Source organism: Geotrypetes seraphini, chromosome 12 (assembly GCF_902459505.1).
Source record: "Geotrypetes seraphini chromosome 12, aGeoSer1.1, whole genome shotgun sequence".
Taxonomy (NCBI): Eukaryota; Metazoa; Chordata; class Amphibia; order Gymnophiona; family Dermophiidae; genus Geotrypetes; species Geotrypetes seraphini.
Window position 1 is genome coordinate 116,627,214 of NC_047095.1, and position 72,089 is coordinate 116,699,302.

At 42.6% G+C, this 72,089-nt stretch overlaps 1 protein-coding gene and 1 pseudogene across 1 annotated transcript; both read left to right on the forward strand.

Annotated features, from left to right (window-relative positions):
* Nucleotides 1–30,691: 30,691 nt before the first annotated feature.
* Nucleotides 30,692–50,211, forward strand: LOC117346616 (gastrula zinc finger protein XlCGF26.1-like). The gene is made up of 7 exons (XM_033916484.1): nt 30,692–30,929; nt 32,644–32,770; nt 34,888–35,001; nt 35,979–36,074; nt 39,754–39,882; nt 45,778–45,885; nt 48,782–50,211. The coding sequence occupies exons 1-7, from the start codon at nt 30,906–30,908 to the stop codon at nt 49,933–49,935; spliced, it is 1,752 nt and encodes a 583-aa protein (XP_033772375.1). The 5' UTR covers nt 30,692–30,905; the 3' UTR covers nt 49,936–50,211.
* Nucleotides 50,212–59,975: 9,764 nt separating this feature from the next.
* Nucleotides 59,976–72,089, forward strand: part of LOC117346325 — a 20,292-nt pseudogene continuing 8,178 nt past the window's right edge.

A 72,089-nucleotide genomic window follows, 5' to 3' on the forward strand; every position in this document is an offset into this window, starting at 1 on the left:
TTCCTGCAGGCCCGCACAACATCCCCAGCCACGCCATCACTGAGCAAGGAACATCAAGAAGCTGCCGTGGCCGACTCTGATGGACTTATTCAGTAATGCAGGAAAAGAAGCAGAAAAGTCTACAGAATGTTACCTCGTGACCGCTTCTCGGAACTCCCAGACTCTGCATCAGAAGAGGATGTGCTGGAAGAAGTAGGAGCTGACGCTGCAAGCAAGGTGAAAATACCCTTGAAGTTTAACACCTCTTCAGGTATACAGCTATGAACACTCGGCAACGTGCGGGATTTGGCGGCCTACACGTCCCTCGAGTTCTGCATCCAAAACCTTGAACCAAAATCCACGCAGAACCAAGAGACTGTGTAAACTGCTGGCCTCTTTGTTCTCTACCTCGGCCACCATGATGTAAGATCACTGTCGGCATTCTGTGTTGGCCCTGTTCATGTCTTCTGAGTTCACCTTGATGCTTCCTTCTATTTGAGCTCTGTTCATTGTTAATTCAGTGTTATCCTTTAGAGCTAGAGGCAGTGGTGTACCAAGGATAAGGGGGAGCTGGTCCACCCCAGGTGTAGGGTGCTCAGGGCTGTGGAGTAGTCGCTGGTCTGCGGTTCGCCTGTGCGTGGCCATTGGCTCTGCCGGACTCTGCCCCCCTGTGATGTCGACTTCCTGTTCCAGGGTGGGGGACTGGCAGAGCCAATGGCCATGCGCAGGGGGCATGCTCCCTCCAGAGGAGGGGGTGCTCCACCCCGGGTTCCCACCACCCAGGTATGCCACTGGCTAGAGAATCAGATTAGGACTATGCCCTGTTTTGCAAAAATATTAAAACATGTCCTCTTATTTATTTATTATTATTTTTTTTTAGAGGACTGTCCGGGTGCGGAATGGGGCAGGGTCAGGCATCTGGGATTTTGCCAAGAAAAATATGGTAACCCTAGGTCTAGCGGACCATGTTTTTGCATTGTGCATACTTGTGAAATTATAAAATTGCTAACTGTAACCCACTTTATCAGACTGGATTTAAAACAACCACTGGAAATAGAAAGGGCTCATAGGATCCCAACAAAAAATGTAGAAAATCAAGGCAGGCCAAGACCACTAATATTCAAAATGCTTAGGTACCAACAAGCATTGGAAATATTAAATGCTGCCAAGAAAGACAAAAATCTAAACTACAAAGGATCCAGAATATGGTTTTTACCGGACTTTGCTAAAAACACAGCAATTAAAAGAAAGAAACTATTAGACATGAGACCTCAACTAAAAGAAAAAGGTTTTAAATACGGATTATATTATCCGGCAAAAATGAGAGTATCATCTGGTGATAAATCTTTGTATTTTGAAGATCCAGAAAAACTAAAAGCCTTTCTTTCAAAAACAGAACCTATGTCATTTTAACATAAAACATCAAGATTGGTTTTGATGACATTATGAAAAATTATAAAAATATGAGACATTGAAATACTGAAGAAAGGAAAACATGAACTAAAGAAAAGACAATAGAAATATAAAGAAAGAAAATATAAGATATAGGAAAAATATCAATACCGTATTAAATATATGTTTAAATTATAAATTTATGATGTAAATTATAATACTAGGAAAATATAAATTAAAAATTAATGAATGAATAAAGATACATTAATGAAATGTTAAGAATAAAAATGACTAAAGATAGTAAGATAATATAGATAGATAGAAGGAGATATTGATTGAATATTGGTTGCCTAGAGGGGAGGGGAATGTTCGGTTGCTGTTCCAATGTGTGTCCTTAAGCAGTCATTATATTGGGTGGGAAAGGGAGGGAAAAAGATGGGATCTATTAGAATGATTAAGGAGAAAGTTAATAAAGAATTGGATACTTTAGGGGTAAATATGTGTGTCATAGAGAATATTTTTTGGATTTTAAATATGAAAGAAGAAGGGAAAAAGATTATAATGATAAGTATTAAAATATATAATGTCTTTTAAGATATACTCTATTAATGTCAATGGCCTGAATCATGTAATCAAAAGGAAAAAGGTATTAGCATTTTTAAAAAAGCAAAATGCGGATATTTACTGTCTGCAGGAGACCCATCTTAATATAAAGGAATCACAGAAACTAATGGGTGGGTGGGTAAAAGAATGTTTTTTTGCTCCAGCAGAGGGTAAAAAAGCAGGGGTAGCAATTCTTATAAATAAAAAATGTATGGCCAAGATTAAGGTAATAAATTCAGACCCACATGGAAGATGGATACATGTCAATATAGGTATGGGAAATGATGCCCTGACGTTGTTTAATATATATGCCCCTAATTCAAATCAATCAGAATTTTTAAAAAAGTTACAGAATATGTTATTACCACTGGCTGCTTCTAATTTAGTAGTAGCTGGAGATTTTAATGCTGTAATGGATCCATTATTGGATAAAAAACCAGGTAAAAGTATAAAATCTTTAGGTTTAGATAATTTGGCTCAATCATGTGATTTGAAGGATATATGGCGTATTCTTCATTTTAATGATCAGGAATTTTCATTTTGTTCACAGGTTCATAAATCATTTTCAAGAATAGATTATATTTTTGTTTCAACAAATAAAGTGCAACAGGTGATTAAAGCTTCCATAGATCCTATTATCATTTCGGATCATGCGGGAGTATGGATAGAATTACAATTAGATCAATTGGAGAATGGTAGACCTCGTTGGAGATTTGATAATGCATTGCTTGTTGATGACAAATTTTTGGAAAATTTTAAAACACAAATTAACGATTTCTTTCAAATAAATTTAGTGGAGGATACATCTATTGAGAATGTATGGGATGCATTTAAAGCAACTATGAGGGGTAATATTATATCATATTCAGCTTTTGTTAGGAAACAGATTAAAATACAATATATAGAATTAGAAAAAGAAATAAAAATATTAGAAGCTAAATTGATAAGTAAATGGGAACATGAAATATTACAAGCTCTTTTGAAAGCAAAAGGTAAATATAATGAATTAACTTCAAAAATGATAAGAAGAGATTTGTTTTCCAAGCAAACAGTGTATTATGGAAATTCTAATAAGGCGGGAAAATTATTGGCAAATTATCTTAAAGCAAAAAAAAAGAAGAACTAATATAAATGGAATAAAAGATGATAATGGTATAATAACAAATCAAACAAATATAATATTAAAACAATTTCTAAAATTTTATAAGGACCTGTATTCTTCCGAGCCTTATTTGGAGAGACAAAAAGATGGAAAAAATTTTTTAGACTCTATTAATGGACCTAAGATCCCTGATCATATAAAACGAAGTTTAGATGAACCTATATCTTTAAAAGAATTAGAAACAGCATTGAGATCTCTTAGAGTTGGATCCGCTCCAGGTGGTGATGGTTATACAGTAGAATTTTATAAAACATTTCAAAATATCCTTTCCCCATATTTACTAAATTTATATCAGACACAACTTATAAAAGGTAATATAAAAGGTACTATGGCTGAATCAATAATAGTTGTTTTGCCTAAGCCAAACAAAGATCCTACTTTGGTTTCAAACTACAGACCTATATCTTTGATAAATGTTGATAATAAACTTTTGGCGAAAATTTTGGCTTTGAGATTAGCCAAAGCTCTCCCACATATTATAGATATGCATCAAACGGGTTTCGTTGCTAAAAGACATTCCTCTAATAACTCTAGATTACTGTTTCATATGTTAAATTTATCAAAAAAAATGGATGAACCGACTTTTACAGTTTCATTGGATGCAGAAAAAGCGTTTGATAGGGTAGAATGGAATTTTATATATCAGGCTTTAGAATGGTTTGGTATAGGTTCTGGATTTATACAAATGGTAAAAACTTTGTATAGCTTCCCGATTGCAAGACTAAATATTAATAATAAGATATCTGATGGTTTTCAATTGCAGAGGGGAGTTAGACAGGGTTGTCCTTTATCTCCTTTGTTATTTGATGTTGTATTAGAACCCTTATTGTTAGCAATACAGCAAACGAGGGAGATACAAGGTATTCCATATTCAGATATGGAATATAAAATTTCGGCTTATGCTGACGATATTTTACTTTATTTGAGAAATCCAGAGTCTACCTTATCTTCTTTATTAGAATTAATTGATAAGTTTGGCAAATTTTCAGGTTATAAAATTAATTGGAATAAATCTGAAATTATACCTTTAAATATTCATTGTGTAAAAGGATTATTTGACACTTTTCCATTCATATGGAAAGAAGAAGGATTTAAATATCTTGGCATTCAAGTTAAAAATACAATTGAAGATACTGTAAAAGAGAATGAAAAATATGTATTAAAAAAAGTTACGGAGTTATGTGAGCAATGGAACCCATTACATATTTCCTGGTGGGGAAGAGTTCAAACTATTAAAATGATGATGTTACCTGTAGTTTGCTACCAAATGAGTATGATACCTATTTACTTTCAGGGGTCCTTTTATAAAAAGCTTAATAGCATTTTAACAAAATTTCTTTGGCTTGGTAAAACACCTAGAATAGCTTTTGTAACTTTACAAAAATCAATTAAGGAGGGAGGGGTAAATTTTCCAAATTTCTATAGGTACCATCAAGCCTATATTCTACGTCAGGGTATGTATTGGATCCTCCCAGAACTTATGGATAATGCACCAGATTGGTTATATTTAGAATGGCGCCTTATGTTTCCCCTAAATTTAGTTCATCTGCCAAGTATTAACATACCTAGAAGATACAGAGAAAATAAAATATTAATGGATACTTGGAAAACGTTGAGGTTTATTGATAAATTAACACCTATCCCAATAAACAAATCAACTAATCAATCTATATGGATAAACTCCAAGATCAAAATTGGCGGAACTCAAATCCTTTGGAAGAACTGGATTATTGCAGGCATTAGATCTCTAGATGATGTTATTTCAGAAGGTAAACTGCTGGATTTTTCACAATTGCAACATAGATTTGGTCTTAATAAAACACAAAGTTTTAAATGGTTGCAATTGAAGCAGGCCATTCAGGTTGGGTTCCCTGAATGGAAAACATTGAATAATCAATATAGTTTAAAGTTCTTATGTTTTCAAGCAGACTTCCTAGGACATCAAGCCGCATTGTGGTATAAATTAATATCTGAATATTTGAATAAAAAACCAAAAAATGGTCTAAGAGATATTTGGAGCATTGAGATTAAGCATCAAATTAATGCATCTCAATGGCCACTAATTTGGTCTTGGAGAATGGGATGTACAGTGTCAGCATCTATGAGACAAACTTGGTTCTTTTTATTACATAGAGCTTTTTGGACCCCTACACGTTTGCAAAAATTAGACAGTTCTAAGTCCAATAAATGCTGGCACTGTAATCTGGAACCAGGGACATTAGATCATTTATTATATCATTGTCCCCACATTAAAATTTTTTGGAATTCAATTTGGCCACAAATTAATAAATTTATGGAAAATCATATTGCAATATCATATGATACAGTATTATTTGGAATGATGATGAGAAAAAAAAGTCAAATTTCACCAGAAAATAACAATCTTTTATTAATTATGACAGGGGTTGCCATTCAGCATATAACCAATAATTGGAAGAATTATAATAACCTAAATTATACATTCTGGTGGAATACAATATGTCATATATTTAAAATGGAAAGAACAATAGCAATACAAAGAGGGACATATACTAAATTTATAAAAATATGGGGGCCATTGACAAAATACTGCAATGAATAAATAGTAGGATTTTTCTTCTTCTTTTCTTCTTTTAAATATCTTTTTTGTGACACACATAGAGGGGGGGTAATATAAGTAATTTATACATAATATGTTATAATATATTATACAATATGTAGTGTATGAATGAAAAGTAATAGAAGGGTGGGAGGAGGGAGAGGGGATAAAAAATATATTTAGAATAAGATGTATTAGATACAAAAGTGATATTGTGTATTCATCAATTGTATTTTAATATTTTGTACACTTTCTGTAAAATTTGAAAATAAAAAATAATACAAAAAAAAAAAAAAAAGCATTGTGAACAAAAAAAAAAACAAAAAAAAACAACAAAACAGATAACATAACAGCCTGTTCAACCAATCAAACTACATCAAGCAAAAAGTAAACAAAAAAAAGGAACGCTATGGGGTAAGGGTTCACAGAATCCCTGACCACACGCCACTGGAAGATAACCAGTGGGACATTGTGACACCAGGGTACAAATTATATCGCAGTGATAGGGTGGATTGTATTAGTGGAGGCGTATCTTTATATGTTAAGGAGAGGGCCTTGAATCACACAGACTAAACATTCTGCTTTGCATCTCATTATTTTTTTTTAATTCACGTCGCCTACAAAAATGTGCATTGAGAGCAAATAACACGCACTTCTGTCACCTGAAGGTTGATTTTATAAAGCATTTTGCGGAAAAACAGCTGATTTATATAAGTGAGTGCGTTCTTAAAAACAACTGATGCAAAAGTGGGTGCCAGCACGCAATGGTGCGGGTTTTGCAGGTAGGTGGATCCAGGGGTGGAGTTTGGGCAGAACATGGGCAGCATTTGTAAATATTAACATAGATTATACAATATGATGATCTGTTCTGCTCGCACAGTCCAGGCGCTGAAATTACAGCTGCTCTAGGGCAGATAGAAATGTCTGTGCCTGCAAGGGAGCTTTTTTTGCCACTCGCTCTAGCATTTTCCAGCCTTCTTTATAGCCCGTTACTGCACATTATAAGGCAAAAACATTTGTTACCTTCTTAATGAATGTTAGGAATAGTCCCTCTAAACAGATTTTGTATGTACTAAAGTTTTTAGAATGAGTTAACAAACGAAATGCATGTTACTACCGTGTTTCCCCCAAAATAAGGCCTACCCTGAAAATAAGCCCTAGTTGAAGCGCTGGATTCGCCGATAGCAGGATTATAGCACCTATGTTTCATGCGCCTCATGGACGCTCGCGCGTGTTTTTTTTCTTCCTTTACCGTGGCTGTGGTGGAAAAGATACTTGAGACTTCTGTCTTAGGCAAGCGAGGCTCCGCGCAGCTTTCTAACGTCACAAAGCCTGCCTTTGTGTTTGGCTTGGAAAGCGATAGACCCTCGTGAATTCTAATCCAAAGAAAGAAAAGCTTTGCAGCAGCTACCCTAGATTCCAGCTTCCAGTCCATGCCCTTCTGGGCAACACGTTCTTATACCGTGTTTCCCCGAAAATAAGACCTAGTGCGTTTTTTGGGCCCAAAATTAATATAAGACAGTGTCTTATTTTCGGGGAAACGCGGTATTATTCATATTCGGATCAGGAGAGGCCTAAGATACCTGGATATCTTTAACTAGCTGTAGGCAGATGCACTGGGGTGGGTGGGGCAGTCAGTCCCAGACCCCATCTTGGTGAGGGCACAGGAACCCCTCCTGTTCTCCGCGCCTAGGAAATGATGTCGGAGGAAGAGCCGACGCCAGTGCGATATCAGCTTTGGGGTTATTGCTCGAGCCAGGAACGTTACAGAGGTACGGGGAAGGGAAGCAGCGCGCGCGCCTCAGGAGGTGGCGGGGAAGGAGCGTGTGGAACTGGAGAGGGCGGGGAAGGGGCACCGCCGTCCTGGGCGCCTCTCACCCTCACTATGCCACTGCTCATTTGGAGATCTTTTAACACATCCAGATAAAGATATCAAGATAAAATGCTTGGGGTATTTTTGTACATGTTTTTAGACAGAATCATTACAATCCCCAAACTTCTTTTAGCCTTCATCTCGTACAGTCTTCTTGTTCCCTCTTTCTTTGTCTCCCCTTTTGTCTTTTCCAGAACCTCCCCCTCCCCTCTCTGTATAATTATATCCGTTGACGGTTGTAATCTAGAACCAGGGACATTAGATCATTTATTGTATCATTGTCCCTATATTAAAACTTTTTGGAATTCAATTTGGCCACAAATTAATAAATTGATGGAAAATCATATTGCAATATCATATGATACAATATTATTTGGAATGATGATGAGAAAAAAAAGTCAAATTTCACCAGAAAATAACAAGCTTTTATTAATTATGACAGGGGTTGCCATTCAACATATAACTAACAACTGGAAGAATTATAACAACCTAAATTATACATTTTGGTGGAATACAATATGTCATATATTTAAAATGGAAAGAACGATAGCAATATAAAGGGGGACATATACTAAATTTATAAAAATATGGGGGCCATTGACAAAATACTGTAATGAATAAATAGTAGGATTTTTCTTCTTCTTTTCTTCTTTTCAGGTTTTTTTTTTTTTTTTATGACACACATAGAGGGGGGGTAAGGAAAATAATTTCTACATAATATGTTATAATATATTATACAATATGTAATGTATGAATGAAAAATAATAGAAGGGTGGGGGGAGGGAGAGGGGACAAAATTTATTTAGAACATAATTTATTAGATATAAAAATGTTATTGAATATTCATTAATTGTATTCTAACATGTTGTATACTTTTTGTAAAATTTGAAAATTTAAAATATTATATTAAAGTAATAAAAGGGTGGGGGGAGGGTAAGGGGGAAAATCAAATTTAGATATATAATGTATTAGATATAAAAGTGATACTATATATTTATCAATTGTATTTTAATATTTTGTACACTTTATGTAAGATTTGAAAATAAAAAATAATGGGAAAAAAAAAAAAAAGAGGACTCAGGCACTGTCAAACTAGGACATGTTCTGTCTTTCATTTTTCTTGATTGACTTATTATTTTGCTGATCTATAACTCCCTTTTTTAAGAAATTTTCTTTTTAACCTTTTGGAACCTTATTATCTTTCTTCCTTTCCCCCCATAGTCCTAATTACTGCATTTTAGGCACTCTAGCTCAAATTGTGATCCCAGTCTGGGACAGATTTGAAAAATGCAATGTGCCTGCTACTTCACCCAAATTGCTCAACTACTTATTGTTAAGGGTTTTTTTTTCTTCTCCCTGTTGTTCTCACATTTATGCAACCGCATGGAACCGAGAGGCATTTTGCGGTATTTCTTCTTTATTCTGCTAATTTGATTCCTTCTCCTTACTGAACTGTTCCTTCTTACCTGTTCTTATTGTAAGTCAGTATTATGTTTTGTTCGGTCTGTCGTTGCTACTTCTCTCCCTATTTTATCAAATTTTTAATAAAACTTGAAAACTTGTATGTAAATAAAGGCTTATGCTATAATTATTGCAACATTTTATCGTATTCTCTCCCCTTGTTTGCGGGCCCTTACTTGTCTACTACAATGCGGCTGTAACGAGGGGCTCCTTTCCATGCTATGCCAATGAGGCCTTAGTTACCTTGTTACTGAAACCGGCTAAGGCAGCTGATGACCCGGGGTCTTATCGCCCAATTTCTTTACTTAATGTTGATTTAAAATTGTTCTCTCGTCTTTTGGCCAATCGTCTTGCGCCTCTTCTTCCATCTGTTATCCATGAAGACCAAGTTGGATTTGTTCGGGGTCGGCACTCAGTTCGCAATGTGCGCAAGGTCCTCTTTGCGCTGGCTCATTGCCAGGAATTGAACATTGACTCGCTGTTTGTTAGCCTGGACGCCTCTAAAGCATTCGATAGTGTCAATTGGTCCTGACTATTCCCTTTGGCGTAGTCACATGATTACATTGCTTTCCTGGGAACGGAGAGGAGTCCACGACATTTCTTCCTTGCCCAGACGAGCCTTTCAACGAATTTGGGAGCCTTTTTGGACCACATTGTCTCCGGTGGCCCGTAGCCGCCTTTTGAACTCCTAGCCCCTTGGTATTTGTCATCTTATTTAGTGTATACTTTTTTTTTTTTTTAGCATCGGTGAGAGTGGGTGGGGGGAGGAATGGGTTGTGGGTTGGGTTGGTGGGGTGGGTTTGTCGGTTTATGGTGTGAAATTTTGAGCTACCTTGTTGATCTTTGCCCTTGTTTTGGATTGTTGTATTTTTCCTTGGTGCTGAATAAAATATATTTGACGATAATTATTGCAACACAGCTTTCAGAAAAGCTAAATTAAAAAAAAAATTTGCAGGCAGAGTGTAAATCAATCAGCATGACATCAGGCACCTTCACAATGACATCATCAGTGGGGTAGGTGGGTCCCTGGCTGAGCGGAAGAGGCTGCTCTTAGTTGCTGAGCAGATGAGCAGGTGTTGCTGCATATTTAAAAAGAGACGGATAGTGCCTCCTGAGGGTAACAGAGACATTATTTTGGCTAATCCTCAAGCTCCCGCCGCAAAGGTGGAGGAGGATCACAGCTAGTGCTGCCCGATTCAGGGAAAAAAGCCTATTGAATCGATTTTTCAATTCGATTTTCCTGCCCAATTGGGTGGTTTTTTTTAAGCTTTACAGTTATGGCACACTAATTGCCAAAATTAATGAGCTGTAACTGTAAAATCATGGTAGTCTGATTGCTATAAATTGTGCATGTCATCTCAGGATTCCTATAATCCTTTTAAAAACCAAATCAGATAGGGGCGTGGCTTGGTGGTGCATACGGATGGACGGGTAGAACAGAGGCTCCACATCTACAGATATTTGTATTTAAAATAACTATAGAAACAATTTATTTTTTGTTATAAAAACAAGGGATATATTAGATCCAATGGCATCGGGGAAGCAGAATAAATCTGAAGTCGCGATTTCTAAAACCGGCACCGGCACTGGCAGCGTAAAAAGGTCCAAGCCGGAACCGGCAACGCCATCAAAATGTCCATTACCAAAGGACAGCGCAAATGATATTGATGTAATGAAAGAGCTTCAGATAATAAAAGAGATTGTTTTAAACAACGCAAAGAAACTAAATGATATACAAGAAGAGGTAGCTACTCTAAATAAACAAACTGAAATACTGGAAATAAAAACAACTAAATTGGAAGTTCGACTGGATAGTTTTGAAACGGAAAAAAGACAATTCAAATTAGACAGAGATAAAATCAACATGCTTACAAAAGAGGTGGAAGATTGTCAGAATCGTGTGAGAAGGAATAATTTACAACTTTTAGGATTACCGGAAGGAGTGGAGAAAGGAAATCCAATCTTGTTCTTAGAAAATTTTCTGACGAAAATACTGCCTCTTAAATCCAGGTTCCCTATTGAAATTGAGCGTGCGCACCGTATACCTATGAGAAGGCCGGACAACTTAAAGGGTCCTCGTCCTCTAATTTTTAAGTTGTTGCGCCACCAAGTCTTGGAAATTTTACGCCTGGCTAAGGAAAATTCAAACCTAAGGTGTCAAGATGCAAGAGTGCATATTGTTCCTTATTTCGCCAAAGCAACAGCGGACAAGAGGAAAAAATTCTTGGATATTAGACCAAAGCTGAAAGAAATTGGAGCGAAATATGGTCTCTTATATCCTGCAATTATGAAAGTCACTATTGATAATAAAACTCTCAGTTTTGATGAACCTGACAAACTGGAAAACTATTTGAGTCAAAGAGAGCAGCCGATGACTATTTAATTATTGGTTTAGTTCTTCCAGGAATGGATATTTTGGAACTTTCTTTTATTTTTATTTTTTTGTGGATTTATCGGTTTCATGAAATTTACTACAGTATCGGTTTGACAGTTTGACATTTTGAACTGCAACGTTGAAGGAACTTGGCCATTTTTTATAGAATGTTCTGTATGGCGCCTTATTATTTAAAAAGCACAGAGTGTTTACTTTCCCCTAGTCTCTGTCTTAATAGAATGAGCGAACTATTTACCTGGGGAAAGCTTTAAAAGTTTGATATGACCGGGAATTTCAAATTGTCAGCACTTGTTTATGCAAAATACGTTGATTTTTCAGGAAGAATAAAGAAGATCACAAGGGCTTTCTACCAATGTATATTTCAGCACGGATCTTGGAACTCTGGTTTGTCCTATTTAAGATCGTCTTTCACATCACAAGTTACACAGTATAAGGATTCTGCTTGCTGCATTTCTAATGATATTAAATCCTACAGATTTAATAAGAAACAGGGAGCATGGACTTGAGACTGGCGTCTCCAGACTAATACGTGAAATGTATAGCTCGCCCTCCCACAATGGTCTTTTTTGTCTAATCTCTGCTTGTTTGAGCATGAACGATTTGTGGTTGCAGTGGTGAATGCAGTCTGAATTCTGTTTGGATATATGCTAAACATGGAAAAGAATTTTGATATTCGTGCTACCATTGATGCCGTTGAATCTGGTTTGGATTGTTAGTGCAATTGACAGAGAAGAGAGAGTGTGAATTACAGTCTTGTTTCTCTTTAATTAATATTTAAGATATATTCTTCCCCAGTTAAAGGCGTTGGCCTGGAAAGGGTTATCCATCTAAAGTTCCAAATGTTTGAGATGTTTTTTTCATGAAGGATTTTGATAGTTATTAAAATGCCAAGATACAAAATGTAATCTTATATGAGCACTGCCATACAGGATAACATGAATAATTTTGTATAGTTCAAAGAATATCTGTAGATATTAGGATTGATTAGATTGGATCAAGTTTCAAGTTTATTAACTTTTTAATATACCGACCATCAACAAATATCTGGCCGGTTAACAGTAAAATTTTATAAAGAGAGAAAAAGAAAAAAAAAAAAAAATGTTTAAAAATGATAAGAGTGAACATCAAAGACATTAACTGGACAGACTTGAAAGTGAGGGGAAAAGGGAAAGGAGGGGAAAAGTTACATATTTTGAGAAGAGAAGGAGAAAATGGTTTAATTTAAAGGAAATGGAATTAAGAGATGTTGGGACACTTTATTTGTTTAGATGCAAAATTTCCTTTATATCTGAGCGTATTGCCTTTATTAACATTATTCCTTCAACGGGTTAATTAAAGATATAGGAAATTTTGCAATTTGATAATTACTATCCTCAGAAAGTAAGTTAATGTTTGCATGAATAGGAATGTTGGTTGTTGTCTGGGATATCTTGAGGGTATGATTTAAACTGTTATTTTAATGATTTCCTAAGGATTTTTGAGGTGAATGATAAAAATTTCATAATATTTAGGGGGTTATTTTCTTAATTGAATTAGTATATAACACTAAAGAAGAGTTGATTAATATAATATGCTTCTGAAATATGTTGTATTAATCATATTTCTCGTTTGATGGTCTGGTGACTATCTTCTAAATTTGTCAAATTTTTATTTAATTATATTCATTTACAATTGTGTTTTACTTGGGGTTTGGAATTCTCATGTTTTGCCTGATCTTATATGTGCAGTTCCAAGCTTTTAATGTCATTTTACAGAGTGGGTGGGGGAGGGCTGGGTGGGATTACAATATATGATGTTGGTACTATGAGGCGTATTATACAAACAGAGATATTTGGGAAAGTAGTGTTTATTCATCTAATATTCCATAACTTTTTATTTCAAGATTGGATGAGATATATTATAATATTTTCAGATAATGGAGGTTAAAATCTTTTCACTTAATGTCAATGGCCTCAATAATCCAGTGAAAAGGAAAAAAATGCTAACTTTTTTGAAAAAACAACAGGCAGATATATATTATATTCAGGAGACGCATCTGTCAGCTCTAGAATCTAAGAAACTCGAAGGTGGTTGGGTTAAACATTGTTTTTTTGCCCTTGCAATAGATAAGAAGGCAGGTGTAGCCATTTTAACAAGTAGTAGTTGCTCAGCTTCTTTTCAAATGATAGATTATGATCCCTTAGGAAGGTGAATTAAGGTAGAAATGAGAATGGGGAATAATACCTTGACTTTATTTAATGTCTATGCCCCTAATTCGAACCAAAATGAATATTTTAATAATTTACAACGATTATTACTCCCACTGGCTGCTTCTAATTTAGTAGTAGCTGGAGACTTTAATGCTGTTATGGATCCGTTTATGGATAAAAAGCCAAGCAAAAATATAAAATCATTAGGATTAGATAATTTGGTACAATCTTGTGACTTAAAAGATATATGGCGAATACTTCATTTCAATGATCAGGAATTTTTTTTTTGCTCGCAAGTTCATAAGTCTTTTTCAAGAATTGATTATATTTTGGTTTCAAACTTGGTGCAACAAGTTACACAAGCTTCCATTGATCCAATTATATTATCTGATCATGGAGGGATGTGGATTAAATTTGAGTTTGGAGACAAAGATTGCAGTAGATCAATATGGAGATTTGATAATACTTTGGTTTCAGATTCAGCTTTTCTTGAAGAATTTAAATTAAAGATTTCAGAGTTCTTCCAAATAAATACTTCTGAAGATATTAGTACAGAACTATTGTGGGACGCTTTTAAAGCCACTATGAGAGGTAATATCATTTCATATTCTGCATATTAAAAAAACAATTGGCTAAACAGTTTTTTTATTTGGAAAAAGAAATTAAATTGATGGAATCCAAATTAGTAGATAATTGGCAACAAGATACATTGCAGGCTCTGCTAAAGGCAAAAAGTAAATATAATAAAATTTCTTCAAGATTAGCAAGGAAAGATTTGTTTACATAGCAAACTTTGTATTATGGTAGTTCGAATAAGTCAAGGAGATTACCGGTACTTGCAAATTATCTTAAAGTAAAGAAGAGAAAACCAAAAATAATAGCTATTAAAGATGATAATGGAATTACACATTCTCAGAATAGAAATATTTTAAATCAGTTTCTTAAGTTTTATAAAGATTTGTATTCTTCTGAGTCTTATGCTGATAAAGTGCAAAATGGTTTTGAATTTTAAAATTTTATTGAGGGTCCAAAACTTCCTGATCATATGAAAAAAAAGTTTAGAAGAGCCTATATCATTAAAAGAATTAGAAACAGCATTGAAGTCTCTTAGAATTGGATACGCTCCAGGTGGGGATGGTTTTACAGTGGAATTTTATAAAGTATTTCAAAATGTTTTATTACCCCAATTATTAAATTTATATCATTTTCAACTAAATAAGGGTTGTATTACAGGTACTATGGCAGAATCATTGACTATTGTTTTGCCTAAGCCAAATAAAGATCCCATTTTGGTATCAAATTACAGGCCTATATCTTTAATTAATGTAATGGAAAATTATTAGCTAAAATATTGGCAGTAAGATTGGCTAAAGCTCTCCCTTTCATAATTGATGTACATCAAACTGGGTTCCTTGTGAACCAAACTATAACGATGGCAGTGCATGTGGAATCGGCATAAGAAAGGGGATTACCTTGATAAAGCCTTATATGGCGAAACATAGCCTATGTCGGTGAAGAACCCCTGCTATGCTCTGATAATGAGATGAGTATTGTCTCTTAATTTATTTTGAAAACTAAATAAAAATAAATTAATTAATAAGATTTGATTAAAAAATCTGACCGATGAAGACTTTAGTGCAAGTTATACTGTGAATGAAACCTTTCTCACAGTTTGTACTGCTGAGGTCATAAACGAATATACTAACTCTGATTGAGGCTTAGTTTTTGATGCTTCTTAGATTTTTTGGCCTTATAAAGATATATACTATTGCCCAATATATTTGTGTTCCTTGTGAACAGACATTCTTCTAGTAATACAAGATAGGCTTTTCACACACTAAATTTAACTAAAAAACATGAATGAACCGGCTTTTGCTGTATCTTTAGAGCGGAAAAGGCATTTGATAGAGTAGAAAGGACATTCATGTACCAGGCAATGGATTGGTTTGGTATAGGTTCAGGTTTTATTCAAATGATTCAAACTTTGTATAGCTCCCCTATGGCAAGATTATATATTAATAGAAACAAACTAGCATACCACTACAACCAAAAAGTGCATCACACTACACCGGCCTCAGAACTGGAGCCTACACATAATACTTTTATCACAAACTTGAGTGATCAGCGTAGCAGCTTTGCTCCTTGCTCCAATCATTGACCGCCTGGACCTAATCCTATACTCGTATAAACTTTAATAACTTAATTCTTTAATATTACTTATAGAAAAAAAAATTTTTATATCTTTTTTATATCATTTTAAAATACGCCTCCATATCTTTGCAATTTTATCCACATTGTATTAATATGCGTATATGCACTTCTCCAGGATTTGAAAAAATTGACAAGTTACTTATCTTAAACAGCGCTTGTCTCTGGATGTACTTTTCAAGCAGTGCTCATGTATTGCAAATGCCGACGCGGCCAGCGTTTCGCAGACTCACTGCTTGTCCGCTGCTTCAGGGCCAGCACTGTGGCATCCAATTCTATAAATTAAAAAACTACATTAGCTTCTTCTATAGTTAAAAGCAATATAATCACACACAGTGTTACTTACATCACTCAATTCCACCGTCAAATTTTTCAAACCAAACTAAAATGGCGACAGTGACTAGTATTTATACAGATACATCACATGACATAACAACGTCAAAGCATCGTAACTTAGCTCCTCCCACCTAATCATTCAAAGAAGTTCTAAAGGGAACAATCCGTTTCTGTCAATAAAAGTGTTGCCACTCCATGTTTTTATTTAAACCCCTAGGGCTCAACGTATCCAACCTATGAATCCAGCGCTGCTCACGTTGGGCCAAGAAGCGCCTAAAGTCACCCCCTCGCACCCCCCGGTGACATAACTTCAATAATCACCACCTTCAAAGATGTAAATTGGTGGTTGAAATCCACACAATGCTTTGCTAAGGGGGCCCCTAAATTCAGGTTTTTAATGTTGCTTTTATGTTCAGTAAGGCGAGTGTTCAATTTCCTAGAGGTCTGTCCTACATAGAGTTTATCACAGGGGCATTGTATTATATAAATTACCCCGGACGTTTTGCAATCAGAATCATGGTTCAAAATATACTGCTTCCCATCACGAGGATTACAAAACATCACAGTACAAAGCATAACTGTACACATTTGGCATGACCCGCATTTCTGATGTCCCAGGTACACTACATCCTCTGTAGGGTTAACAGTAGGCAAAATTGAGGGGCATAAAATCCAGAGAAAACCAAAAAAAAAAACTCTGTGGAGTGACGATGTTCCTAAATGGACTTAATCTTAAAGTGTCAAAGTTCCAAAGGTACACTGGAATCATCCACATAAAATAATTTCATCTACATAAAAGCCTTAAAGGACCTAGTCCGCTAGGGATACAGGACCCAACATGGTCCGCGTTTCGACAAAAAGTCTTCTTCAGGGTTCCCTGGGGGTCCTATAAAGGTGAATACGTGTCTCACTTCCGGCTCACCACACAATTGTTTTCCACGTATTCACCTTTATAGGACCCCCAGGGACCCCTGAAGAAGACTTTGTTGAAACACCCAGTTTTATTATTGGCGCTTGGGCGTTTTTGAGAAATGTTCGTCCAAGTGCCGACTTAGGCTGGTTTATGGACATTTTTCTCTTTCGATTATGAGCCCCTTAGCTTTTAAAAGAGCCTGTAAAGTAATTTGTTCCTATTTTTTCAATCAATTTTGATTCCAAGACCTTAATTTGTCCTCTCATGGTTGCCTTAAAAGCATCCCATAAGGCAGGGGTGTCCAATGTCGGTCCTCGAGGGCCGCAATCCAGTCGGGTTTTCAGGATTTCCCCAATGAATATGTATGAGATCTATGTGCACGCACTGCTTTCAATGCATATTCATTGGGGAAATCCTGAAAACCCGACTGGATTGCGGCCCTCGAGGACCGACATTGGACACCCCTGTCATAAGGTTTCCGTAGAGATTTCTTCTGCGGTATTAATTTGGAAATATTAATTCATTTTTACTTGAAATTCTTCAAGAAAGTTTGGATCCGCAAGCAATGTATTATCAAATCTCCATACAGGTCTACTATTATCCTGTTCAGCAATTTTTAATTCAGTGATCAGACAAAATGATTGGATCTGTTACATGCTGAACTAATTTATTCGAAACAAAAATATAATCTATTCTTGAAAAGGATTTGTGAACATGGGAATAAAAAGAAAATTCCCACTCATTAAAATGAAGTATCCGCCATATATCTTTCAAATCACAAGATTGTACAAAATTATCTAATCCTAATGATTTCATAATCTTACTAGGTTTTTTATCCATCAATGGATCCATAACAGCGTTAAAATCCTCTGCCACTACTAAATTAGAAGCAGCCAGTGGTAGTATCAACTGCTGTAGGTACACTGAAATCATCCACATAAAATAATTTGATTTGAATTAGGGACATATACATTAAAAAGCGCCAGCGTAATATTTCCCAGGCTCCTGTCCACATGTAACCATCTTCCTAAGGAATCTGCAGCAATCAGTTTAAATATAGCTGTACATTTCTTATTCACCAGAATAGCTACCCTAGCCTTTTTCCCCACAGCAGGGGCAAAAAAAACAATGCTTTACCCAACCCCCTTCCAATTTCTTTTTTTATTTAATTGGATGATTGAGGCCATTAACATTTAATGAAAAAAATTTTTTAATCCATTATAATATTGTAATAAAAAGGAACCACAAGAGATACCACATACCAGCCAATAACTCAGTAAATGTATATTTCCCCTGCACAACCATACCCTAATTTTTTTTAAAAAACCCTCCCCTCTCCCTCCCCCTCTCCCCAGATAAAATTACTGCCTTGAAGCATGCATAGGATTAGTAATCACAATACCCCCTCCCCCAGGCCTCTTTACCTCTTCCTTCCCCAATCAAATTTTTCAAAGAAATAAACCCATAATTTAATTTAACAGTGTGAATAATTCCCTCACTACCAACATAATTGAGAATAAAACAATCCCCTATCCATTTTAAGAAACTTTTCCAAAAACTTTTATCTACATTCTCACCACATTAAGTAAAATATTAAATATTTCTTTACTAACCTCCAAATATCCTTAATAAAATCAATAGAAAACTCCCTTTACCCATTAAATTCATCTTATCACCATTTCTATATACCCCCTTTCCTTTTTACCATCCATGAATATTTCCCATAGAATACATCCATAAAATTTCATAAATTTGACTATCATTAATTAATAATTCTCTTAAGTAACATGTCCTAGGAACAGCCTATCTAAAAATTCATCTCAGCCCTAAATTAGCATCCAATAAGTAATAAATACCATCAATAGTTACTTACTACCATTAAAATCATTTTTATAGCAGAACATCAAATTTTATCATACAGATTATCCTCACTAATACTTTATTTAAAAAATCTGAAATTAATCACCCCTGAATAACAATTTATATACTTTCTTCTTTATCCCCTTCCCTTTTTTAACTTTTTTTTTTTAACTGTTATCCAAAACTTCTAATATAATTTCATCCTCATATATGTTTATGGAATTAAAAACCCCACATCAATACATTTGATAATAACTCCATACTCTCTGACTTCCCAAATCATTATCCACTGAGAAAAAAACAATAAAAACCTGTCTATGAACAGCATAACAGACAAACCATACCCAAAAACAACTAATATATCTATAAAGATGAATTCCCTCCCATTGAGCCCAACAAAAATCTTTGTAAAATCTTCTGGAATCATAACAGAAAATTCTTGTCAAGAACCCTTTTTTTTCCAGCAACTGCATCTGTATTGTCTAAAGATTTGATGATATGTTCTCCTTTTCCATCTTCATCAGCATAAATATAAGTTTTCTTAAGAGAAATTCTCCAAGAATAACATAATGGCAATAATTGTTCCTCGTCTTGTAAATTTTCAATTTCATCAAATTTCAAACCACAGGATCTAAAACTTCCTGTTGTGTAATGACCAGTTCAGAATTAAGATCCTTGCATTTTTCCATCCTAAAGTATTGAAGTAAATACTTGAATAAATATTTGTAAATGACCAATAATATTCATATTCCACAAGTGTTTAATTCATTAAATATTTTCTTCTTTCCTATCAGACAAACAAAATCCTTCTTTTCCTCCAATTAATAGAGCCAGATTCCGTATTATTATTATGTCAAGGTTTCTGAAACTCTTATCAATTTTAAGTAGACATTGGCTCAGTCTTTGACAAGAAATCCTTTAGTTTCTCAGGATCCTCAAAATGTAATGTCTTATTTCCACTTGTAACTCTCATCGTTGCTGTATAGTATAAGCCACATGTGAATTATTTTTCTCTCATTTGTGGCCTTAACATAAGGAACTGCTTTCATGTGTTCACCATCGACTTTGCGAAATCCAGCACCAACAACAGCTTAGAACCCTTGTAGTTCAAATTTCTATTGGCTTTAGCCAATTTTAGCATCTCTAGAGCCTGCTGGAAGCGTAGTAACCTAAAAATTAATTGGCTTGGGCTCACTTGGTTTGCTGACCTCCTTGTTGGAATCCTGTGAGCACATTCTATTTCCAATGGGTTTTTGAATTTAACTGTAGTAATTTAGGCAACAGATTTTCTAAAACCTAGATAGTATCTCCCCCCTTCCAAGCCTTCCGCCAAACCAATAATTTTCACGTTCTTTCTCCTTCCCCTGTTCTCATAATCCTCAAGTTGTTTCTTCATTTCTAGAATAGTTTGTCTGTCCTTTTTACACTGCTGCATATTAAGTTCCACCTGCTCCACTCTAGTCTCCAACTGTGAAATTCTCTGGTTTGCAATCTCCATTTGTTTGGTTAAATTCACTACTTCTTCTTTTACCTCCATAATTCTGCTTGCATTTTCCTGAAGCATTTGTTTATGCTTAGTAATTCCGCCATTACATCCGTCTTGTCAGACATTTCCATGGCATCTGTAGGGAGAGGCACTTTTCGATGACGTCAGCTGGTCGTCTTTTACACATTTTGCCATCCCTCCTACTGTGAATGCTATTTCCAACTTCATTTGACGCGTGGTAGCCATATTACTTTACTTCTTCCACTAATTACAGGGAAGAAAAAGCTCCGTATAACTTAACAAATTTCATGCCTGTTGCCTGGGTTAGAGGAGCTCTGCGGTTACACCTTCATCTTGTGCGCTGCCAAGCCACACCCCTTTTTATGCTAGTTTTAAAATGACTAAAGATTTAAAAAAAGAAAGAAAGAAGCCACACTGGAGAAAAAAACTCTTCATTCCTTCTTGTTAACTGTCTTATGTCTTTGTAGTAAGTTTGTATATGTCTCTGTCCTAATTTTTGTATTCCCCCTTTTTTTACTATTGTATTTTCGCCTAGAATTCAGGATAGGCGAGTAATCAAACCTTAAATAAACTATAAAGGTGAGGGAAGCTTATGTTTTGAAGGAGACACCTTTGAGCCTCTTCTCAGGGTATCCGTCTTGCCCCCTAGCACTACCAATGTTAGGGGGCATTTGTAAATGTAGGTAAGAGAGAATATCACCCGCTGAGGGCAGCAGAGACATCACTATGGCTAATCTTCAAGTTCTCATCATAGGGGTGGAGGAGGGTCATGGCAGTCCTCAGGGAGTGAGGGGGGCCATCAGAGCCACAGTGAACAGGACTGGACGGCAGCAGGTATGGGCCTGGAGGAGATTGGACTGGTGGACATTCACGAGGGTGTGGAAAGAGCCAGCAGGTAAGAAAGAGATTCTAGTTCTTGAAGTTTTATAAAATAAACCATGAGATTCTTAGAATGTACTCATGATCTTCTCACAGAAGAAAGTCTGTAACACCTCGTCCCCCACTTATGCCCACTCCTCCTTTAGGCCATCATGGAGGAAGAGTAAAAGATGAAGGGCCCGGAGATGAGGGAAGCTAACGTTTTGAAGGAGACACCTTTGAGCCTGTTCTCAGGGTCTTTTTCTATGACCTGCCCCCTAGCACTATGGCACAGCACTGCAGCAGTGAGATGAAAACTCTCAAGCTTCTTGCAGAGAACAATGGCGCTACCTGCTACTGCCTCTGGCACAGGAGGAGCCCAGAAAGATTTCAGCAGGAAAGGAGACTTGAATGATGAGGATGATGAGAATGAGTTCTTTGATGCCCTTTGAAATCCATCACCATGCCTGAGAGTTCTGGATACAAATACACAGGCAGCAATCTTAGTGGTGCCAGCACAGACATCATTCTGGATGTGCAGTATCGACTACTTCCAGAAGACACGAAAAAGCAAATGAGAACACGGTTCCCCTACAAACCCAATTATAATCTGAATCTCTGGAATAATATGAAAAACTACATTGGCAAAGAGCTGTCCTTGATTCCCATGCCAGTGAACTTCTTCTTATTCAGGTGCCATCGACTCGTGCCCAAAGAATGTTACAGAGATACAGGGGAAGAAATTGGTTTTGTGCTAGTCTGTGATTTATAAATCTGTCTGTCATGAGTTTTGTTTGTCTAATTTTGGGAACCTCTACAGTTCCCTCTGTATATTGTCTAGTATGTCTCTCAAATACATCCCTTGCCAGCAGCGACACCCCTGATTTTGTTAAAAATTGGAAAGATGTTGCCCTGTGAAATCTTCCTCATCTTTGAGGGTGGCTTTGAGTGGGACTGTGTCATACTGCACTCTATTGGTCTAGGTTAGGATTATCTAACCTAGAGTCTGTGGTCCAGAGCTCGTCCCACCAAGTGCCTCTATATGGCCCTTGGAAGCTCAGCAATTTTTGTCCAAACAGCAGCATTCCTGTTTCCCTCTCCACAATTTGGCTTTCTGCAAGCTTAAGTCATGTGGTACTTCTATGAAGGCTGAAATTCACTCATATTATGAGCCTTCCCCTTGTTCTTATCGTTCGCCTTTACCGCACTCTCTATTACATACAGATCAACATACTCCAGAAATGCCTCCTGGATCGACTCCTTAATTTGAGAGAGCTTCTCTGCAGGAGGATAGGTCTTACCCTCAGTTTCTATCCAAATTGGCTCGTACTTTACAGCTTGCAGCTATGTCTAAACCAGATCCTAGAGAGAGAACACTCAAAGTTTTGAAATATCTTAATATTCTAAAAGAGATTGTGTCCTTACCAATCCATGAGGTGTTAATTGGATATTCAGAAGTCCATATGGGTTACTCCATTTTCGTTCAGAGTCACGAAAAGGAGCTTAGAACAAAAATACAAAGTACAAGATATTATGGGATACGGGAAGCCGGAGTTGCCTCATCACTCCTTAGTGGTAAGCCATGAGAAAGGCAAAAAGAAATAATGAATTCTCAAATACGCCACCAGTGCATGATATGAGGACAATGGATGCTACGGGAAAGCGTATATTTCAAAATTCAGTGCTATCGGTACGGATCGCCACTCGCCAGTTTTTCTATACACAGTACTTATATTCAGCAATGGAGGATTTGCGAAAACAGGTTGATACTCTACCATCAGCATCTAGAAACCCGTCTGACAGGATTTTATCTGACTTTAAGGAATGCTCCAAGAATTTGATTTGGGCAGCCAAAGACTCTTACGATACTACCATGAGAGGGGCTGCTCTTAGTTGCTGAGCAGATTTATGCAAAGCTAGATTGGCAGGTGTTGCTGCATATTTAGAAAGAGATGGATAGTGCCTCCTGAGGGCAACAGAGACAACACTGTGGCTCATCCTCAAGCTCCCGCCGCAGGGGTGGAGGAGGGTCACGGCAGTTCCTCAGGGAGTGAGCACCACTATCAGAGACACAGTGAACAGGACTGGATGGCAGTGGACGTGGGCCTAGAGGAGCTGGACTGGTGGACATTCACGAAGGTGTGGAAAGAGCCAGCAGGTAAGAAAGAGATTCTAGTTCTTGAAGTTTATAAAATAAACCATATGAGACATTTAGAATGTACTGATGGTCTTCTCACAGAAAAAGGCCTGTAACACCTCATCTCAACTCCTCCTTTAGACCAACATGGAGGAAGAGTAAAATAAAAAGACATGAAAGAATCCACACTGGAGAAAAACCTCCTCCTTCACTTTTGTTAACTGTCTATTTCCCTATTCCTATTGTTCCTCCCATCAATGTTATCTTTCCTAGACTATATTGTAGTTCTTCCTCCTTTCCTCTTGTTAACTGTCTTTGTAGTCAGTTTGTATATGTCTCTGTCCTAATTTTTATATTCCACTTTTTTTACTATTGTATTTTCGCCTAGAATTCAGGATAGGCAAGTAATCAAATCTTAAATAAACTATGAAACTATGAAGGTGAGGGAAGCTAGCGTTTTGAAGGAGACACCTTTGAGCCTGTTCTCAGGGTCTCTTTCTATGGCCTACCCCCTAGCACTATGGCACAGCACTGAAGCACTTGCTCAGTGAGATGAAAACTCTAAAGCTTCCTGCCGAGAATAATGGTGTTACCTGCTACTGCCTCTGGCACAGGAGGAGCCCAGAAAGATTTCAGCGGGAAAGGAGACTTGAGTGATGAGGATGATTAGAATGAGTTATTTGATGCCCTTTGAAATCCATCACCATGCCAGAGAGTTCTGGATACAAATATACAGGCCGCAATCTTAGTAGTGCCAGCACAGATGTCATTCTGGATGTGCAGTATCGACTGCTTCCAGAAGACACGAAAAAGCAAAAGAGAACGAGACAATGGGAACTCACAGCACAGCTCTGCACGGGGCAGGAGTGTAGGAAGATCGCTCCTGCCCTACATCACCGCATCACCACCAGGTAAGTCCGGGGGTGGGCCAGAGCCGGCCCAAAAATTATTCGCGAATTTTCCCTATTCGTGGGCCGGCTCTGCCCCTAACTGCCGCAAACAGGGAGGGAGAAGTGTATTCTGCTTGTCCGTGTGCGGGGCTATGAGCATGAAAGATTGGAAGAGCTGCACAGGAAAAAGTAAGCTTTGTTCCCAAAAGGAAAGATAATTTCTTACCTGGTCAGAAATTGGTACAAGACCCAAGAGTGCTCAAAGAAAGAAGTGCACCATATTCAACCGTTCAAAGTGTTGGAAGAAGTTTTTGACTTGGGCTTTTCATATAAGTGCTATGATTGAGAGAAGCAGAGACAAGCAGTGTGGGGTCTAACTCCATTTTTGGTCTCCAGTTTATCCCTCTGAGCACTTTTTTGAAGACTACTAATGTAATATATATAATAGTTATTGCTGGGTTTTCATTTATATTTTTCAGAAATGGGTGCAGACCATGCCCTTCCTATTTTCCCTCTGAATTCTGCACCTAGAAAGATAAATAAGACGGGAGAGAGGCTGGGATGATTCCTGAGGGTCTCAAATGAATTCCAGTCCTGGCAGGAAGAAAGTTTCTGCTTTGAACATATAATTGGAAAGATTGTAAAAGATTAAATTATTGTTTTTGGTGGAACTCGGTGTGTCACATGTATAAAATGGAAAGAGCGCTAGCAGTTCAAAAAGGGTATTTTAATCAATTTAAGGATGTGTGGAGGCCATTAATAAGTTATTATAATGAATAATCAGCATTTTTTCCTACTTAATATATATATATTGTTTGAGGGTGGGGGATGTGTTTGTGGCTTTCAATAATAAATTATAGAACAAATGGTATATGATATTATATTATGTAATATATTTTTGTTTGATTATAATTTTTGGGGGGGTGGGTTGGGATAAAATCTTTTTCTTGAGAAATTGTAGAGTTTCAAGTGATGTTGTATATTGAATGATGATTTTTCTGTACACTTGTTGAAAAATCTAAAACGAATAAAGATTTATTAAAAAATTAAAAAAAAAATTAAAAAAATCTTTATTTCTGCTTTGTTTTCAATCCCATTTTCCCCAAAGATCTCAGAACGGGTTACAGGTTTAACATACATAACATGCAGTTAACGGGTTGTAATTTGCACTGGGTTTGCCATCATTTCATTACAAGTTTACGATATGAGTTTTATCCTAACCTGACACATACGGTTACAATTTACCATATTTATCCTTCCAGTACAAGTTTTATCCTAACTTGACACACATACGGCCTCTTTCCCGAAGCCCTTTAAATCTCTATGGGCTTCGGGGCCGCTAGCGCGGCTTTGTAAAAGAGGCCAATAGACTGTTTACAGGTTAAATTTTTCCATAGTTAACTATTAACCAGAGAGAGACAAACTGTTTCTCTGTACTCCCAACTGCTTCTTCCCCCCTTCTCCCAACAACTGCTTTCTGAGCCCTCTGTACACTGTTTATCAAGCCAAAAAAAATAAAAAAAAACCTCTTTCAAAAGAGCCAATGGTAGCTCTCTATTCTAAGAGCCAATAGTAGCTCTGCTCTAAGAACCAATAGTAGCTCTCTGCTCTAGGCAGTGGGAGGAGTCCACACAGTATGTATGACAACATCCCTATTGCTATGACTTCTGAGGCAATAGAGAAACCTCAGCGATTCTTTACCTTTTTTTTAGTCTGGCCCCTTCAGTGGCGAAGTAAGGGGGGTGGGAGGTTCGGTCCGGCCCAGGCGCTGTCTTGGATATGTTGGCACCTCTCCTCTTTGACCTGCTGCCACGTGCGCACCTTCCTTTTCCTCCCTCGTACCTACTTAGGACCAGATACACAAAGCCTGTCACACTATAGTGAAAAAACAAATCGCTTCCTCCATGGTATTTTTTTTTTTTTACCTGCAATGCTAAGCCAAAAAAAAAATAAAAAATTGTATGTATGCTATTTGTGTGGAGGATCGCAAGCAAAAGGAGGGGAAGAACTGTGCCTTAGGTGCCTCAGAGCCTTAGGCCCCTCCCAGTGCATTACCGACATGCACTGGGAGGGGCCTAAGACCATGACTGGCTCAGGCACCAAAGGTCTGTGGTGTACCAAGGGCAGTGGAGGGGTACGGACCATCCCGGGTGCTCGCCCTAAGGGGGTGCACAGCCGGCCAGGTCCAGAACCTCCTGCCCCACTCTGCCACAGGACCTGCACCTGAGCTTGGCTGCCGGTCCACCCCCTCCGATGTACTTGTTCCGGAGCAGAGTCGGCAGCTGTGGGGAGGTGCAGCAAAGTCCCGTGATGACTGCATCTGCCGGCTCTGCTCTGGAACCCAGACAAATTCCGGGTTTTGGAAAGTCCGTCCGGAAAAAGAAGACATGTCCGGGTTTTCTCGGACATCTTGTGATCCTAGGGAGGAAGTATGACTTGTGTGGAAAGATTCTCCCCAGCCTTAAAAAAAAGAAAGAGTTTTGTTTTATAGGGAAGGCTGGTCTGAGAGTGTGCTGGAGCAAGTGGATATTGAATTTTAAAAGATCTGGACATTACATTACATTACAGATTTCTATTTCGCCATTACCTTTTGGGATAACAGGGTACAGATAGAGGTTTACCTTACAGGACATTGAGCGAATAGGGTTTGGACATTTTAGGTTAGGTAGGGAACACTTTCAGGTCATGGACCTGGAGGGCCGCCGCGGGAACGGACTGCCAGGCACGATGGACCCCTGGTCTGACCCGGCAGAGGCAATGCTTATGTTCTTATGGTTCAAAGCGGATTACAAAAAGAGTTATGGATGAAGGGTTACAACGTTAGATCAGAGAAGGTTTCCAAGAGAGGGAAAAGTAGGATCTGGGGTTAGGGAGGGGATGGTAAGAGGGGGGTTAAGCTTTATCATGATATTAAGCTTTATCCTGGTATTCATGGTATTAAGCTTTATTAAGGGATTTCTTGAAGAGTATAGTTTTTATTTTCTTTCTGAACATCTTGTAGTCTGGGGTTGTTGTCAGTAAGTTGGAGACTTGATTGTCTATCTTCGCTGCCTGAATGGCCAGTAGGCCGTCGTATAGTTTTTTCCGTTTTACTTCTTTGATTGGGGGGTAAGTGAATGGGGTGTGTGTTTTTCTATGCCTGGTAGAGGTAGTTTGGATGAGGCGTTCATTTAGGTAGATTGAGCTGTCTCCATTTATAGTTTTAAATAGTATACAGTAGAATTTAAATTGTATTCTTTCCTGGATTGGAAGCCAATGAGAATTAATGGATGCCTCAGTAATGTGATCATGTTTTTTCAATGAGTAGACGAATCTCAGAGCTGTATTCTGAATTGTCTGTAGTTGTTTAATCATTATTGCAGGGCAGGGGAGGTAGAGGATGTTGCAATAGTCTAGGATACTTAGGATTAGAGATTGTACTAGGAGCTGAAATTGTGTTTTTTCGAAGAATTTTCAGACTTGTCTAAGGTTTCTCATAACTGCGAAAGATTTCTGTATTGTTTTGTTAATTTGTGGTTGCATGGTGCAGCATACCTAGAAGTTTTCGGGTGGTTTGCAAAGGGTAGTTGATAAAGTTGATTTCTAAGTTGGTTATGGTTGGGATTTTGTTATTTTCTAGGAGGATGAATTTAGTTTTGTCTGGTTTGAGTTTCAGTTTGTGGTCTTCCATCCAAGTCGTAACTGTAGCTAGAGGTCTGTGTAGTGTGTCTGTCATTAATAGCATTGGTTGGTCGAAAGGAATGAGGATGGTGATGTCATCAGCATAGCTATAAGAGGTTAGGCCTTGTTTGTTCAGGTAAACGCCGAGAGAGGCCGTATATAGGTTGAAGAGAGTAGGGGACAGTGGGGACCCTTGTGGAATGCCGCAGGGGTTGGACCAAGGTTTGGATTTTCCTTTGTCTGATTTTACTTTGTATGTTCTGGATTTTAAGAAACCTTCAAACCATGAGTATACTTTATCTGAGATGCCTATTGAGTCCAAGATTTGCAGTAGGATGTTATGGTCTACCAGGTCAAATGCCGCCGTCAGGTCCAACTGTATGAGCAGCATTTTTTTTCCAATGCTGAGGCAAAAAAAAGCAGAAATATTTTTATAAGCTGATTGTTGCTATTGTCTGAGTAGGTAGAACAGACATTTCATCCAGTCAAGTTTTCAACTTGTCCAGCCATCTGATTGCAGGTCACCCTCTTTGCTTGGTTCCTTCGATCTTCCCAACCATAATGTCCTTCTCCAGTGATTTCTCTCTTCTGATGGTGTGACCACAATAAGACAGTCGTAATGTCATCATTTGGACTTTGAGTGACACAGCTGGTTTGATCTCTTCCAGAATCGATTTGTTAGTTCTTCTGATGGTCCACGGCACGTCTAAAATCCTTCTCCAGCACCAAAGCGCAAATGAGTCCATCTGCTTTCCATCTTGTTTCCGTAGTGTACAGCTTTCGCATCCATAACTGAGCACTGAGAAAATGCGTGTTTGGAGTGTTACCTCTTTGCCTTTGAATACTTAGTCGAGAGCCTTCATTGAAGAGTGACCAAGTGCTGTTCTATGGAGTATTTCCTCCCTGCTGGTTGCTTCTTTGTTTACGAAAGAGCCCAGGAGATTGAAATCCTTCAATACTTCTATTCTATCGCCTTCAAGCTCAAAATCTTCATCATTTTCAGTGTTCATGATCTTCGTCTTGTTTATTTTCTATCCTAATCCAGTGTTATGATTTAACTCATAGGCAGCCCTAAAACAAGAACTTCTAATGAATGCTGGAACTGCACATAAGTACTGGGGATATTCATTCGTTACCACATACCTGTAGCCTGATGCATGAATTCACCCCAGGCTACAGAACATTTCTTGAAGATGAAAAGCAAAGTTTTCAATTGGAGGGGGGGGGGGGGGGCGTGCATTGCATGGCGATGCCGGGCGCCATTGCCCCAGGCGCTTCCTTCCCTCACTAGGGCCACTGCATTAGTGTATGGGTAGCATGCATACAGTGGCATAGCAAGGGTGAGAGGTGCCCGGGGCGATGGCGCTCCTCCCCGCCTTCTTCTCCATCCCCCACCTCCACACGCCCCTTCCCCACCCCCGCCCGCGCATGCGACACTTCCCTTCCCCCGTACCTCTGTAACATCCCTGGCACAAGCAGCAATCCCCCAAGCTGCTGTCGCGCCAGCGTCGGATCTTCCTCTGATGTCACTTCCTGGGCGTGGGTCCAGGAATGTTAACAGAGATAAGGGGGAAAGGAAGCAGCGAGAATGCACAGCAGTTGGGGGGGGGAAGTGGGGGCGGAGAGGAGGACGGGTGCTTGTTCCCTCACCAAGACTACGCACGGGAAAGATGCTTCCCCCCTCACTCGCCTCCCTCTTACTATACCACTGCATGCATTCATCCAAAAATTATTGTGAGATATCGCAGCATGCCCCACAGTAAGACACACTTTGTTGCTGTAGTAAATATGAATTATGGAGGGTTACATATTTAAGCCCCCCAAAAAAGAGAGAGGACACCTGACCCCCCATCCCTGCCACAACCACAGTAACCTGTCTTCTTTATAGAGGACTGTCTGGGTGGTTTCCTGGACTGGAGGGCATTTGTCCAGGTTTTGGACTCGCTCTCTCCAGTCCAGCCCCCACCTTGGGCTTGCAAATTGCTCTTTGAGTTTCTGCCGTCCCCAGTATCCCCTCCGGCAGCACATTTTCAAAACTTCAGGCTGCCAGCAGCGTCAGCAATGTGGTCCCGCTGCCGTCGATCCACCCCAGAAGCCTTCACTCTGCAGCACTTCCTGTTCCTCTGTAGGCGGGACGCTGCAGAGCAAAGGCTTCCAGGCCAGGCCGAAGGCAGCAGGATCCTGTTATAAACGCTGCCAGCTGCCTGAAGTTTTGAAATTGCAGCACCGGAGGTGGTTCTGGGGACAGGGGAGACTCGGCCATACCTGACTCTGGGGTGAACCGGGTGGGGGGATGGAGAGGGAGAGAGGCTGCGCTGGGGGGCAGTATAGGGGCAAGTCACTGTGGGTGTGGCAGGGACGGGGTCAGGTGTCCTCTCTCTTTTTTGGGGGGCTTAAATATGTAACCCTAGTAAAAAGACTCCATAATTATTTATACATACGTGTCCTTGATTTTTTTTCTATCATTGGTTTGCCTCTGTTTGGTATGTATTCTTGAAAACAGATGAACTCAGGTTCACAGATGCACCTGTGCTAAATCAGGTTCCCTGACTTGTCCTTCTTCCTGGGACCACCACCCCCTCCCCCTGCAGCCAGGGAGCCACCTTAAGGAGGCAGGATCCCAGACTTCATGCTTTGCGCATGCCCTGTGGATTTCTCTCCCTCTATTGTCTGCAAGGATGTAAAAAAAATCCAAAACCTGGAAAGACTCAGATTAAAGAAGGAAACTTCCTCCCTCCCTGGTACTGGAAATCCCTGCAGGTCCTAGCAGGGAAGGATTTTATTGAGACACTCAGGAATCATCCCAGCCTCCGCTTGTCCTAGTCACCTTTTCTAAGAACAGGGAAATCTCCAGGCTGGATCCATCCCAGCAGTTGCATAATTCAGAGGGAAAACTGGAGAGAGATGACTGCCCTGTTTTTTGATCAGGTAAGAAATTCTCATATAGACACTCATTCTCTCCTCTCTTCCCTCTTCCCTCTTCCTCCCTCTCTCTCCTGTCCTCAACATTCTCCACTGACCCCCCCAGCATTCTCCAGACACCATCCCACAGTCTCTTTCCCTCCTAGCTCTCCAGTTTCTGCTGTTTCCTTTAAGCCTTTTCTGCACAAGAAAGATCTCTGGTTTAGTCCTGGTGCATTCGTTGGACCTGAGTTTCTCTGTTATCACAAGTGCACCCCAAACAACAAAGCAAATCAAAGATACAAACAAAATAAAAAAAAATCTTAATGGCACAAAAAAGGTGAAACAGCAATAATGTGTATAAGTAATTTTTAAATTTAAATTACAAAACACACAAATACATATAACATAAAAATGTATTTGAATATTGCAATACCTTTTGGTTCGACGTTGTTCAGCTAATTCTTTTGTAAACCACAACAGCGAATTAAACATGTTGATAAATACTAATCCCCCCCCTTTACAAAACCGCAAAAGTGGTTTTTAGCATTGGCCGGCACGCTGAATGCTCTGCCTTGCTGCCGATGCTCATAGAGTACCTATGAGCGTTGGGAGACAAGTATTGTCACCTTATGTTATGCTATATCAGTGGTCTCCAACTCAAACCCTTTGCAGGGCCACATTTTGGATTTGTAGGAACTTGGAGGGCCTCAGAAAAATATAGTTAATGTCTTATTAAAGAAATGACAATTTTGCATGAGGTAAAACTCTTTATAGTTTATAAATTTTTTCTTTTGGCTAAGTTTTAATAATAATATTGTAATTTATAGCTAAAGAGACAAATGATCAAGAAACTGTTTTATTTTACTTTTGTGATTATGATAAACATACCGAGGGCCTCAAAATAGTACCTGGCAGGCCGCATGTGGCCCCCGGGCCGCGAGTTTGAGACCACTGTGCTATATTATGTAAGCTTCAAAAAACCAAAAATTGTAAATACCAATAATATAGAAACTCTCATTCAAATAAATTTGTACAATTTTCCTTGCTAAACCGTCCCCGCCAGGATCCTCTCCGTCCCCACCCGTCCCCGTCAGGATCCTCTCCATCCCCGCCCGTCCCCATAAAAAGCAGCAATTACTTCTGACAGGATCATCAATTCCACAGTTTCTTTTGTGTTTGTGCTGCTGTTTTCCTTGTGGAATCTCTTTGGTGGAACCCTTTTTTTGTTTTCTGTTCAGGTAATTAACTTATAAACCCCCTCTTTTACTAAGGCTGACGTGTCCATTATATTATATGGACGAACCCTGCTTCCAAAGCCTTCCATCCCCGTGGGAGTCCCATTGGCTAGAGGGGGGGTCCCTGTGGGAGTCCCGTAGGCCAGTGGGGGTCCCCGTGGGCTAGGGGGGGGGATTCCCGCGATCCCCGTTCCCGTGCAGACCTCTAGTCACAAGGAGCAGTGTGGGTTTGAACCCACAACCTCCAGGTGCCAAGGCTGTAGCTTTAACCACTGCGCCCACTCTCCTACTTAGCCTTTCAATTTTTGCATTGGATGAATTGATTATGGAGGTCCGCCCTGTGCCCCAGAAACTTGCTAGTCTTTCCTGGTTTTCTCCTTCTTTCTTTCTGTCTTTTTCTTTTCCAATATGGGATTTGTCGTTTTGTACACCACTCTGATTTTGCTTTGAAGGGCAGGATATTGAATGCAGCTCAACTAAACTAATGAAACTGGCTGTTCTAGGCACCGGTCACCTTCAGGGAAGTCGCTGCTTATTTCTGGGAAGAGGAGTGGTGCATTCTGGGAGAATGGGAGAAGAAGATGTACAAAGGGGTCATCAAGGAGGTTCACGGCTTTTTGATATCACGAGGTAAATATTCCTATTTAACATACAAAAATTTAGATATTATTTGATGTTAGATATTTGGGGGTCGATATTCTAAGCGATTTAAGTTCAAAAAAGATATAGCTGCACTAGAAAAGCTTCAAAGAAGAGCGACCAAGATGATAACAGGGATGGAACTCCTATGAGAAAAGACGAAAGAGGTTAGGGCTCTTCAGCTTGGAAAAGAGATGGCTGAGGGGAGATATGATTGAAGGTGTAGAGAGGGTAAGCGGTACCCAGGGCGGTAGCACCCCTCCCCCGCTGCTTTCTTTCCCCCCCCCCCCCCGCCCCTTCCCCATACCTTTGTAATTTCATCGCGAGCAGCCACCAATTGGCTGCACGCATTGGGTTTGATGCCATTCTAGTCATCACCGAGATTTTGGGGGGGGAGAGGACGACTCTGTTTATAGAATCAGGCCCAAAAATGTACACAGTACTTTAAACTAGAACCTTCATGCAAGACCTTCCGGGGTCTGTTCTCCCTTTTTGGTACAACTAAAGGTAGGAGTAATGCAGCAAGTAGGAAAAAGGAGACCTCATTTAGAATATTGTGTACAATTCTGGAGGCTGCACCTTCAAAAAGATATAAAAAGGATGAAGTCGGTCTAGAGCAGGGGTGTCCAACCTGTGGCCCGAGGGTCATAAGAACATAAGAACTGCCATCTCCGGATCGGACCCATGGTCCATCGAGTCCGGCGATCCGCACACGCGGAGGCCCAGTCAGGTATACACCTGATGTAGTTTTAGTCCCCCATATCCCTCTATGCCTCTCGTAAGGAGATGTGCATCTAATTTGCCTTTGAATCCTAGCACAGTGGATTCCTTAATAACCTCCTTTGGGAGAGCATTCCAGGCGTCTACCACTCGCTGCGTGAAGCAGAACTTCCTGACATTTGTCCTGGACTTGTCCCCCCTTAGCTTCAAACCATGTCCTCTCGTCCGTGTCACGTTGGACAATGTAAATAATTTATTTTCCTGCTCTATTTTATCGATGCCTTTCAGCATTTTGAACGTCTCGATCATGTCCCCTCGCAGCCTCCTCTTCTCAAGGAAGAACAGTCCCAGTTTCTTGAGTCGTTCCTCATATTCCAAGTTCTCCATACCTCTTATTAGCTTCGTTATTCTTATTAGGGTCGCATGCGGCCCCGTGAAGTATTTTGTGCAGCCACGGTCAAAGGCAATGCAGTGTTTTCCTCTTCTGCTCCCGGGTGTTTACTGTCTTGCCGGCTCCCTCCTCTGTCTTGCTGCAGCGTTTGCGCAGCCCCAGAAACATTTTTTCAGTCAATGCGGCCCAGGGAAGCCAAAAGGTTGGACACCCCTGGTCTAGAGGAAGGCTACTAAAATGGTGCATAAGACTACTACTACTATTAATTATTACTACTATTAACTACTATTAATTATTACTACTATTAACTACTACTACTACTACTATTAATTATTACTACTATTAACTACTACTACTACTACTAATTATTTCTATAGCGCTACCAGACGCACGCAGAGCTGTACAGAGTCACAAAGAGTAAGAAAACAGTCCCTGCTCGAAAGATTTAAAGATCTCAATCTACATACTTTGGAAGAAAGGCGGGAGAGGGGAGATATGATAGAGACGTTTAAATACCTCCGTGGCATAAATGCGCAATGAGTCGAGTCTCTTTCATTTGAAAGGAAGCTCTGGAATGAGAGGGCATAGGATGAAGTTAAGAGGTGATCGACTCCGGAGTAATCTAAGGAAAAACTTTTTTTATTGAAAGGACGGTAGATGCATGGAACAGTCTCCCGGAAGAGGTGGTAGAGACAGAGACTGTGTCTGAATGCAAGAAAGCCTGGGATAGGCACGTGGGATCTCTCGGAGAGAGAAAGAGATAATGGTTACTGCGGATGGGCAGCTCTATGACCTCACAATGCAGGCACAGAGCCTCAGCCTATAGGAAGAGGAGATGCAAATGTTAAGAGCCTTAGCCAATAGGGAGAGGAAGAGATAATGGTTACTGCAGATGGGCAGACTAGATGGGCCATTTGGCCTTTATTTGCCATCATGTTTCTATGTAAGTACAATTTAAATGTAATGTTTCGTTTTTGTTTTGTTTTTTTATTTACAGGCTATTCAATTTTTAATCCCGATGTTGTTTTCAAGATTAAAAAGGATGATGGAAAATATTTCCCTCAGCACTGTGAGCAGGAGGGAAAAGAAAACTTGAATGACCCCAAGACAAGTAAGTAACTGTTTGGGGTCTGATATTCAGACTGCGGGAGACGGCTGGCGCCCCCTTGTGGTTGGTGGCGAAACCAGAAATCCAGTGCCAGCGCCACATCCAGTGACCAGCATTGAATTTCCGGCTTAGATTTAGCCAGCAGAATCCTAGTGGCCAACGATTGACCAGCTTTTTAGATGAGTCTGTGTGTCTGCTTAACCTTGGCGGTGATTTATTGATTGATTGATTCAATTTTTCTATACCGTCCTCCCAGGGGAGGTCAGAACAATTTACATTAATGTATTCAGATACTCAACATTTTTCTCTCTCTGTCCTGGCGGGCTCACAATCTATCTAATGCGTGTCATAGCTGGTCATTGGACTAGCTACCAACCAGGATATTCAGCGAAAGGTAGCCAGCTATCTCCCGCTGAATATCAGTGGGTAACCGATTATGTGTTATTTGCCCAGCTCCTGGCTGGTCAGTTAGTGTTGGCTATTGGGAAGTTTGAATTTAAAAAACTCCCCATTAATTTCAAACACTGGAGATGTATACTGTATAGATCACAAGAGATCAGTGGTGCCACTTGGGTGCCTCCCCCACACTTCCTCTCCACTTGAGCACCCCTTCTTCCCCCCCCCCCCCCCGCATATCTCTTGAAACGTTCGCCGGCACAAGCAGCACCTTCCACCAGCTGCTCATACCTGCGTCTGTGCCCTTCTGATGTCACTTCCTGGATCTGCAGCTAGGAAGTGACATCAGGAGAGAGCTGATACCAGCATGGTGCTCATGCCAGAGGTGGAGAGAGAGGAGAGGCGCCAGCGCCCTCCTGTAAAGATGGTGCCTGGGGCAGTCGCTTCCCCTCTCCCCCTTTACTAAGCCACTGCAGGAGATCAGTCATTAACATCAAAGTATTTGGAAACTTAAATTCTTGTTTCCTCATGTATTATCGTATCCTTGGTGAATCCTTCTAGCCATGTTGGTTTCCTCATAACAGGCCTTCCGACTGTAACATCTGCTTTCTCACTGAACATTAAACAAGAGGAAGATCCCTCCTTCATGGATCATCCTGAATTGGAGGCTTCTCTAACACGTAAGTCTCTAAAATCCCTCTTTACTAAGAGCAGCCAGATTCTATAAATGGCGCCTAGGTATGTACGCCTAGCCAAGTTCCGGGAGGAACTCAAAATATTTTTTTTTTTTAAATTCTTTATTCGTTTTTAAACTTTCATCAAGTGTACAAGAATCATAATAAACACTATTAATTAGATCACTTGAACATCTTATCATTGTATCTTATAAATATAAATGCAACCCTCTCCCCACCCTCCCTCTAAGCCAGGGGTCTCAAAGTCCATCCTTGAGGGCCGCAATCCAGTCGGGTTTTCAGGTTTTCCCCAATGAATATGCATGAGATCTATGTGCATGCACTGCTTCAATGCATATTCATTGGGGAAATCCTGAAAACCCGATTGGATTGCGGCCCTTGAGGAGGGACTTTGAGATCCCTGCTCTAAGCCCATTATTCATTATAAGATCATAAACCCTCCTATTAAACCCTTCCCCTCTTTCATCACTAAGTGGTGTATAATTAATAGAAAAATGGCATTTAATCATGACAAAAAGATGTTAATGGCTCCCATATTTTTATAAAACTTTTATACTTTCCATTCTGTACCGCCAATGTTCTTTCCATTCTATATAAGTGACACAACGAATTCCACCAGAAATTAAAATTAAGTCTACTGTGATCTTTCCAATCCTATATAAAAAAAGGCTAACTCGCACATGCGCACTCCTATTTGAGTGCTTCCATGATCAGTAGTTCCGTGGCCGCATGAGTGCGCATGCGCGAATCCCCACCACTTCCCTACACTCACCGGAAGGAATGGACTGTACGAGTCCCCAGCACAAGTGTGTGGCCGACCCAGGATCGTGGGAGGATGCGCCACGCAAAGTGCTGCACACGTACTGGAGGGGGAGGGACATACCGGTTCTGCACATACCTCCCTCCAGCGTTGGCAGCCACAGCACGCTAAACAGGCTGCTTCGGCCTTTCTCCTGCAGTTGAGTCCCTCTGCCTCGTCACTGATGACGTCATCAATGATGCGACAGAGGGACTCAACGGCAGAAGAAAGCCGTGAAGCAGCCTGTTTAGCGTGCTGCGGCTGGAGGGAGGTTTGATATTAAAGTCATCTCGCTGGGAGAGAAGCATCTGCCTCGGGTGCTTCAGGCAACAGCAGCGTTTACAATTTGCTGCTGTTGCTGGCTTCAGGCCTTCCTCTCTGGCCGGTCCTGCCTACTTCCTGTTTTCATGAAGACAGGACCGGCCAGAGAGAAAGACCTGAAGCCAGCAACAACAATGAATTGTGAATGCTGCTGCTGACCAAAGAAGTAGTTAAATGAGGAAAGGGAGCAGAGGGGGAGAGAATGGCTTGGAGGGAAGGAGGAAAGTATGCCAGACCAAGGGAAAAGGAAGGAGGAGATGGAGAGAGGCCATATAGAACAGAGAGAGAGAGGGCGGACACTGGATGGAAAGAGAAGAGAGGGGCAAGACAGGGTGAACAGTAGATGGAAGGGGTAGAGAGAGGGAGACACACCGAATGGAAGTGTGGAGGACAGGGGGAGCAGACGTTGGAAGGAAGTGGGGAGGAGAAATAAAAAAGGCCACATGCAGGATTGAGGGAAGCGGATAGAGTTAGAAATAAAGATAGACAGACAGGGGGCCAGGGAAAGACACAGACAGAAAGAATGACAGCGTCCAAGGAGAGAGGGACAAATTAAAAAAAAACAAAAAAAACAGACAGACAGACATCTACTCTAGCACCCGTTAATGTAACGGGCTAAAACACTAGTTATTAGTAATATGTTGGATGGCAACTCCTGTCATGATCAATAAAAGTTTATTGTTACTCGATGATATCTGACTCTTTTTCTTCATGGACATTGGAGGAACTCAAAATTGATTAATGAACTTAACTGGCATGGTACTTGACCACACAATTAAAAGCTCATTAGAAAACAATTAAGCGTTCCGCATGGAACTTGGAGCAGCATCTACTGATGCCTACTGCTACCAATCATTTTTATAGCTCTACAAGACATACGCAGCGCTGTACGTCAAAACACAGAAGAGAGAGTCCCTGCTCAAAAGAGCTTACAATCTAGTCAAGACAGACAAACTGGAGAAGAAGGTGCATCAATACAGTGTGCTCAGGTGGGAGAACCGTATACAGCTGCATTATGATGTCATCAAGAATTCTGGGAATGACCCAGATGCATTGTGATGTCACTGAGCGTTCAGACAGCTTCTACTGCTATTAATCATTTCTATAGTGCTACTAGACAAGCAGCGCTGTACATCTAAACAAAACATACTGTAAAAGAGAGCGTCCCTGCTTAAAAGAGCTTACAGTGGAGTCAAGACAGACATACTGGACAAGAAGGTGCATAAATACACTGGGGGAACCATATACAGTTGCATTATGATGTCATCAAGAATTCTGGGTATGACCTAGATGCATTGTGATGTCACTGAGCGTTCTACTACTACTAACTATTTTTATAGCGCTACTAGACATTCCCAGCACTGTATGTCAAAACAGAGAAGAGACAGTCCCTGCTCAAAAGAGCTTACAATCTAGTCAAGGCAGACAAACTGGATAAGAAGGTGCATCAATACACAGTGCTCAGATGGATGCCTAATTCAAGGCCTAGCAGCACCTCCACAAAGTAGGCATGGTTAGGGGGTGGAGAATAGACATGGTATGACTTAGGAATCTGTGTCTGGCGCCAGGAAAACCCTGGCCTAATAGGTCCTCCCTCCTTATTTGCAGTTTTGGGATTCGTGAATTTGGTTATTCACGAGTCTCCAAACAAGCAACCCCCCTCCCACCTCCACAGCTTCCCTTTAAAGCCCTGGTGGTCTAGTGGTGGAACGGGGCAGGAGCAATCTTCCTCTGCTCCTGTCCTGTGCAGATCCACAATCCAAAATGGCTGCCGCAAGTCGGTCTCGTGAGACTGCTGTGGAAACTTGAGATTTTTAAGAGCAGATCTGCACAGGGCAGATGCGTCGGAAGATTGCTTCTTCCCCGCTTCACCACTAGACCACCAGGGCTTTAAAGGGACGCTGTGAAGGGGTTCAGGAGGCAGGAGGGAGTCAGGGTGGGGACCCTAAAGTTATTCGAAATTGTTTCTAATATTCACGAGGGAGCTGCACTCCCTAATCCCCGCAAATATGAAGGGAGATGTGTGTTTAAGTTGGAGTTAAGCGCTTCTGCAAACCGCCCCTAGTAGTCAATTGACAACCGTGCCGACTGGTGTCTAGGAGATAGTTTCCACTCGATACTGTTTATAAAATCAGGTCCTTTGTGGGTTTATCTCCCTCTTTTTCCTTGCTAATAATTGCTTGTCTTAGGAGCCTTCAAGTGGGATCTTAGGACATCTCCCATCTTGGGTTACAGAATCATAAGGAGTTAGTAATTTACAGATGGAATCTAATTTTATTTTCTGTGATGGTTGCATTAAAAACTCCAGATGGCAGAAATTTGTAGCCTGTTTATCTAGTAACAATATCCACCTATTTTATTGCTTTTAATGCACAGAGTTGCCCACTTTGGTATGAAAATGATTGCGATACTGATAGATATCTGATGATGAACAGCACAGTGGCACCCTCTTTTTTCTTCAATCCACACTGATGGCAGTGCACTGCTAACTAAGCCCCGGAGTAACATTTTCTAAACATATTGAATGATCTTTTCACTTAACAGGCTCCTCCAGTGTCAAACCTGACATTTTAATCCGATTTGAGCAAAAGGAACTTAAGATAGAGTCCCAAGGATATGAAGAAAAGAGAAACCTGCCCATCACAGACTCATGTGAGGACCTTCATGAACCAGGTGATGCATTTTTGTATAAAAGCTAGTGCTGAGCTATTCCAAATATTTTTCACAGGAAAATATTTCACAGGAAAATTTCACAGGAATATTTCACAGGAAAATATTTCACAGGAAAATATTTCACAGGAAAATTTCACAGGAATATTTCACAGGAAAATATTTCACAGGAAAATTTCACAGGAATATTTCACAGGAAAATATTTCACAGGAAAATATTTTTTCCTCTGGAAAAAAGGGCTTTATAATGTGGATAATTTATTTCTCTTTTTTCCTTTAATTTTCAGGTCTCTGGTTTTATCTTTAATTCTTTCTCTCTTCTCTCCCCATCCCTATCCTACAGCTTGTTTCTCTTCCCATATCCACTTTGTCTTTTCCAGTCTTATACTCTTTCCCTTTTGAAATTTCTTCTCTTCTCTCTCCTTTTAGTTTGTGCCTTTTGCTCATGTCTCCCTTCCTTCCCTTCATCTTTGTTCATCATCTATTATTGGAAAATGGTAAAACCAGAGGACATAATTTGAGGTTGAGGGGTGGGAGACTCCAGAGCAATGTAAGGAAATTCTTCTTTACGGAGAGGGTGGTGGATAAGTACATAAGTAGTTGCCTCCGCCGGGGCAGACCAGAGGTCCATCCCGCCCAGCGGTCCGCTCACGCGGCGGCCCATCAGGCATATTGCCTGAGCAGCGGTCCCTGACTAATTTTATACCTACCTCTACACTTATCTCTAAACCTTCCACTGCTCTTATCTGTACCCCTCAATCCCATTGTCCTCCAGGAACCTATCCAGGTCTTCCTTGAAACCCTGTACTGTGCTATTTCCTATCACGGCCTCCGGAAGGGTGGATGCCTGGAATGCGCTCCTGAGAGAGGTGGTGGAGAGGAAAACGGTGACAGAGTTCAAAAAAACGTGGGATGAACACAGAGGAAGTAGAATCAGAAAATAATATTAAATATTGAAGAACTAAGGCCAGCACTGGGCAGACTTGCACGGTCTGTGTCCTTATATGGCCTTTTGGGGAAGGATGGGCTGGGGAGGGCTTCAACGGCTGGGAGGATGTAGATGGACTGGAGTGAGCTTTGACGGAGACTTTAGTAGTTGGAACCTAAGAACAGTACAAGGCAGAGCTTTAGATTCTTGCCCAGAAATAGCTAAGGAGAAGAAAAAACAAAAAAAAACAACAAATTTTTAGATTGAATCAGGTTGGGCAGACTAGATGGACCATTTGAGTCTTTATCTGCCGTCATCTACTATGTTACTATGTCTCTCGTCCTTTAGCCTTTTTTATAATTTCTCTTGTATCTCTCACTGTTTCTTTTTTTTTTTTTTGAAATAATGTTTGACCTCGCCCTTCCCTCCCACCCGGCAGCGTGTGGATTTTATTTTCTGTGAGCCGTGCACTGCAAAGCTGAAGGGAGAAAGGCAGAATAGCCTTACTGAAAGAGAATGAAGGAAAGGAAGTAGAGTCGGGAATAGTAGAACGTATTTTTGGTTGGAGGGGCTAAGCAAACTATTGTCCAGCCCCAGCCCTAAGCTCTCTAGTTGCTGATAGGGGGGCGGCAGTGGTCCCTGTGGCTTGCTCCATTCCACTACCTATGTGTGTCTTGTTTTAATTCGATTGTAAGCTCTATTGAGCAGGGATTGTCTCTTACGGGTTTATTGTACTGCGCTGCAGCGCTATAAAACCACAAGGGTTCTTCGAAACCTTTCTGTACTTTCATATTTTCGCGCCCAACCAAAAACATACATTTTTCCCAGCATCCCAAATTCTGTAACCAGCGCCCATTTCGGAGGCGCCCACCTAGATAGAAACATAGAAACAGATAAGGGCCCTAGCCCATCAGGTCTGCCCACTCTACTGACCCACCCCCCAAGTCTACTATCCTAGGGATCCCACTCCTGGTGACAGGTTCCCTTGGCTTAACCCTCTAAGGGATCCCACATGGGCATCCCATTTGCTCTTAAATTCTTGCACGCTGTTTGCCTCCATCACCTGCACCGGGAGCTCGTTCCAAGGATCAACCACTCTCTCGGTGAAGAAATATTTCCTGGTGTCGCCATGAAATTTCCCGCCCCTGAGTTTGAGCAGATGCCCTCTTGTGGCCGAGGGTCCTTTGAGAAAGAGAATCTCTTCTTCCATCTCGATACGGCCGGTAGTATACTTAAACGTCTCGATCATGTCTCCTCTCTCCCTACGTTCCTCGAGTGAGTATAGCTGCAAATTTTTCAGCCTTTCCTCGTACGATAGATCCTTGAGCCCCGAGACCATCCTGGTGGCCATCCGTTGCACCGACTCTACTCTCAGCACATCTTTTCGGTAGTGTGGTATCTAAATCGAACCAGCTCAATTAAGCTTTTTAATCAGCGCTGATTGAAACCTAGGCGCCTCTCAAGAAAGCGCGATTCTGTAACAAGGCGCCTCTAAAAATTTAGGCGGCCTTCCAAAAAAATAGGCGCTATGCGTGTTTGGCGTGGGCGTGGCTACGTGTTAGGCGCCTTGTTGCAGAATCGCCGCTCTTGAGCGTGCTTTTGCGCTCAGCCAGGCGCCTTTTAGTTGTGCCTAGAGCTGGCCTATTTCTTGGGCGCCTCCAAAATAGGTTCCGCTCGGCGCGATTCGTTAAACAGCGCCCAATTTGACTTGAATCGCGCTGAACGGTGCCTAATTAGGCGCATAACTTTTAGGCGCTTCTTATAGAATTTGCCCTTTAGTGCCATCAGAAAAGAATAATGAAAGTAGCATAATTTGCATAATTTGCATAAAAGTAGCATAATTTGCATAAAAGTAGCATAATTTGCTTTTGAGATATTTAATAAATAGTGTTTAAAAATAAAAGTGCAGAAACGTTTTGAAGATCCCTTGTAAACAGTCGTCGCGTCCTGCACTGGGAGCTGAAGGGCGAAAGGAGGCAGGAATGATCTACATTGGCAGCAGCGGGTTGGAACGAGGTGCAGTTCCACGGCAGCTTTCGTTCCCATAGTATTGTGGGAACCAGTGGTGTAGCGAGGGTAAGAAGCGCCCAGAGCGTTGGTGCCCCTCCCCTGCCCCCCTTACCCCATCTGCTCTTTCCCCGCCTCCTCCTGCCGCGTGCGCCCCCTTCCCCCGTACCTCTTTAATGCTCCGGATGCGAGCAGCAACCTGCTGCTCGCACCAGCATCGGCTCTTCCTCTGATGTCACTTCTTAGGCGCGGGTCCAGGAAGTGATATCAGAGCAAGAGTCAACACTGACATGAGCAGTAGGTTGGGGTTGCTGCTCGCATCCGGAACGTTAAAGAGGTATGGGGGGAAGGAAGAGGTGCACGCACATGGTAGTGGGTGGGGGGGGGAAGTAGATGGGGGACGGACGCCACTGGTGGAAACCTAATCTAATCTAATCTAAACCTTAAGTTTATATACCGCATCATCTCCATGAGAATGGAGCTCGACACGGTTTACAAGAACTTAAAATAGTGGGTAGAGAAGAAGAAAAAGGATTACATGAACTTATGTGTAGAAGGGGGGAGAGAAAGGGGGGAAGGAGAGAGCTACAATTTGCTGAAAAGCCAGGTTTTCAGTTGTTTGCGGAATAACTGAAGGGAGCTCAGGTTCCACAGCGGGGTGGTGAGGTCGTTCCAAAGACCTGCGATTTTGAAGAGAAGGGATTTTCCCAGTTTGCCTGAATAGTGGATGCCGCGTGGAGAGGGGAAGGCTAGTTTAAGCCTTTGGGCAGTTCTGGAGGAGTCGGGACTGGAGGAGTTGAAAGACAGTGGGATAAGAGGAGGCAGGATTCCGTGAATGATCTTGAAAGCCAGGCAGGAACATTTGAAATGGATTCTGGAGATTATTGGGAGCCAATGAAGTTTGGCAAGGAGTGGGGAGGCATGGTCAGACTTGCGTTTTGAGAAGATCAGTTTGGCTGCAGTATTCTGGATTAGCTGGAGTCTTAGAATACTTTTTTTTGATAGATTTAAGTAGATGGCGTTGCAGTAATCTAGTTTGGAGAGGATGATGGATTGGACAAGGATGGCAAAGTGTTGTTGGCTGAAGTAGGATCTAGCTTTCCTCAGCATGTGAAGGCTGAAAAAGCATGATTTTGCCAAGGAGTTGAGGTGGTCATTGAGGGAGAGAGAGGAATTGATAGTGATACCAAGGACCTTGCATGAGAACTCGAGCTGTAGTGCATCGCCTGTGGGTAGTGCGAAAAGGGTGGGCAGGTGTTCGAATTATGGGCCGAGCCAGAGTAGTTTTGTTTTAGATTCATTTAGTTTCATCTGTACCAAGAGGGACCAGGCACGGAGTCTCATTATGCAAGCTGTAATGTTTTCGTGGAGGTTGGTGAGGTTCTGGTCAGTCTCAAGGAGGACAAGGATGTCATCTGCATAAGTGTAGATTGTTTCCAGGGGGGATAGTTGAAAGAGTTTCAGGGAGGACATGTAGATGTTAAAGAGAATAGGGGAAAGGGGTGATCCTTGAGGGACACCGCAAGATGGAGTCCAAGGAGTGGACATGGTGCCATTTGTGTTGATGGTGTAGGAACGTGAGCGTAAGAAGTTTGAGAACCACATTAGGACGGTGGAGTCGATTCCAATCTCGGAAAGTTGGTAAAGTAGTATGTCGTGATGGACGACATCAAAAGCAGCGGAAAGATCGAATTGTAGTAGGACAGCGAATTTGTTACGTGAGTGTAGTTGTTGTACCTTTGAAATTAGGGAAACTAGGAGGGATTCAGTGCTAAAGCAGGGTCTGAAGCCATGTTGATAGGGGTGAAGAATGGAGAATCTCTCGAGATAGGAGGAGAGCTGGGTAGCAACTATGGTTTCTAGAAGTTTGGTAAGTAGAGGGATATTTGCTATGGGACGGTAGTTTGATGGTAGGGAGGGGTCGAGATCGGCTTTTTTCAGAATAGGTGACAAGGCAATGTGGCCCATTTTTGTGGAGAACAAGCCTGACAGTAGAGCAGAGTTAATGAGTCTCGTAAGGGAGGAGATGGCCTGTGCAGGAATGTTTTCATAAAGGTGGGATGGGAAAGGATCTAAGATGCATTTGCAGGATTTCAGTCTGAGGCAGAGTTTAGAGATCTGGGGTTCAGATATGGGTTCAAATGTCGTCCAGGATCTATCCGCTGGGATAGGGTTTGAGTCATTGGGAGGAAGAGAATTGTAAGAGACTGCTGAGGGGAAAGAGCTCCTTATGGTGGAAATCTTTTCATTGAAAAATTTGGCTAAGTCGTTTGCGGAAGGAGGGGAGAAGGGAGAGGTGGAGTCGTTTTTTGAGGTTAAGTTTCGCCAGATGTAGAACAGAGTACTATTTTGATTTTTTGATCTGGTGATTTTATCTCCATAGAAATTCTTTCTTGCTTTTTTTAGTATTGTGTTATAGCACTTGATGTTGTCTCGCCAGGATTGTTTGTCTGAGGGGGATTTCGATTTTTTCCATTTCCGTTCCAGGGCTCGACAATTCTGTTTTAGTTCCCTGTGATATGGAAGGTACCAGGGGGCTTTGTGGGAGTGGGAGATAGATTTTGTAGATAAAGGGGCCAGAGCGTGGTAGGTAGTCCCGGAAAGGGTAACCCAATTATGCCAGTTGGACTCTGGGTCTGTGTGTTTAGGAGAAGGGGGAAGTTGGTTAAGAAATTGGGTCCAGAACAATTCGCTCGTGATTTTTTGCGGTAGGTGATAGATTTTGTGGGCCGGGGTGGAGTACCTAGATGAGACATGAAGATGGGGAGGCAGAAAGAGCCTAGAAGGTGGTCAGACCACGGGACAAGGTCCCAGCGGGCCTCTTCTGCTTTCCCTGTCTTGCTTCCTGTTCATAAATAAAGAAGGTCTTTAACGCCTTCCTTTCAAGTGTTGTGTTCCTTAACTCAGTATTCCAAGGCCATTTAAAAGCTAGACATGTTATCTTTTTTTTTTTATATATATAGGCAGCCAAAGTTACAGTGCCGACCTCACAATAGAGATCCTAAAAGCAGAAGAGCCTCATGTTGGTGACCAGCTGGAGGGAGGAGAGGAAGACACTGATACCAAGAGCGGTGAGCCCAAAATTCTACTAAAAATCCTTGCTATGTGCTGAGGAGTATATCAAATGTTACATACGGTATATAGGGCAAATCGGACTTTACATTCCACCAGAACATGCAGCCCGGATGGGGATTACTGCGTCGCATTCTTGCCCGAAATGCAATCAGGCTCACGCATCTTTGAGTCACATGTTGTGGGCCTGCCCCGCAATCCAACAGTTTTGGAGACATCTGGGCCTATATACCACATCGCTTTGGGGAAGGCGATGGCTTCCGCAACCGAGGGCGTTATTTGGATTTTATAATATAGCCTCGCCCAAACCCAGGGGAATGTCAGCATTTATCTCCAGAGCCCTTTTGATGGGGAAAAAAGCCATCCTCACCAACTGGCTCTCCCGTGATCCCCCGTCATATGCACCATGGAGATCCCTAATGATAGTGCACACAACACTGGAGAGACGCATGGTGGGACACTTGACTCTTGGCCCGGGTCGCAAATTTTGTCAGGTGTGGGAGCACTTCTGGCAGGACCTCACACCGCGTGCTCGCAGTAGACTTTTGAATCTTTAAGATTTGATTCCCACTCTCAGCTGTTGGACTGGCCATGGATTCTTGGGGAGGGGAGGGGAGGGGAGGGGGGATGGGAGGTGAGCATGGGGCATTGACGCCATTTGTGAAAGCTTCAGGTTTGAAAATAATTCTACATGCAAAATGACACCAGCGCAAGGTTTTAAAATTATAACCAGGATTTATTGAATTATTGGTTCTATTTTCCCATTATTAGATCAAAAGAATAGCATAATTGCTTACGTTGCGCTCATGGGAGATCATCATCGTGGCCAAAGACTGGCCTTCTCACAATGGTCTCGTTTTTCTATCTCATTACAGTCTATTATATAACTTTTGGTTTAGTGACATCATCAAGTTTGACGACCAATAACATTTCTATGGGTGGTCTTAAAGTTTAAACAAAGAAACATTCCTCCATGTTTAAAAGTTAGTCAAAGTTTCAGATGATTTCTGAATTAACATTAACATTCAAAAGAATTCACAATTATTAACATGGTAAATTCTCAGTCCTTCCATGCTGACAAGTTCTGAGCCTTAAAGGAAAAAAACAAACTCCTAAGCTGACAGATTCAAATTGCACAGCCTTACACAGAAATCTTACTCAGGAGAAAAAGGGGGGGTTAAAACCCCTCTCCTCTTCCTGAAGCATGTTTATGCTTATAAAACCATTTATATAAACCATTTATATTTTACACAATCATATCATCACATATTACATCCATGGGCCCCAAACATTCATAATTTCATTCATATCTTGGCCATTCATACTTCATACATTTTATATCTCAGTTTGGAATATGGAATCTAATATGCTTTTTCTAACTGGTCTAAGCACATCTGTTTTCAATTAGAACCACGAGGCTAAAGGCAGGAAGCTGAACAAAGAACAGAAACTATTCACTGGCACAAGATGCTGGCCTAAGACAGGACAGTCATAGTAAAGAACCTAAACTGGACTCCATGTCTCATGTAGTCATGATTTCCACTATGATTTAGCTCAACAGCAAAATACACAAGAAAACACCATTCTTTTCCTTATATTAATCTTTAGTGTGTTTTTCTTTCTTCTGGCCTTAGCTACATTATATTTAAATGTTTTATTCACCTATTTTTCGTACGCTTCTATTTGGGCGTGGTCCTTAACTAACACAGATGTTTGTCTAACTAGAATTACCCAGAATCATACGAAAAACTACAAAAATACTGCACTATCATGCTTCTGACCTCCATTGCATCGTACCATAAACAACACGCTAGCCACCACGAGCCACGCGCCACGCGCCAAGCGCCACGATTCAGAGGGGAACTGATTATATTGTTGAAAATGTTATTTCCTGAATGGTACTACTGTTTGTATTTGCTTCTTACTGCTGGAATAATAAAAATCATTTAAACATATAGGGCAAATCGTATTACGAGCTTTCAGTTACATTTGATTTACTAAGTCATTTAGAATTTATTTGTTTTAAGCCGGCAAATCTGTAGTTCAGGGACCCAAATCCTAAATGAATTCCAGGTCTCCAGCAGAGTGGCCCAAAGTGTTTTGTTAGAGACTTAAATCGGAATGAAGGGAAACGCTACAAAGAATGGAGGTGAGGATGAAATACACAGAACGAGCAGGAAGAGATCAGACTTAAGGGCTCATTATCAAAGCACTTAGACACACAATATACCAGAAGTTTCTATAATATTTTGTGTGTCTAAGTGCTTGGAAAATTAGCCCCATGGTCTGTTTTCTCTATTCTTGTGTTATTCCCTACATGTACCTGTCTGCAAGAAAAAGAAACCTCTCTCTCAGTGGCGTAGCGAGGGTAAGCAGCGCTCGGGGGGGGGGGGGGTGCGCCCCTTCCCCGTACCTTTGTTATTTTGTCACGGGCAGCCACCAATTGGTTGCCCTCTCTGACATCACTTCCCAGAAGTGACATCGGAGAGGATGCCGAACCCGACACGGGCAGCCAATTGGTGGCTGCTCGTGACAAAATTTAACAGGTATGGGGAAGGGGCGCGCAAGGAAGCAGCGGGGGAGGGATGCCACCGCCCTGGGCTGCTTGCGACGTTAAAAAAGGGAAGGAAAAGGGCGCATGCGCGGCAGGGGGCGGAGTGGGAAGGGGGTGCGGGGAGGAGGAGGGCTGCCAGTGCCCTCAGCAAGACGGCGCCCAGGGCGCACTGCCCCCCTTGCACCCCCCCTAACTGCACCACTGCTCTCTCTTTAAGATGTTATATGGAGCCTCAGCCAGGCAAATGTCTTTACACAACTCTGTGAGAATATTTCCCTCTATTGGGGCCTTCTCCCTAACTATAAAATTAATGATCACACTCTCTCATTTTTATCCAACAGATGATGAAATCTGGAGTAACAGTGAGAGAATGAGAATGTGCAATGGGCAGCAGAGGAAGAAGTATAAACAGAGAGATCTTTCTAGAGACCACCCAGATCCTTCAGCCGACTGTGAAGGAGGTGTCACTAGAATAACACCATCCAGGGAGAAGGACCAGGCCCAGAAAGGACAGAGAGCCAACACACGTACTGAACAAGAAAGACTTGCCAATCACTGCTCACACTGGGCGCAAATTCAGAGACCATTTCAGTGTACTGCATGTGAGGAAAGGTTTATTCGGAAATCAACTCTGACAGAACCGAAGAACTTGAACATACAAAGCAAGCCTCTCCGCTGTACTGAAGGTGAAAAAGGTTTTACGTATAATTCACATCTTATCATTTGTCAGAAAGTTCACGAGGAACAAAAACCATTCAGACATTCCGAATGTGATAAAAGCTTCACTGAGAAATTTGATGCGAAAAGACAAGGCTTGATCCATGCTGGAGAAAAGCTATTTAGGTGTTCTAAGACATGCAGCCTGCTAAGGCAGAAAATGGATCTGGTGGGGGAGAAGCAGTTTAAAAGCGCTGAAGGTGATGAAAGCTTCAGTCAAAAATCTAACCTAAGAATTAATGAGAGAATTCAAGCTAGACATAAACAGTTTAAATGTTCTGAATGCCATAAGTGTTTTGGTTCAAAATATGATCTAAGGAACCATGAAAGAATTCACACAGGAGAGAAACCATTTAAATGTCCTGCTTGTAATAAAAGTTTTAGCAGAAAATCTTGCTTAAAAGTCCATGAAACGATACACACTGGAGAAAAACCGTTTCAGTGTTCAGAGTGCAATAAATGTTTCAATTCAAAATCTTCCCTAAGGAATCATGAAATAATTCACACCGGAGAGAAACCGTTTAAATGTTCCGCGTGCGATAAAAGCTTTAGTCGCACGTCAGACCGAAGAGTTCACGAAAGAATCCACACTGGAGAGAAACGTTTTAAATGTTCTAACTGTGATAAATGTTTTATTTCAAACTCTCATCTAAGAGTCCACGAAAGAATACACAATGGATTAAAACCGTTTAAATGTTCTGAATGTAACAAAAACTTCAGTCAGAAAAGTAACCTAAGAATTCACGAAAGAATCCACACTCGAGAGAAGAAATTCTGATCACCTGACAAGAAGCTCGGAGCAAGGAAACGGAACATAATGGTAAAGGAGAAACACGTTCCGAGAAATGCAGTCGGAGACCAAGAAAATGTGGAAGAGAAGTGCCAGCTATCATGCTTGGTGCCAAGATTTGATTAAAAACTATTTCTAAATATGGAATGGGACTGCCTTTTTTGTGGTTACACATTCAAAGTGGTTTACATATACAGTATACAGGTACTTATTTTGTACCTGGGACGATGGAGGATTAAGTGACTTGTCCAGAGTCATAAGGAACAGCACTGGGATAGGATCCCACAACCTCTGGGTGCAGAGGCAGGAGTAGAGAATGACACGGGGACAAATTTTTCCCCCCATCCCCATGGGAACTCATTTTCCTGCCCCAGTGAGTTCTTTTCCTGTCTCTGCCCCGTTCCTGCAAGCTCCTGTCCTCATCTGCACAAGCCTCAAACACTTTAAAACCATAAGTAGCAACATTCTAGAGCTCAGATTGTGATGTCATAATGCCTCATTCCACCAATGCCTAAGCTCCGTCCTCATCTGCACAAGCCTCAAACCCTTTCAAATCCTAAGTAGCAACATTCTAGAGCTCAGATTGTGATGTCATGATGCCTCATTCCACCAATGCCTAAGCTCCATCCTCATCTGCACAAGCCTCATAAGTAGCAACATTCTAGAGCTCAGATTGTGATGTCATAATGCCTCATTCCACCAATGCCTAAGCTCCGTCCTCATCTGCACAAGCCTCAAACCCTTTAAAATCCTAAGTCGCAACATTCTAGAGCTCAGATTGTGATGTCATAATGCCTCATTCCACCAATGCCTAAGCTCCGTCCTCATCTGCACAAGCCTCAAACACTTTAAAATCATAAGTGTTCAAGGCTTGAGTGGTTAAGGCAGAGCTTCCGGGAATGGGGCGAGGAGAGCGCCGAAACGCGTGGAGATGGGACTGGGAAATTCCTGCAGGGGCGGGGGGAAAAATTTGTCCCCGTGTCATTCTCTAGGCAGGAGCTCTACCGCTAGGCCACTCCTCACCTCTGGGCATGATAACAACTATAAGACAAATAGCTATAACTTTGGGAGACTAAAATCACACTGTACTTCCTACTCTGACGTAGGAGCAAAGTTCATTGTTGTAGTAGCGTGCACAAAACTAACCCAGTTAGAAGCATTGTCCCCCCAAGAGAAGCCATTTCAACATTGAGAACGCAAGGTTAAATTTGATTTTTAATAACCACTTTCGCTGCTATCCACTTTGGCGGACACTGCCCTGGACCCCTGAAGAAGGCTTGTGAAGCTGAAACGCGGACCGTGTTGGGTCCGCAGTTACTCATTGTGGATGATTTTGCCTTTTATGGCGATTGATAAAGTTTTTGCATCAAGAACATTGATTCCACAGCACCTTTTTTTCCCTTGGATCTTCCATATTTACTGTGGAATAACGGGTTTCCGTTGTGTGAGAACATGATCAAAACATCAAACTGGAATCTGACCAGGGGTCTCCAGAGATGGGAAGTGATGGTCCTATGTGCGGGGAAGGGGGAGACGGAATATATTTTTATTTATCTATTTATAAATGTATTTAAAATAGTTCTAACCCATTTCTAAAAATACACTTCTTTCAAGTACTTTTTTTATCTTGTCGTCTTTGTTGAAAAACCTACATGACGTATGAGCAAGGCAACCAGTTAGCCTGAAGTATGGAAGGAAAAGATATTTCATACCTGTATCAGGGGTTCTCTCAGCTCACTTGAAAGGCGTTAATGTAGAAAGGAAACAAAATTTTTTTCTAGAGAAGGGAAAATGGTAAAACTAGAGGGCATGAATTGAGGTTGCGGGGTGGTAGACTTAGGGAGTAACGTTTGGAAATTCTTTCTCATGGAGAGGGTGGGATGAACACAGAGGATCTCGAATCAGAAAATAAATGGTAAAAAATTAAAAACTCAAGCCGGTACTGGGCAGACTTGCACAGTCTGTGTCCTGTATATGGCAATTCAGTTCAGCATGGGCTTGGGAGGGCTTCGATGGGAACGCCAGTAATTTGGAACATGAGGACGGGTGCTGGGCAGAATTTTACAGTATGTATCCTGCAAATGACGAGATGGTTTGGATAGGCTGGAGTGAGCTTTGACGGCCTAAGGACCAGGTGGACTTCTACTGTCTATGTTCCAGAAATGCCAAAGGAAAAAAAGACAATTTTAATTATGGATTTTTAGTGCGTGTGACTATCGGGAAGACTGGATGGATCATTCAGGTCTTTATCTGCTGTCATTTACTATGTTACTATGTAATATGATGAGATATAACTGCATTCACCATCTCCAATGTATGTAGATCTACCTCATCCATATTCATCGTAGGTATCCTGAAAACCTGTCTGGGTGTATCTCAAGGACTGGGTTGAAAACTACCGCTTGGATATAAAAAAAGGGTTCATAGACAACCCCGTGAAAGACAAAGGCGCGTGCCGACAACTGAGCGCAAGACGGAGGTGCGCGCCAAAGAAAATTACAGTTTTTAGGGGCTCCAATGGGGGGTTCTGTTGGGGAGCCCCCCAGTTTACTTAATAGAGATCGCGCCGGCGTTGTGGGGGGTTTGGGGGGTTTGTAACCCTCCACATTTTACTGTAAACTTAACTTTTTCCCGAAAAACAGGGAAAAAGTGAAGTTTTCAGTAAAATGTGGGGGGTTACAACCCCCCAAGCCCCCCACAACGCCCCCACAACGCGGTGCGATCTCTATTAAGTAAAGTGAGGGGGGTTCCCCCCAACACACCCCCATCGGAGCCCTAAAAACAGTAATTTTCTGCGGCACGTGCCTCCGCGCTGCGCTCAATTGTCTGCGTGCGCCTTTGTCCTGACACCAAAAAAAGTGCCAATCCTTAACTTAGATCTTCACTCACATTCCTTGAAAGCCACCAACAGATTGGGCTTTCAGGTTATCCCTACTGATTAATTAACAGGCTTACCACCTCAGTGGTATGCAAATGTCATGCCTATAGAGAATGACACGGGGACAAATTTTCCCCCGTCCTTGCGTGAATTCATTTTCCCATCCCATCCTGACGAGTGTTTTTCCTGCGCCTGCCCCATTCCTGCAAGCTCTGTCCTCACCTGCACACGCCTAAAACATTTGACGACGCGGAGTTGTCAGGGCGGAATTGTTCTGCGTGCTACTGTCCGTGTACCGCCTAGTACTGGTGTAGGCCAAGCTTGGGCCTAGTTCAGTCCTCAAGGGATATCATGAATATGCTATGGTAGAGGTAGTGGCCTTGTGAATCGTTCTCATGCATATTCCTTTGGGAAATCCTGAAACCCTGTCGACAAAATAGACCAAGAAACATCGTTATTCACTTTCTCAAATGTGACACGGACAAGAGGTCATGGACTGAAACTGAGGGGCAGCAGGTCCAGGACAAATGTCAGGAAGTTCTGTTTCGCACAGAGAGTAGTAGACACTTGGAATGCTCTCCCAGAGGAGGTTGTGACGGAGACTACCATTCTAGGATTCAAGCGCAAGTTGGATTCACACCTTCTTGCAAATCACATTGAGAGATACGTGTAATCAAGGTCTCCATCAGGGAGCACCTAGCTTGGCCTCCGTATGTGCGGGTCACCGGACTAGATGGACCTAGGGTCTGATCCGGTGAAGGCGTTTCTTATGTTCTTATGTTGTGGCCCACAAGGACTGAATTTGGACAAGCCTGGCTAAAGAGAGCAAAAAAGAATTTACCTAACCTTCCAGTACAGATAACAAATTTGCTGCAGCTCATGGCCCCACAGCAGGAGATCATAGTTAAACCTGTTAGGATCTTTTTTTTTGGTCTCTTAAGATTAGAACATAAGAATATCCTTACTGGGTCAGACCAATGGTCCATCAAGTCCAGTAGCCCGTTCTGATGTTGGCCAATCCAGGTCACTAGTACCTGGCCAAAATCCAAGGAGTAGCAACATTCCATGCTACCGACCCAGGGCAAGCAGTGGCTTCCCCCATGTCTTTCTCAATAACAGACTATGGACTTTTCCTCCAGGAACTTGGCCAAACCTTTCTTAAAAACAGCTGAGCTATCCACTCTTACCACAACCTCTGATGGACTTCTGAGGATAAAAATGAGCAAATGGATTTCCGTCTATACACATCTCATTGCTGGCTGTGATGTTGCAAATTTCCAATGTGAGAGAGCTATTATCTTCAAGTTTTATGAAAGTTTGATATTCCACTTATCAATCTTCTAAGCGGTATACATTTCAAATCTAAAATCGTGAAGACATAAAATCAGACATACAGACGTACTGGTACAAAAGGGGGAGGGAGGACAGAAAGACATTGAAGGGTGGTACAGTAGGAAGGAACCTGTCTGATTTTTTTTGTGAATGGAAAAAGATTTGATTAAAGATCGAATGCGTCTTTAAAGAGGAATGTGTTTAATTTGGTTTTGAAACGATCTAATATTGTTTCTTCCCATAGTTCTGTGGGCATTGAATTCCATAGCATCGGGATGGTGACCGAGAATATGGCAGAACGGGTTGTGCTAATGAGACGCATCAATGGAATAGACAGATGTTGGGGGTTAGATCTTAATGTTCTGGCATTAGCAGTAGTTTTTCGATTTTCGATTATTTTGAATTTGCTATGCTGCTTTGTGCAAACAAATACAGCAGCGCAGGTTACAATATCAACCATAAAAGGGACACAAACCCTTGGCCTCTTACTGAGGGCAGAGATTTCTATCCGGAGACTGGGAATGGACCCGGCAACCTCTCAATGATCGATCCAGCCTCATCCAGCAAATCAGAAAATGTCCAGACCATTCCTTATGTACTTCTAAATATCCTCCAGATCCTCCCAAATTTTTAAACTATCCTTCCCTTCCATAAAAGGTATTTCCCATGCAGGCAAACTTGGGTCATCCCTCCCCTTTAGAATCACTGAGATCTGGAATAACCTCACCTCCCCTCTCCGAACCTCAAGCTCCCTCCAACTCTTCCGCAAACACCTAAAAACCTGGCTATTCTCAAAACTGTAACACTTCCCCCCTCTTAGGCCTCTCACCTTCCCCCTTTACACCTAACTCTTTAATCTCTCCACTGTAGTTCCTCTCTCATCTTTCTTCCTGTAAACCGTGCCGAGCTCCGCATTCGTGGAGATGGTGCGGTATATAAACCCAAGGTTTAGTTTAGTTTAGTTTAGTTTATGTAATCCGCCTTGAACCGCAAGGTAATGGCGGAATAGAAATCACTAACGTAATGTAATCTTCCTATGATTTTATAAACATTCCAAGGGCAAGTTCAGTCTATAGAAGAGCGAATGTGATCATTTAAAGGTCCTTTTACAAAGCCAGGCTGGGCTTACCACAGCTTAAAAGGGACCTGGCGTGGGACGCACTGAGGCAGCCTGCGGTAAAGCCCAAAAGTGTGCGGGCAACCCACATGCAAAACAATTTCAGAATTTTTTTATTTGGTTTTCTATCCCATCCTTCCAGAAAAGCCCAGAACGGGTTACACGAGTCCATCCACAGTAAGTTGACAGACAGCTACAGTACTTGGACATTACGCATTGGATTAAACATTGCATAAGGATAAATAAGTGTGACATTATTTAAACTTTAGTCAGATGTACAGGGTAAAAGAGAGGATTCCAGGAGTTCTAAGGTGTAGTCTCAAAAAACAGTAAGCTGGTTTTCGAACCGGATTTTTCACTGCTTTTTGGAAGGGCAACAAGCTGTCTAATGATTTGACAGAGGAGGTAGCTGGTTCTAAAGCTTAGGCAGTGTGGGGGTAGCTTTTTCTCAGAGGGAGCATGTCTGGGGGTAGATTGTGGGCGTGATGGTGCGAATCGGCAAGGTACATTAGATAGAGTGTGAGCCTACCAGGACAGATAGGGGAAATACTTGAGTACCTGAATGCAAACCACTTAGGTTATGTGGTATATAAATAGTTTCAAGTCTTATTTTGACTTGATGAATCGCTTATTTACTTTACTAAGCGATTTACAAATTTAAAAAAGGTATAAGCATATACCAATTTATATTAAATATAATGGGTTTAACTGACAGACTTACAGACTAACAGATACATAAGGTAAGAAGGGCAGAACTACAATTGTATTTATTAGAATATAGGAGAAGACAAATGGAGAGGACAATAGGGAGGGGGAAAGTAAAAAATAAGAAAGGACTAAAATGAACTTTAAGCATAGTTAAAGATTAAAAGCGTCTTTAAAAAGAAAACTCTTCAGATTGCCTTTAAAGCAATAAAATTAAATACATTACCACAACATAAGAACATAAGCAGTGCCTCTGCTGGGTGAGACCAGAGGTCCATCACGCCCAGAAGTCTGCTTACTTGGCGGCCCATCAGGTCCAGGACCTGTATAGTAATCCTCTATCTATCCCCTTCTATCCCCTTTTCCTTCAGGAAATTGTCTAATCCCTTCTTGAACCCCAAAACCGTACTCTGTCCTATCACACCCTCCGGAAGCGCATTCCAGGTGTCCACCACCCTCTGGGTGAAGAAGAACTTTCTAGCATTGGTTCCGAATCTGTCCCCTCTTAATTTTTCCGAATGGCCTCTCGTTCTTGTAGTTTTCGAACGTTTGAAGAATCTGTCCTTCTCCATTTTCTCTACGCCCTTCATGATCTTGTAAGTCTCTATCATGTCCCCTCTAAGTCTCCGCTATTCTAGGGAAAAGAGCCCCAGTTTCTCCAATCTTTCGGCGTATGAAAAGTTTTCCATACCTTTTATTAGTCGCGTCTCGAGTATCGCCATATCCTTCTTAAGTGTATGGTGACCAAACGAGTCCTTACCGCCTACATGCTAATTTATGCTAATGACAGCATGCTAATGGCTGCATTAGCACATGTCACAAATCAAAATATATATATATTTTTAAAAATCATTTAAAAAAATGGAATCATAAACAAATGCTGAGAGAGAATATATTTTGACCTTTAAGTAAATGTTTTCAAAAACAAGGAAAAAGGGCCTCAAACACTACCAACCAGTAAATGTCTTAAAGGGGTATGAATCTTATTGGTCCAAAAAATCTTTATCTTTTTTGTTTTCTTTTTTATGCGCGTTTTTATGTCCACTATATGAAAATGCAACTCCACATTGTGCAAAAAAAAAAATAAAACACTTAACTTATCCTTGTCTGAATGCGGCTCAACCATTAACATTTCACAAAATGACTGCTTCTTCAGGGACTGGTTGGAGGTGTTGGAGGTCCTTTGCCCTTGTTTTTGAAAACATTTACTTCAAGGTCAAAATATAATCTCTCTCAGCTTTTGCATTAGCGCATGGCCATTACCGGTAATTGAGAAAATGGAAAAATTGGCCTTCGTTTTTGCTTGCTGCAGGGAGCTGACCTACGCTTCACATTAGACAGGAATCCCCTCCCCCCCCCTCAGTGGAGAGAAACCAACCACCCGTGGTTTATGAGGATCAACATAAAGAATATAAGAGCTGCCATACTGGGACAGACCGCAAGTCCAACAAATCTAGTATCCTGTTTCCAGCACTGGCCAACCCAGGTCACAAGATTCCAAAGAGTAAAACAGATTTTAATCGGTGACAGGTCAAAAGCGCGCGACAACAACCCAGCGTAGACAACTGAGCGCAAGGCGGAAGCGTGCCGAAGAAAAACAGAAGGGCTCTGACAGGGGGCGTGGGGGGGAACCCCCCCCACGCACACACTTTACTAAACAGAGATCGCGCCGGCGTTGTGGTGGGTTTGGGGGGGTTATAACCTCCCTCATTATACTGAAAACTTCACTTTTTCCCTAAAGTTAAGTTATTTTAGGAATAAGCAGTGGATTTCCTCAAGTCCATCTTACCTAATGGGTTACAGACTTTTCTTTTAGGAATGTAACCCAAACCTTTTTAAAAACCCCGACGACGAACTCCAGAGTCTAATTGCACGTTGAGTGAACAAATATTTTCTCCAGTTTGTTTTAAATCAGGGGTCTCAAAGTCCCTCCTCGAGGGCCGCAATCCAGTCGGGTTTTCAAAGATTTCCCCAATGAATATGCATGAGATCTATGTGCATGCACTGCTTTCAATGCATAGTCATTGGGGGAAATCCTGAAAACCCAACTGGATTGCGACCCTCGAGGAGGGACTTTGAGATCCCTGTTTTAAATCTACTACTTAGTAGCTTTATCAAATGTCCCTTAGTCCTAGTATTTTTGGAAAGAGTAAACAAGTGATTCACATCTACCTGCTCTACTCCACTCGTGTTATGTTCAATTTTATTTCCTGCCGAATCCTCCCACGCAGCATCGAGTACTGTGTAGGGTAAAACATGTACATAGAATTATACCTATTTATTTATATACTGCCTATTAATTGTCTAAGTGGTTTACATATAATATTAAATAATATTAAAGATTGAACTAGGCCAGTTACTGGGCAGACTTGCACGGTCTGTGTCTGTGCATGGCCGTTTGGAGGAGGATGGGCAGGGGAGGGCTTCAATGGCTGGGAGGGTGTAGATGGGCTGGAGTAAGTCTTAACAGAGATTTCGGCAGTTGGAACCCAAGCACAGTACCGGGTAAAGCTTTGGATTCTCGCCCAGAAATAGCTAAGAAGAAAAAAATTAAAAAATTTAAATTGAATCAGGTTGGGCAGACTGGATGGACCATTCGGGTCTTTATCTGCCGTCATCTACTATGTTACTATGTTACATTCAGGTATGGAATCATTTGTCCCTATCTATCCCAGTGGGATCGCAATCTATCTAATGTACCTCGGCCAATGGAAGATTGAGCGATTTGCCTAGGCTCGCAAGGAGCAGTTTGGGCCTCAAATCCACAATCTCGGGGTGCTGAGGCTGTAGCTTTAACTACTGTGCCACTCTAGAAATCAAAATGTAGTGAAAGTGAGCCATGTGACATCACTGCTGAGGTTGGCTCTTATTGGTGCAATGAGGCTTTATGATGTCACAATACCAGCTCTGGTGATCAGAGGCTGAAATTTTTCACACTATTTATTACATTTTCTATACTATTCTCCTAGGGGAGCTCCAGAATGGTTTCCATTAATTTATTCAGGTACTCAAACATTTTCCCCTGTCTGTCCTGGCGGGCTTACAATCTATTACCTGGGGCAATGGGAGGATTAAGTGACTTTCCCAGGGTCACAAGGAGCAGTGTGGGTCTTGAACCCACAACCTCAGGGTGCTGAGGCTGTAGTGCAATACATACAAATGGCAGCTGATTCTTAACATTGTCTTTATTCCTGCTAATTTGTATTCTTAGTCTGCGTTTCTTTGATTTACTTAGGGTTACCATATTTTTTTTTATGGGGAAAAAAAAAAAAAAAAAGAGGATTCCAGCTCTGCCCTGTGACACCCCAGCCCTGCCCGCACACAAACCTCCTCTCCTTCCCAGAGCTTGGAGGCCGCATCTGGAAGGCCTCCGAGCATGCGTGGATGTGATGTGATGACATCACGCACATGTGTGTGACATCATCGTGTCCCATTTGCACATGCTTGGGGGCTCTCCAGACCACGGCCCCAAGCTCTGGCAGATCCAAGGCGTTCCGAAACCCGGATGAAGTGCCGGGGTTTCAAAATTCATGTGGACACCCAGCCAGTCATCTAAAAAGAGGACATGTCTGGGTAAGTCCACAGTCTATTATTGAGAAAGACATGGGGGATGCCACTGCTTGCCCTGGATCGGTAGCATGGAATGTTCCTACTCTTTGGGATTCCGGAATCTTGCTATTCTTTGAGATTCTGTATGGAATGTTGCTACTCCTTGGGTTTTGGCCAGGTACTAGTGACCTGGATCGGCGTACCTGATAACGGGCCATTGGGCTTGATGGACCTTTGCTCTGACCCAGTAAAGCTGTTCTTATGGTACCTCACTTTCAAACTCGCTGCCAGCCAGGAACAGAGGTGTTGCTATGGGTGGATCTGGATGGTCCATACCCGCCCCCTTCCCCTTGGAGTCGGGCCAATCCAGTGAGAGGCAGTGAAGCCAATGCCAGGCAAGTGTGAGGCACCATTTTAGAATCTGGCTCTCATTTCTTGTGACAAATCATGGCCACAGCCAGCACCGCCGAGAGTCTGCAGGAGGAAGTTTCTTGCCCCATCTGCCTGGAATATTTCACGGATCCGGTGAGCACAGACTGTGGACACAACTTCTGCCGCGCCTGTATCGTTCAGACCTGGGAGGGGTTAGAAGCAAACTTCCCTTGCCCCCAGTGCAGGGAAACCTCTGAGCACAGGAACCTGAAAGTCAACAGGCAGCTGGCAAATATCACGGACGTGGTGAGAAAGCTTGCCCGGTGCTCGGCGAAACGGCGAGAGGAGGATCGATGCGAGGAGCACGAAGAGAAGCTAAAGCTGTTCTGTCAGGAGGACCAGAAACCAATCTGCGTGGTGTGTGATAGGTCCAAGGAACACAGATACCACACCACAGTCCCCATAGAGGAGGCTGCCGAGGAATACAAGGTGGGTGTCGGTATCTAATATCACAGTGTGTCCTGCGTAGGGCCCACAGGCCCGCCCACAGGCCCGCCCCGTTCGGTCACGCCCCATTCCGGCCCTAGCCCCGCCCCCCAGACGGCATCCGCACATGCACGGACGTGACGTGATGATGTCACCCGATTTGCCTCCACGCATGCGCAGATGCCCTCTCCCTACCCAATTTTTACAGGAAGCTTTTCTAAACCTGGACATGTCCGGTGAAATACAAATGTCTGGCTACCCTTGTCCCAAGGTCGGAGATCTCATGCTGCGATTCCCATAGAGGAGTCTGTGCAGGAATACAAGGCGGGTGTCGATATCTTTACTATCACAGTGTGTCCCAAAGTCGCAGATCTCACGTAGGGCTACCAGATGTCTGGATTTCCCCGGGCATCCAGACGGCTTTTCAAAACCTGGCACTTTGTCCGTGTTTTGGAAAGCTGGTGAGATCGGGGCCGGGACTGGAGTGCATTTGTGCACGCACAGGTGCGCTCCAGCCCTGGCCCGAAGAGATGAGGTTTGGGGGGTGGAATGGGGCAGAGCGAGGTGGACCCAGGGAGGTATAACAGGGCGGGCCACGTGTCATCTTTTACCAGATGGAAAATCTGGTAACCGTAATCTCATACTGCAATTCCCATAGTGGAGCCTGTGCAGGAATGGTGGGTGTCAGTATGTTTATTGTCAATGAAATCGTACCGACTGAAACAGAATCCATGGTCAAAATTTGCCATTTTATTTTGGCCAGAACTGAAACCCTTGTGCCTCCTCCCCTAAAGTTACCAGATTGGTTCGTGCAAAAAAGAGGACATGTGGCCCTGCCCCCACACAAACCTTGTCACTTCTTCCCCGAGTCCGAGAATGCGACACGATAATGTCGCACGTATGCACGTGTTCTTCGACAAAACCTTTGCCTTCCAGGCGGCCAAACAGAACCCATGGCTAGCCCAAATTATGCTCAAGGCCCCCACCTACCTCCACTTCAGAAAACTACTCAAAACTCATTTATTCCAAGGACAGAATCCCTAATCCCCCCTCTTCCACTTCTCTCACCCCCCCACCAACGATATGAACTCTCCCTTTACTCCTTCTTATTGTTCTCTCCCAACCTGCTAGCTCCAATGACTTGTACAACCACTTCATGCTTACCTCAACGACTTTGTTGCTTGTAAATCTGATTAATTGTAATTCTTGTAAATCGGTTTAATTGATGTGAACCGCCTAGAACTCCCTGGGTATGGCGGTATACAAAAATAAAGTTATTATTATTATTACTATTATCTGCGCATATTTGGTGGCTCTCCAGATGTGGCCCCCAAGTTCGGGGCCTTTCAAAGCCTGGACAACCTGTTGGGTTTTGAAAATCCATCCGAGCACCTGGATAGTCCCGGACATCTGGTAACCCTATCCTCCCATCTGAAGAAGGGCCCCCCTGCCCCCCCCCCCACCCAAAGACAGAAAGTAGGTCCTCCCAGGCTGCTCCCTAGACCACTTGATCACATGTAGGCCCTTCCTGGCTTTATCGTAACAAACCCTGGTTGTCTAGTGGCCTCTTCATGACGGGAGCAATTTCCATTCATTCCTGCCTGTGCCAGTTGTGCAGCTAAAATGGTTGCCTTGAGGTCCCACGGCACCCTCATCAGACTGCCACAAGAGATTACAGCAGCCATTTTCAGATTGCTCCTACCTATGCTGATTTCCATCCCAAAATGGCTGCCACAACCTCCCGCAGCATTCTTACAAGGGTGCCATGAGAAATTGTGGCAGCCATTTTGACCACATAACCAGCACGGGTAGGAGCAAGTGGGATTCATTCCTGCCCCAAAAAGGCCACTAGCTGACCAGGGCTCTATGAAATAGTCCCAGAGAGGGCCTACAGGTGATCCAGGGGAATGCAGAGAGTGGCTGAGGGGCAGGCAGAGTTTGTTTCTACTGAAAATGCACTGGCAGTTTTTGGCAGAAACCAAAGAATGGCCAAATCCAGATTTTGGGCTGGATTCAGAGCTGAAACCAATATTTGGTTGGCCTGCAGTGGGGGAGGGGGCTCAGTTTCAGCCAAAAACACACTCGCATTTTTAACAGAAACCAAATTGAGGTCAAACTGAAATTTTGGGCTGGTTTCAGTGCCAAAATTGAATTTCTGTTGGGTGTCAGTATCTTTATTATCACAGTATGTTGTCCTGTGCACATTATCTAGATCAGTGTTTTTCAACCTTTTTACACATATGGACCGGCAGAAATAAAAGAATTATTCTGTGGACCGGCATCGGTCCGTGGACCAGCGGTTGAAGAACACTGGGCTAAGTCGTGGGCCAGACCCCACCCATCTCTACCCAATCTCCACCCCAGACCCCGCCCCCATAATAGTACTAACTGCACCTTGCACGTCCCATGCCTCATCTGGAAGCCTTCCCTCTGATGTTGCAACGTCAGAGAGAAGGCTTCCGGTTCAGGCGCAGGATGCCCGTAGGAGCCACTGCCTGTGGCTTTGTGCACTGAAGAGGGAGCTGGCTCGAAGATAACGCCGCATCGGTCGCACTGTGGACCGGCAGTTGAAGAACACTTCAATGCCAAAAAATGCAAAGTTATGCACCTGGGCAGCCAGAATCCATGCAGGTCTTATACCCTTAATGGCGAGATCCTAGCAAAAACGGTAGCAGAACGAGACTTGGGGGTAATCGTCAGTGAGGACATGAAGTCTGCCAATCAAGTGGAGCAGGCTTCGTCCAAGGCAAGACAAATCATGGGCTGCATACGAAGGGGTTTCGTCAGTCGTAAGGCGGAAGTCATTATGCCATTGTATAGATCCATGGTGAGGCCCCACCTGGAATACTGTGTGCAATTCTGGAGGCCGCATTATCGCAAGGATGTGCTGAGACTGGAGTCGGTGCAAAGAATGGCCACCCGGATGGTCTCGGGACTCAAGGATCTACCATACGAAAAACGGCTTGACAAATTACAGCTATACTCGCTCGAGGAGCGCAGAGAGAGGGGAGACATGATTGAGACGTTCAAGTATCTTACGGGCCGCATCGAGGCGGAGGAAGATATCTTCTTTTTCAAGGGTCCCACGACAACAAGAGGGCATCCGTTGAAAATCAGGGGCGGCAAACTACGAGGTGACACCAGGAAATTCTTTTTCACTGAAAGAGTGGTTGATCGCTGGAATAGTCTTCCACTACAGGTGATTGAGGCCAGCAGCGTGCCTGATTTTAAGGCCAAATGGGATCGGCACATGGGATCTATTCACAGGGCAAAGGTAGGGGAGGGACATTAAGGTGGGCAGACTAGATGGGCCGTGGGCCCTTATCTGCCGTCTGTTTCTATGTTTCTATGTTTCTATGTTTAACACTGTTTTGGGCCTGATGCACGTGCTGGCCCTGTGGACCAACAGGAAATTTCTGTGGACCGGCACTGGTCCATGGACCAGTGGTTGAAGAACACTGTTCTAGAGCTCAGATTGTGATGTCATAATGCCTCATTCCACCAATGCCTAAGCTCCGTCCTCATCTGCACAAGCCTCAAACACTTTAAAACCATAAGTAGCAACATTCTAGAGTTTTTCAATCTTTTTACACCTATGGACCGGCAGAAATAAAATAATTATTCTGTGGACCGGTATCAGTCCGTGGACCAGTGGTTGAAGAACACTGGGCTAAGTCGTGGGCCAGACCCCGCCCATCTCTACCCCAGACCCCGCCCCCATAATAGTACTAATTGCACCTTGCACATCCCGTGCCTCATCTGGAAGCCTTCCCTCTGATGTTGCAACGTCAGAGAGAAGGCTTCCGGTTCAGGCGCAGGATGCCCCTAGGAGCCGCTGCCCGTGGCTTTGTGCACTGAATCAGTTAGGAAGAGGGAGCTGGCTCGATGATAACGCCGCATCGATCGCACCGTGGACCAGCGGTTGAAGAACACTGTTTTGGGCCTGATGCACGTGCTGGCCCTGTGACCGGTGGTTGAAGAACACTGATCTAGATGCTTTGCTGAAAATGTACCTCTTAGTCTCATAAAAAATGGTTGAATTAGCACAAGTTTGAAACTTCTGAGCTACCGTATTAATCATCCAACCTAGGGTACTGTATATTTGGAGTGGAGGCGTGGCCTCGTTGTTAGAGCTGCTGCCTCCACGTCTTGAGGTTATGGGTTCAATCCTAATACCATTTCCTGTGACCCTGGGCAAAGTCACTTAACCCTCCATTGCCCTGGTACCATAGGGTTACCAGATGTCTGGGAATACCTGGACATGTCCTCTTTTTAGAGGACTGTCCGGGCTCCCAGATGGGCTTTTCAAAACCCGGCATTTGTCTGGGTTTTGGAAAGCCCTGACAAACTCCAGCCATGCATGTATGACATGGATTAGCCACTGTGAGAACAGGCTATTGGTCTACCCAGTAAGGCTATTCTTATGTTATGTTCTCCTTGTGACTCTGGGCAAGTCACTTAATCCTTCCATTACCCCAGCAGGAACATATAGGGAAAATACTTAAGAGTAAAGAACAAGTTCTGAAGATAGAAGTGAGGAAACTGGAAAACTCCAAACAAAGCAAATCCTCACTCAGCAGGAAAAGATGCAAAAAAGAAGAGTAAACCAACTTGTACTTTCTTCTTATGTCTTTATTGAAATTTCTTCATATATTCAATTATTCTTGCTCCAAGCTATACTGCCCGACGGGACCCGTTTCGCCAACAATGGCTTTTTCAAGGGTTCCAGCAGGGAGCACTTATTCTGGCTTCCTCATAGTTCCAGGGCAAGTCACTTAATCCTTCCATTACCCCAGCAGGAGCAGATAGGGAAAATACTTAAGAGTCCCTGGTTACTATTCAATGTATTGTAACCGCTTTGGGCGAATCTCTTCATGAAAAGGCAGGAAGCAAATATAGCAACCACTGTGGGAACTCGAATCAGCCATTTTGAGTAGTGAAAAGAGCATAGGAGGGTTGCTCTTGCCCTTGCTCACCACTGGACCAGCAGGGATTAAGGTAGGTCTGGGGAGAGGCCTGCAATGAGTCAGAGAAGGAAGACTTGAATATAAACCGAGGCCCTCGTTTTTGGCCCCAAAATCTAGGTTTATATTCAAGTATATACAGTACTATTCAATATAAACTGCTTAGGATATAATCAGGGTTACCGGACATGGCCTTTTTTTTAAAGGGCATGTCCGGGCATCCGGATGGCTTTTAAAAACCTGGCACTTTGGGTTTTGAAGAGCAAATTGCGCACATGCATGGATGCCCTCCCAACTGAGACGAGCAGGCTGAGGGGCGGGGCTAGGGATGTGGCTTGGGCATAACAAGGCAGGGATGGGTGGAACTGGGCGAGTCTAGGGGGTCTGGATTTCACATACGTAAAATCTGGTAACTCTAGATATAAGATAGATATATAAATACATTTGTTGCTGCTCTGTATACATTTCAATCATCATCGATGATCAGAAATGGAGAATTTACCTCATATTTACCCTTAAGACTGCCGAGACATACTCTTAAATTATAACCAAAGGTATTTAATGTCCGCAGGAGAAAATTAAACGGCACCTGGAGCCTCTGAGAATGGAGCTGGAAGGCCTTCTAATGTTTAAATCTACCGAAGAGGAGAAAGCAGAAAAGATGAGGGTGAGAGTCTCTCGTTTCTCTACGCACGCTTCCTCGGTATTTCAAAAGCGGACCAAGGGCCTTCACAGAGGCCTTCTGAAATGTTGCCGGGTCCTGCTTCCACTCATTTTTTTCACTCTCAAGTGGAACAGCAACACTGCACACCTGTAATGGGGGTTCTCTGTCCAGCAGGGGATCTCAGCCACGCTTGTTGGTAACGTCACCTGATGGATCCAACGTGCTGGAGCTCTCTCCTAGCTCGAGAGAACACATAGACGTTTCTAGGCCTGTGCCTGCCTGTAAAAGTTCAGGAAGGTAGGGGTGGAGAGCAGGCATTGTGGCTGCATTCCCCCGCCGTCTGTGGAGAATCCTCATTACCGATAAAGCAGCTTTTTCTGTGATGAGTCAGAGAGGGAAAATTTGAATATAAACCGAGATCCTCATTTTTGGTCCAAAAATCTAGGTTTATATTCGAGTATATACAGTACTACCGTATTCAGTGTAAACTGCTTAGGATATAAGATTGTTGTTCTGTATAAATTTCAAAGAGGAATCATCATCGATGATCTAAAATGGAGAATTGACTTTATATTTACCCTTAAGACTGAAATGATGCTGAGACATACTCTTAGATTATAACCAAAGATATTTAATGGCCAAAGGCTCCCCTGAGCTGTCTCTTTTCCAGACTGAAGAACCTTAGCCACTTTATCCTTTCCTCATAGGGAAGTCATCCTATGACATGAAAGATAATTTTAGATCTACAAATTAAAATAATTGTTATTTGTAACTTTCGATGGACTTGTCAGAGCCCCGCTGCATTATTTAATTATGGTTCTGCTGGTGATACAAAGCTTGGTAGGATTTTGTGTTCACTGAAGGACCTCTTTGCAAAAACCCCCCCCCCAAAAAAAACAAAAAACCACAAAATAAACCCAAAACCTACTACAATATTAATGAAATTTATATCACCTTGTTTTAACCCAGAATGATTCCAAGAGCAATAGAAAAAATATCGATACTGAGTTTGAGGAGTTACACCAGTTTCTAAATAAGGAGAAGCAGTTCCTTTATTCAAGGTTGGACGAGGAAGAACAGACGATTCTCAAGAGAATCGGAGAAAATGTGATCCAGCTAGAAGGACAAATCTCCTCTTTAATAGAGCTGATATCTGAGGTAGAGGAGAAATATCGGCAACCGGCAGCCATGTTCCTGAAGGTGAGCGCTACAGATATACAATTCTAGGGGAAGTTGCTCGTCTATCAGCCACTGCATTAAATCTCTGGGCAGGCCGGCAGTGGCAACAAAGGAAGCCTGCTGCTGCTGGCCTGCCCCGAAAGCCACCTCTCTGCAGCGACTTCTGTTCCCGTGTAGGCGGGACTTACAGAGGCAGCTTCCAGGGCAGGCTGGAGGCAGAAGGTTTCCTTTGTTTCCGCTGCCGACCGGCCTGAAAATTCAATGCAGCGGCTGGGGAGGAGGTAGGTGGGAGGCGTCGTGAGCTGGAAAGAGAGGTCTGCAGAGCCCACTGGGGGGAGTGGGATTTGAATTGGTGCAGGCGCAGGATGTTGGGGGTGCGGTTGGAGGAAGAGGAAGAGAGCGGCAGATGCTGGAATGGAGAGAGGGAGAGTTGCAGTACCAGGGGGATGGGCAGGGGAGAGAAAAGAAAGATTTGGTTCTGGGATGGGGTACAGGGGAAAGGGTAAAAAAGGGAAAGAAGCTGGGCTGAGGTGGAATTTGGGGACAGGGATAGAAGAATGGCCTTGGAGGCAAGGGAAGGAAGGAGAGATAGGGATGGAGGTGGGACTTGAAAGGGCGATGAGATGCAGTGAAAAGCTTCCAGCTTGGGACCACATCGGGAGGGCATCCGCGCATGGGCGAATGCAACACGATGACGTTGGGCGTAGACGTGTGACATCATCGCGTCACACCTGCGCATGCACAGATGCCCTCCTGACGCGGCTCTGAGCACGGGAGGGGGTGAGGCTGGGGAGGGGTGAGACTTGGACAGAATGGGGCATAACTTGGGTGGAATGGGGCAGGGCTGTGTGGAACTGGGCGGGCCTGGGGGGCGGGGCCATGGGTCCAGATTTTATATTAGTAAAATCTGGTAACCCTAATCAAACCTGACCTCGCACCTTATTCCTTCCTAAGCACCTCTCGGTGCCTCACCCCTTAGCAAAGTACTGCCTGTGAAGCAGGAGGGGGTACTTCTGTTACACTGCTTCCAGTTTCTTTTCTCCATAAACGGACTGTCATGTGACTCTACTAAGCTGTGTGTGAAATATCCTGTCTGCTTAGATTCTGTGGAATGTAACGACAGATAATCTCTATCTCATTTCTCCTTTAGGATGTGAAGGAAACCGTGAGCAGGTACAAGTTATGTTTCTGACCTCTCTTTTATGGCTGAATAATTTCTCTCCGGTGGCACAGTAAGGGGGAGGTGAGGGCGGTCCGCCCCCGGTGCCGTCTTGGTAAGGACACAGGCATCCGTCCTCCTCTACGCCCCCCCCTCCTTCCCTTCCCCAGCACCTCTGTAATGTTTGTGGAGCGAGCAGCACACCCAAGGTGCTTCATCTGACGTCACTTCCTAGATCCGCACCTAGGAAGTGACGTCAGAGGAAGAGCCGACGCTGTTGTGGCAGTAGCTTGGGGGGATGCTGTTCACGCCATGAATGTTACAGATGTACAGGGGAAGGGAAGTGGCGCACGCACTGCATGAGGGTGTGGGGAAGGAGCGTGTGGAGGTGGCGGGGGACGGAGAAGAGGGCAGGAGAGGGGCGCCATAGCCTCAGGCCAACCTCGCTACACCATTGTTTCTGTGGGTGGGAGATTTGGTGTGAGAGAGGGACTTGGAAATGAGAGAAAGAGAGGTGTGAATGAAGAGAGGGAAAGTCAGGATGAAGCACCAGGAAATGGAGGGGAAGAGGGAAGGAGAATCAAAATATTTCTCTGTATTCCTGGTCTTTTCTGACTGTCGTTGCCTGAATGTTTCTCCCACCACAGTCCCTGAATTGCTCTATCCTCATTTCCCAGGGTTAACCATCTCCCCGAATAACCTCCGTTTCTAGTGCAGAGGCTTGACAAATGAGTTTCCCCTCAAGGATTGCAGAAGGCATCATTTACATTTGTTTCAACTCTGCCTCCTTGTGTCACCGGGCAGTGTCTCAGCCCCTTAGTTTTTTCTTCTGCAGGCAAGTTTCAAGTTTATTTAAAATTTCTTATACCGCTCAATCAGATTTCTGAGCGGCGTACAATAAAAATACAGCTTTCATCATATAAAATAAAGGTTGGCATTTGACAATTAAAATCTACCTGACAAACTCAGACAAAGATGGAGGGGAACAGATGGAAAAAGGGGAGGAACTACAATATTTTGAGAAAAGAGAACAATTTAAGGAGAAAACGACAGGGAGGGGAAGGATATAGCCAACTGCTGTCAGCATGTGTTTAGCCCTTCCAAGGGCAATTAGGTATCGAAGGCATCTTGGAACAGAAATGTTTTCAGCTTTGTTTTAAAATGAAGCAGAGATGATTCTTCACGAAGGTAATTAGGAATAGAATTCCAAAGGGATGGCGCGATTACTGCAAAGTTATTTGATCTTATTTTGTTAATATACTTTAGAGATGGGACTGCAAGAAGGTTTTGTGTCATAGAGCGAAGTGCTTTAGATGGACAATAGGAAATTAGTAAGCTATTGATAAATTCAGGTTGGTTACTTTGGCGTGTCTTGAATGTAAGTAATAGAATTTTATAACTAATTCTGTGTTCAACAGGCAACCAATGTTGAGAAGGTGTCTGTTTTTTTCTGCTCACACTTCTGTCACAGGGACCAATTGCCCTGGAGGATCCGGAATGCTTTGATCTTATGGCATGGCTCTTGAGCGCACCGCCTTAGCACAGAAAGGATATTCAGAGATGGTCATGGCTACCCTTCTGCGCAGAGTCGTAGTAAGGGAGGCTGTCCACCCCAGGCGCAGTCTTGGTGAGGGTGCAGGCACCCATCCTCCTCTTCCCTCCCTCCCCCCACTGTCATTCGTGTACGCCGCTTCCCTTCCCCCGTACCTATGTAATGTTCCTGGCATGGAGAGCGACCCCCAATCTGCTGTCGCGCCGGTGTCAGCTCTTCCTCTGACATCACTTCCTGGACCCGCGCCGAGGAAGTGAGGCGAGAGAGCCGACGCTGGGGCAACAGCAGCGGGGGGGTTTCACTCGTGCCAGGAACGTTAACAGAAGTATGGGGGAAGGGAAGCGGCGCAAGCATGGCAGGAGGGAGCAGAGAAGAAGCATATGGAGGTGGGGGGGGGTGGAAAAGAGGGCACCAGTGCCCCCGAGCACCTCTTGCCTTCACTATGCCAGTGCTTCTAAGATCCAAGAAGCCAGCAACTGTTGTGGTGCAGTGGTTAAAGCTACAGCCTCAGCACCCTGAGGTAGTGGGTTCAGACCCATGCTGCTCCTTATGACCCCGGGTAAGTCACTTAGTCCCTCATTGCCCCAGATACATTTAGATAGATTTTGAACCCACCAGGACAGACAGGGAAAAATGCTTGAGTACCTGAATAAATTCATTTTAAACTGTTCTGAACTCCCTTGGGAGAATGGTATAGAAAATTAAATAAATAAATACATTTTCAGTGCTGATGTGCTTATCAGAAGGTAGAACTGGGTTCATAGACAGTAACGCAGAAGACAAAGGCGCGCACCGACAACTGAGCGCAAGACGGAGGTGCGCGCTGAAGAAAAAGACTGTTTTTAGGGGCTGCGACGGGGGTTTTTGTTGGGGAACCCCCCCCCCACTTTACTTAATACATATCGCGGCGGCGTTGTGGGGGGTTTGGGGGGTTGTAACCCCCCACATTTTAGTGAAAACGTAACGTTTTCCCTAAAAACAGGGAAAGCGTTAAGTTTTCAGTAAAATGTGGGGGGTTACAACCCCCCAAACCCCCCACAACGCGGCGCGATCTGTATTAAGTAAAGTGGGGGGTTCCCCCCCACACACCCCTGTCGTAGCCCCTAAAAAGTCTTTTTCTTCAGCGCGCGCCTCCGCACTGCGCTCAGTTGTCTGCTCGCGCCTTTGTCCCGGCGCGCTTTTGACCTGACACCGTAGAACTGTACACTTTGCCCTTATCCATAGTCTTGTCGTTTCTTCAGAATGGCCTTGAAAAGGACCTGGCGGTAGGTTCACTCAAGGTGCAAGTAGTGAACCTCTCGTGTTTTAGTGCGGAGGAAGGGTCCCTAGCATCCCATCCTGATATAGACGTATTCCTTAAGGTAAAGTTGTGGCTGCATCCTCCCATGTGACAGCCATTTCCTACTTGGAATCTTCATATTGTTCTATGGGCCCCCTCTGTAAGGCCCCGTATTAACCCTTACAGAATGCATCACTGATGGATCTTGCAGTCAAGGTAGTCTTTCTGGTGGCTATTGCCTCGGTGAGAAGGATTTCGAAGCTCCAGGCTCTATCATGCAGGAAGCCTTAGCTCAGATTCACGGAGGTGGGCATGCCTTCATTTCTACCAAAACTGGTCTCAGCCTTCCTTGTCAATCAAGAAGCCCGGATTCTGGTGTTCCATTCCACAGGCATCAAGAAAGAGGACAAAGTCTTGGCATTGCTGGATGTGAGGAGAGTTCTTTGTTATCTCAAATGAATTTTGTCTTTCAGACCACCTTTTTGTGTTAACCAACCTTAGCAAACGGGGAAAGCAAGCCTCAAAGGTGTCCGTAATCAGATGGAGTTAGGTGGCTATTTCATCTGCATACATTGGCTGTGGTAAACAGCCACCGATTCTCTTTGAAAGCGCATTCCACCAGAGGTGTGGCCTCTTCATGAGCAGTCTCAGGCAGTTCTGCCTTAGGAGATTTGTGGGGCAGATTTATGATTCACCCTCCATACTTTTACAAAGTTTTACAGAGTGGATATTACGGCACAAATGGAAACTGCCTTTGGGTCCTCGGTGCTTGCACCAGGCTTATCTGCCCCGCCCTAGACTCAGAGGACTTCTTTGGTACGTCCCACTTGTCAAGCCTATTGTACCCTTTGCACTATAATGGAAGATTAGGTTCTTACCTCCATAATCTTCTTTCTAGTAAACGGG

Bases quoted from the DNA above. Each gene is read 5' to 3' on its own strand.
- LOC117346616 (XM_033916484.1), top strand. From the start codon at position 30,906: ATGACTGCCCTGTTTTTTGATCAG. The intron at 32,771-34,887 runs GTAAATATTCCT...TTTTATTTACAG, and splicing joins CGGCTTTTTGATATCACGAG to GCTATTCAATTTTTAATCCC. The intron at 45,886-48,781 runs GTGAGCCCAAAA...TTTATCCAACAG, and splicing joins AGACACTGATACCAAGAGCG to ATGATGAAATCTGGAGTAAC.